The 72,089-nt window shown below is 39.8% G+C and overlaps 5 protein-coding genes and 1 long non-coding RNA gene across 8 annotated transcripts in view; 3 read left to right on the top strand and 3 right to left on the bottom strand.

The window, feature by feature from the left end:
* stk35 (serine/threonine kinase 35) overlaps positions 1 to 696 on the top strand; it is a 16,878-nt gene extending 16,182 nt beyond the window's left edge. The window contains exon 3 of the mRNA XM_084069889.1: positions 1 to 696. This exon is cut by the window's left edge and continues 3,289 nt beyond it. The gene's annotated coding sequence lies outside the window, so the exon portion shown is untranslated.
* A 27,715-nt stretch (positions 697 to 28,411) lies between these two features.
* On the top strand, positions 28,412 to 36,804 carry LOC311054490 (mitochondrial carrier homolog 1-like). Its single transcript, XM_084070502.1, has 12 exons — positions 28,412 to 28,618; positions 29,573 to 29,657; positions 30,091 to 30,197; positions 31,099 to 31,176; positions 31,413 to 31,470; positions 31,878 to 31,929; positions 33,016 to 33,075; positions 33,198 to 33,291; positions 33,699 to 33,746; positions 33,841 to 33,908; positions 34,366 to 34,441; positions 35,368 to 36,804. The coding sequence occupies exons 1-12, from the start codon at positions 28,448 to 28,450 to the stop codon at positions 35,440 to 35,442; spliced, it is 972 nt and encodes a 323-aa protein (XP_083926628.1). The 5' UTR covers positions 28,412 to 28,447; the 3' UTR covers positions 35,443 to 36,804.
* Positions 36,805 to 37,652: 848 nt separating this feature from the next.
* On the top strand, positions 37,653 to 38,870 carry LOC311053714. The gene is made up of 2 exons (XR_014601669.1): positions 37,653 to 37,806; positions 38,772 to 38,870. It is a non-coding gene; the product is annotated as an uncharacterized lncRNA (long non-coding RNA).
* A 3,168-nt stretch (positions 38,871 to 42,038) lies between these two features.
* On the bottom strand, positions 42,039 to 56,768 carry lrif1 (ligand dependent nuclear receptor interacting factor 1). 2 transcript variants are annotated; one of them, XM_084070497.1, is made up of 5 exons: positions 56,595 to 56,768; positions 48,044 to 48,158; positions 44,188 to 46,492; positions 43,556 to 43,762; positions 42,039 to 43,462 (listed from the first exon to the last, which is right to left on the bottom strand). In XM_084070497.1, exons 2-5 carry the CDS (start codon positions 48,085 to 48,087, stop codon positions 42,704 to 42,706), a joined length of 3,315 nt encoding a protein of 1,104 aa, XP_083926623.1. In that variant the 5' UTR covers positions 48,088 to 48,158; positions 56,595 to 56,768; the 3' UTR covers positions 42,039 to 42,703. The 2 variants fall into 2 exon arrangements, with proteins under 2 accessions (XP_083926623.1, XP_083926622.1); XM_084070496.1 differs by having other exon boundaries at positions 48,044 to 48,161; positions 56,595 to 56,767.
* A 2,998-nt stretch (positions 56,769 to 59,766) lies between these two features.
* LOC311053116 (uncharacterized protein) lies at positions 59,767 to 62,480 on the bottom strand. Its single transcript, XM_084068517.1, has 4 exons — positions 62,429 to 62,480; positions 61,453 to 61,607; positions 60,332 to 60,420; positions 59,767 to 60,065 (listed from the first exon to the last, which is right to left on the bottom strand). The coding sequence occupies exons 1-4, from the start codon at positions 62,471 to 62,473 to the stop codon at positions 59,995 to 59,997; spliced, it is 360 nt and encodes a 119-aa protein (XP_083924643.1). The 5' UTR covers positions 62,474 to 62,480; the 3' UTR covers positions 59,767 to 59,994.
* Positions 62,481 to 66,982: 4,502 nt separating this feature from the next.
* Positions 66,983 to 72,089, bottom strand: part of renbp (renin binding protein) — a 6,293-nt gene continuing 1,186 nt past the window's right edge. The window contains exons 3-11 of one of the 2 annotated variants that reach the window (XM_084068308.1): positions 70,960 to 71,035; positions 70,803 to 70,878; positions 70,129 to 70,313; positions 68,969 to 69,196; positions 68,475 to 68,556; positions 68,132 to 68,307; positions 67,897 to 68,028; positions 67,646 to 67,733; positions 66,986 to 67,383 (exon numbers count right to left, since the gene is read on the bottom strand). In XM_084068308.1, coding sequence (XP_083924434.1) covers positions 67,310 to 67,383; positions 67,646 to 67,733; positions 67,897 to 68,028; positions 68,132 to 68,307; positions 68,475 to 68,556; positions 68,969 to 69,196; positions 70,129 to 70,313; positions 70,803 to 70,878; positions 70,960 to 71,035 — 1,117 coding nt within the window. In that variant the 3' untranslated portion in view covers positions 66,986 to 67,309. Of the gene's footprint in view, positions 67,384 to 67,645; positions 67,734 to 67,896; positions 68,029 to 68,131; positions 68,308 to 68,474; positions 68,557 to 68,968; positions 69,197 to 70,128; positions 70,314 to 70,802; positions 71,036 to 72,089 lie in introns of both variants that reach the window. The other variant, XM_084068307.1, reaches the window with a different exon arrangement.

Genomic DNA, 72,089 nt, shown 5'->3' with positions numbered 1-72,089 from the left:
TTAAGCACCAAACCAAATGTGGCATAAACTGTATCTTAGTTGTACGTAATATAGCATAAGGGAACTGAGGAGTGTTCCAAAAAACCTCTGCTAACTGTACATAACTAATAAAACACCGTGTCATCCAGAGAGCCTTTGGTCACTTTCCTTAGTTAGCCTTTTATTGGAGTGCACCTCAAAAAGTCATAGTACTTTGTAGTGATCGATTCAACTTAAAAAAAAAAAAAAAACACACACACACACACACACACACTATTCTATGCAACACATTTCACTCTTGCTGTGGTACTGCACCGGTTTAACCACTTGGTTTAACCACCTGGCGTCCCTATTTTGGGCATGTCATTAAAGGCAAAAACTTTCAATAATGTTCAAAAAGTGGGAAAAATGCAGATCTACCAGCTCAACACTTGTTGTGAGCTGGTAGATAAGCTTCTATTTTTGCCACGCAACACCGTCATATGACTGAAGTGGTTAAGTTCTTCCATTTTATGACTTCTTTACTTTCAATGCATATTTCCAGTTTGTACAGATAAAGTTTCAGTAATGTTGCTTTCACAATGTCATGTGTATTGATTTGTTTCTTCATGAAGCTGACTGGAGCCATTAGATGTTTATTAAAGCATCATGTTTTTGCTGTAAATATGTTTGACAAATTGTTGTTGGTTTCTTTTTATTAAAGTAAAAGCTACAAGCTGAGAACATCTTTGATTTCATTATTTCATTTATATAAGTCCGTTCTATTATATACTGTAACTGACATCTTGTACTTTATGGTGGCAAAAAGTTTAATATATTCAAGTGCACATTTTCTTCATTTCAACACTGCTGTCAAATGAGGCCTGGTTTCGGAATTGTTTCATGTGACATGATACTGACAGGATATTGACCATGATACTGACATGACACTTACCATGATACTATGATATTGACCAAGATACTGACCATGATACTGACTGTTTGAGAGGGTAAGGACTGTATTAGGCGGGTAGGGTAGTATTCGCCACAGAGAATCGGTAAGAATTCACAGGGAGACAGGATGGAGTGTTGCACATACTGTAGGCAGGGTCCCCACGGTCATGAAATTCCTGGAAATATTTTGAAATAAATAATAAATAAATCCAGAAAAGGTACTGGAAAAGGTTTGAAATTGATCAAACATCATCAAAGGTCCTGGAATTTATCAAGGGTCCTGGAAAAATATTTGGCTATGCATTGTTTTTGGCTATTGATTTTGTTAAAACAAAACATTTTCATAAACATGAATAATATTACACGAAATATGTAACATAAGTAGTTTTTCGCCGAACGGGCTGTGTGACGGCAGCCTAATGTATGTCTCAAACCTTATTTTTGCTACACTGCCTATCTTTGGGCATTCTACATAGGAGTAAGAGACACATTATTGCGCCGAATGATTGTTATATAGGCCTGGAAATTGGGCTAAATATTCTGGAAAAGTTTTGGAAAAGTTTTGGAAATTCATTGCTAAAAATGTGTGGGGACCCTGTGTAGGCACAGTCTTTGTTGAAGGTAGCACAGTACAGTTTAACAGCACAGTATGGCAAGACACATACTATTATGCATTGATGTGGTTCTAAAGGAGGGAGGGAGACGAAAGAGATCACAATATAGTAGGCTTACAATAATAAACAATAGAATACTCCTCCCATAGCTGCACAACCATCGTACTGCACAAGCGCATAACACTCACTAAAATATACAGCATACATACTGACCGATACTGACCATGATACTGATCATGTCAGTATCATGTCACAGGGCTGTCAAGCCATGTCACATCAGGGTCCTCTCACAGCACTGGCAGGGATGGTACCATGGTAAGATGATAGGGCCTGTGATAGGGCAATGATAGCCCGATGATTAATCAAATATGAATCAAATATTTTACTCTGAAGGGACAGCCCTAAATAAGACGTTTCTCTTTAAAATGAGTACGTTGGAGAGAGAGACAAGAAGGGGAGTTCTTATGCCAGATTTGAAAACGGGACACTGCGAGTACATGGTAGAAGCATCAGAATACTTCCCAGCTGCCCTTTGCCTCCAGTGGAAGCAGGCAGGAATGTGGGCTGGTCTGTGTTGTGTCTGCCATAATCTAGAGCCAATATGAGTGTGCCGGTCTGAGCTGCTGGTGCCAGACGCCTGCTGAATATTTACAGGATCAATGCGTGCCACATCACTAAATACTCAATGCAGCACCAAATGAAAAGGTTGTTTCTCAGTAATCCTTTGGATGTGATTGGCTGTCTGCCTCACCAGATTACCCAACAGTGTCTGTCCTAAAAATTCAACCAGGTTCACGTCTGACAAAATCCTTTTTTATACCTCCTAATGTGTTGATGCAGTGTTTTAAATTACAGTTCAGACAGTTACTGTTGAAGAATCCAGTTATGGTCCATTGTGGAACCTTGGGCCGTCAACCTTTACTTTATAGAGTGTGGAGCACTGAGGTAGTGCTCTAGTCAGAAGGCAGGCCTTGACTGCCACAGCTTTGATATACTGAATGTAATAGATAAGAACTTCAGAATTCTCCAGGCGCTCAACTGAACACTTGTTTGCATGTAGACTTTGATGTGGAGCGAATTGCCTTCGTGATATATCAGGTCGTATTGTTTTAATATCATTAATTTGCTGTTCTTTTATTCACATATAGAGGGAATCTCCCTTGTTTGTCAATAAAGATGCCTTGCTCAGGTGAATGGTAATTTCTGTGTATGTCGTCTATAAACTGGACTTTAGGGTTTTTATTGAACCAAGAGTGACAGGACTGCCACGGCACATCACCAGACAGATCCAGTATTGTAAATTGTGTACTGTAATGTACCACTTTCAACCTAGCTTTTAACACATGTTTTTGTAGAGCAATCTACAAGCTTGTAGATCTGTGATTTTTGCTATTCATCGTACAACAAAGACCGACCATCACTTTGGTGTGCAGTCCTGTGCACAATTGGGCTTGGCCGTGATGACCAGGGCCAGGCGAGGTCAGTAACATATTCAGTCAACCGGAACAAACACACAATGACAGGTCTACTGTCTTCATTGTCACAGTCTGCAACTGTGGTCGCATTGGGATTTAATTCAGTTCAATTCATGTCCAAAGCTCAACAGTAGACAGCTGAAATGGTTAAAGTTTTATTATTCTGACACAACAAACCACCTAATCCACAACATACTGTTTGACAAGCATATACACTGAAGAGGTGCTTTGTCTTCTTGTATTGTGTCTGTTGTTTTGTCATTACGGCTCTGTTTGTTGCTCTCATGAGCAATCAGGGCTAGTCCAAATTCCCACCCCAAAAAAAGTATTTTACCATTTGCTGGGCAGACATAAATAAACTAAATGACACTTAAAATATGATAAATCAGATAATCATCATAACTATTTTTATTGTAACTAAACATACCTTTTATGTTGTTACAAGATTTGTATTCTGGCTAAATAAAGTTAATTCATACGAAGAAAAAAATATATATATGCCAGATAAACAGCCCATATCACTGTGTTAATCAGTGTTAATCTGGGGACAGCAATCCTTTAAGTAGGCCGATTTAGAGTGAAGACAGCGGAAGACCCCCCGTGGGTGAGCGAAAGGAATCCCCAGCATTAAAACCAGAAGGTCTATTGTCTTACATTAATTAACACCATAGGTGATTAATATGCCACTGCCATCATATTGAAGAACTGAGACCAAACCGGGGACACAATGTTTCCACTTATGCCAAATTGACTCAGTTTTTCCCGGAACGTCTGCTTACCATGACTGATTAGCCAGAATACTTTGATAAAAGACGGGTGGGAACAGAGGACTCCCTTGTTGACGGACGCGCGTGCCTGCACTGTAAAGTCCTGAGTTTAAATTCAACTCAAGAGAGTGTAGCAAACCAAACGGTTTGGTTACATTCATACACTCTTTGAGTTACAAATGGATAAATTAACAGTGAGGATTTTACAGTGTGTAATAGTCAGCCTCAGTCACTGTGATGTATGGCTGTCACACACACGCACTATACACAGACACACAGACACACACACACACTCACACCAAGCAGGCAACAATGTCAGTGTCCTCTGTTCTCATGTTGGGTACATCATGTTCTGATATGAGCAACCACTGAGGGGGGGGGGGGGAGCAGGGAGGCGTGGTCAGCCTGTGAAATGGAGCGTGGTGTTAGTGGTGGTGATAGAGGAGGGAGTATTGGAGAAGCGTGAGGCTTCTGGGTTGGGGGTCTTAATGTACAGAGACAGGAGCAGCTGTCTTATGGGAACTATACCCATGATCCTGACGGGGAGGAGGAGGAGGCCGGGGGACGCCCGATTTGATGTCCTCTTCATATTCCTCCTTTACAAGGAATAAAGTATTAGTGCCCCCCCCCCCCCGTCCCCCGTCCCCTCCCTCCCCATGTCGGCATCCATGCGAGGGACACTGAGGTTTGGTGTACCATGGTGTTAATTCATGGTAACCTCTTGTTCCTATGATTTCCCCGCAGAGAAGCGCGGGGGTGGGGGGCCGGGTCCTACATGGGTCAGATTAGGACTGTGGGTTAAAACAGGATTATGACGGGAGGGGGGGGGGGCTGTCGATTTTAAGGATCTTGTAGTGAAGGCTGCTGCTAAGTGCTAAATGATTTTTTCCCCTCTTTTTTTCTGTTTATGTAACCAGCGGCACCCTGTGTGTGTAATGTAAACACCAGAGTTTCAACACAGAGTGCTTTTGAGAAGCAATACAGATCCTTTGTATCAATTTTGATCCACATCTGGACTTTGGACATTGGATGTGGCAATTTATAATTTGAAGTATTCATTCCAAAAAATACATTTTGACTTACTTAGCTAGTACCTCCACTAAATAGTAATAGTTATTCACATAATTTTAATTAACAGGTGTAGAATAGGTTTAGCACCTAAATTCTAAACCTTCTCAATCTGCCATGATTACATTTCAGTGTGTGTATCATTATTGCCAGACCTGAAAGGTATGGCCTACACGAGCCTTTGTCACCAATTTGTCTGGTTGTGGTTAAGTTTCTTATGCATGAATAAATAGGCACAGACTAGTCGTGACATCACTATTATGTCACAAGTATAAATACGGTTGGTATATAACGTTAAGACACAAAGATTTCAGAATTAGACTTCACACGACTTCACACAACACCGGCTTAGGTCTGGCACAACCAGGTCTCCTGGTCTTGTTTTCACTGGCCTGGCAACCATACATACCACCAACGGGTCAACAGGTTTGCAGCTGTCATGCACTTGTCTTGCCCGTTCTTGCCCACGATAACCGTTAGTACACGTTTTAGCAAGTGCTTGTTCATTCAAAAAGGATCAATGCATGTATAGACATGTGTTTGTGTGACAGACACTGACAGAGAGCCAGTGACAGAGAGATGAGCGTCTGTGTGGAGCTGGAGGGGGAAACAAACAGGAAGCAACATACTGAGCACAGGAACATATGCCATAGTACAGCATGTTCTTTAGGATAGGAGGGGTCGTAGAGAGCCCTGGAGATATATGGATTGACTTGTAGGGGGATCGGAGGACAGGCTCCTTACACATAAAAGTCTGGAGTGTTGATGTCACTCTGAATGGACCTGCAAGGTCAGAGTGAGATAAACACTCCGGATTTTTCAGTGTGCAAATTCAAATGCAAAGAGGAGAGGGAGAGAGAGAGAGAGAGAGAGAGACTAATATAGATTGCAGAGAGGTTAGTGACACCTAGTTAGCAAACATTCCCTCCCTGACCCACACATCCCCTCCAGTGTACTGTATAATGTGCACATTACATGCCACATGCACATACCAGCTCACGAACAGAACGTTTACATTGAAATATTTTCAGAGTGCCGTCACACAAACATCAGTGCATCACACAAGACATGTCCAAAGTCTGTCCCGGGGGCCAGTCGTGGCATGAGGGCAGATTTGATATAGCCCATGGCTTTCTTCCTAAAATGTATTATTCATGACCCACCAGTATAGCCATGTGAAATTCATACATTGAAGTTTCTGAGATTGACCTGGGTAGATACGCTATTTCTCAGTAGAATTTGTATGGATTTCTAGCTGCTTGTTCCTTGTGTTGTTTCATTCTCAAGATGTGAAAGAAAGGCAATTTACCCTGCCAACAAAAGACTATTGATATTGCTCCGTAGTTAAATATTTTGTATTTGTATGTGTCAAAAGGTACAAAATAATATATGACAGGAGATGCAGTCGGGCCATATAAGGTATTTTCATCTTTTCAAATATGCCCCCCTTTGAAAAAGGTTTGGACTGCTTTACGTAAACAGGGCCATAGGTTCCCCCAATGGGCCAAATGTAAGCTTGCAAAGATTGGAACACAATGAAGCAGTCATGACTCCATATGAGTCCAGTGCTTTTCACACCCTACTGGTGGTGGTGCTATCAAATTTAAAATACACAGTAAAATCCTGGGTGATACTTTAACTCTGAGAGTGTACAATGTAACCGAATGATACATTAAGATGATACATTAAGATACATTTCAGAGTTACACGGAAACATTGCCTTTCCTGTAGGTTTCTACACAGTAAAAAGTGTTAAAACAATTTCATGTCAAGGACCACCAAATTATTATGCATTAAAAAGAAATCAAGAGTTTCGGAAAATAGAAGATCTACAAGCTCGATCACGTCAATCGGCTATTTCCAGATTCCCCAGCAAATTTAGCTGGGGAACCCCTGGGGGTCCTGGACCCCACTTTGACAACCATTGCAGTGTGCGCAAGAAATCTGGTGCTGATCGGTAAAGCCGTTTCCAAGATTTTTTAAGTTAAAGGAACACTCAGGTTTATACATGACGTAAATGGTGGTATTCAAGGTCTTGGGCAACAGTGTGCAGCACATAAATCAACAGTCTCTTATCCATGGGGGAAGTACTGATGTCATGTTGAGACTGAGGGACCGGAGTCACTACCATTGGCATTGTTCTGAACCACTGTCACATCCAACATGTGGAAACTGACTAAAGTAAACACAGCTGTGTGTGATTGAAAGGGTGAGGAATACGCTTTTTTTCTCACCTGGAGAAGGCAACCACTGTCAAACTGAGACAGCACGCACGCGCGCGCGTGTGCGTGCGTGCATGCATGCGTGCGTGTGTGTTGTAGGATGCACCTTGCATGGTGTTGCGTTTGCCATGCAGAGATACCTGACAGACAAGCAGAGCTGCAATCACATTACATCACATCTTATCATATCTTATTATTAAGTGACAATGTCCCAAGTGGTTCACACCAAGCCAAGCAATACCAAATCATCATACCCCAACAGGTTCTTCTGGATATAAAACATTTCAAGCATGTTTCCTTTCTTTGTATTGTTTCCTGGTTATCTGAAAAAACATAATATTATGAACTGTAAAAAACAACAACAAAAGATACTGTAATTGCGCCTGATAAAACTCTTGTTTTCCAGGCAGTGCTTCGTGCTTTCAACAGTTTGTATTCACAAACTTTTTACATAAAACTCAACCCCTCCTCCCTCCCCCTCTCTTGTCGTCTCTCAGTTCTCTGCCCTTGTCAAGTCCTCATGGATACCTGGATCATTTGAAATATTAGTACAATGCAGTCCTGGTTCCCCCCTTGGGGAAACAGACCTAACCCCTAAATGTTTAATCCTAATCTTAACCCCAACCTGAATCTTATCCTATTTGTAACCTTAAAATTGTAACCATAAGAATGACCTTTTTCCTGTGAATTTGGCAAATTCTACTATGCTTGTTGACACACACACACACACACACACACACACACACACACACACACACACACACACACACACACACACACACACACACACACACACACACACACACACACACACACACACACACACACACACACACACACACACACACACACACACACACACACACACCTTCAGAGCCATAGAAATTGACCCTTGCAGGTAAATATTTAAAGCTGAATTAACATTCAGGTAAATGGTTGTATTCAAGGTCTTGAGTAGCAGTGTACAGTACATAGTGCATGCATGCATCAGCAAGACAAGTCACTTCCTGAACTGGCTTTCAAAAAGCATGTCACGCAAGCTGCAAGCAGCTTACATAACATACCACTGACTCTGCCATTAAAGCACACAATGTTCTCTTACTTTTGAAAGACATGAAAGCATTAATTTGGTTCAGCAGTTACTTTTACAAAGACATACAGTATGGCCTAAAACAAAATAGGAATCCATTATAATTCATTACATTGACCACTTAAACACTATATACTTTGTTGTACGTCAACATCGAAAATACAAACTCACAATGTATTGTACTTGTGAGGCATTGTGAGCTTGTAGATTTATTTTGGTAGAATATTTGCTTCTTTTTTTTTTTACATACAAACATACAAATGTTTGTATGTTTGTCTATTTTTGCCCTCTACACATGTATGGTTGTGGTTGTGGTTATGTGGTTTTAAAGCTGCACTATGTCATTTTCCTCTTGAACCTGGATTTTAACCAATTTTCTGCGCAAATGCTGATTTATTTTTTTACCATTGAGCTAATAGTGCCTGCCTGCTTGCTCGGGGGATACATTGAATCTTGACCATCAGGTCAAACTTTGAGTCAGATCCTGTGTCTCGTGAGACATGACCTTTGACACGATCTAAACGTCTCAATAGAAGAGCAGGGAGACCAAATACAACCACCCTAATTGTATAAGTTATATTGTATTAACATACTCTACCATACAGATTGGACAAAATGACATTACAAAAGTTACATAGTGAGGCTTTAACTAACATTTGAACGAAATAGGTATATTACATTTTACGTGAAAAATATGACACGTAATTGAATATTCTTGATCTTCAAAAACCTTTTTGATATGCGACTGCTGCTTTCTCCAATTGCTATTCATGGCAGTGAGAGACTTTACAATACTGTCTGCATTGACTAAGGCGGCGGTCAGGGCTGTTTGGAAAATCATTCAGTATCATAATGGCATGTACCAGAGTTAATGGACACGGCGTGTATTTGAGGAATGAATGGCCCTTGCCACAAAAGTGTTTTTGGAAAGGGCCATTCAAAGAAGCAGTGCTTTTCTGAAGGTTTTTGTGTCCATTAGATGCATCACTCGCTTTATACTGTACCTTAATTACAGTGGCCTCTCTTCACAAAATTAACTCGAGTGAATGCTGTTCCAGGCTCATTCTGACACAATTGAAGGTTGTGCATACATTTATCTCATTAACTCTAAACTTTCTAAAATGTATTCCAGTGTCACAGATACCTGTAATAGATGTCATATGTCACCAGCAAACATTACACAAGTTCTGTTCTGGTCTTGTCCATGTCTACAAAGTCAATGGACAGCTATTACAAAATGCATGCGCTATTTAAAGTAACATGCATTGTGCCCTCAAAAGTGCTAGGCTACATCTTTTTAAGAAAAAACATTGTAACTATTTTCAACCTATAGTGTCCCTATCTTGGCCATGACATTATAGGTAAACAGTTTCACAACATTCAAAAATGTCCCCAAATTCATAAAAATGAAATAAAGATTACATTTTTTTAACTTTCAAAAATTGTACAAATAACAAATCCACAAGCTTACAATGCAATCGCAGTGAGACGTGTTGTGAGCTTGTAAATTGCTATTTTCACAGTGTGTCGTACAATCAAGTATCTAGGTTTTTCTTTATCTTGTCTTTATCCTTTTAAAAAGGCATAATTATCTGCTTTATTCGGTAGCATAACAAAAAGAGACCTGTAGGAGAGATCAGAGAAGGGTAATGATGTTTGACACCAGATTTGTACCCGGGTTATCAGAGCTACATGTACAGTATGTGATCACCTGGTTGGGTCAAAAAGCCTATATTGCCATTTTTTCGAGAACTCAATTATTTTTTCCAAATAACACAAAGATACACAATATATTAAAGCCCCCTTTTTATATGCAATTTGTGCATTTGGACTGTACTACAAAGTAAAATGTTCCTATAACAGTAACTCATCTAGATTAAAAGCACTAAAAAGCAGGTGCATAGGTAAAATGGTGTACAACATCAACAATAAAAAATGTATCCGCACACTGCCAGCTTGCACGGCACAAGTTATTTATTTACTGTAAGCAACGTTTTGGTCAAACTCGACCTTCCTCAGGCAGTTCTACACACGACAATAAAGAGTATTTGAAGTGGTCAAACTAGCAATAGAAACATATTCAGAAACATCTTCCATAAAACCCTAATGGTGTGGGATATTTCATAAAAGCAAAAGTTAAAGCCTCAATCTGCAATTTCTTCAACTGGTTGGCTGTATGTAGAACAGCGGTAATACCTAAACATCATCTTTCATTATGCTAATTGTTTAGGAAACAGCGTGCGTTAGTGAAGGGGATTTCTTTCTGTTAACATGACAAGACAGAGCACGCATGTACACGCACGCACGCACGCACGCACACACACACACACACACACACACACACACACACACACACACACACACACACACACACACACACACACACACACACACACACACACACACACACACACACACACACACACACACACACACACACACACACAAAAAGGATTTCAGACTGAGGGCACATTTTCCCAGACAGATTAAAAATACAACAGGAGAGGATGTTAGAAGTTAGAACAGGTTGTCCCCAGCTGACTCTCTTTTTGACTTCAGCAACATCCCCCCACTTCTGTCTGTCTGTCTGTCTGTCTGACAGTCTATGCTGAGTCTTGCTGACCCACTTCTTTATTCTGGGCTGTGTTCCCGGACAGCACGTGGCACCAGCAGGCAAACACACCAACAGGGCGAGACCAATTTATACAATACAAGCTCTGTCTTTCTGTCTCTCTGTCTCTCTGTCTCTCTGTCTCTCTGTCTCTCTGTCTCTCTCTATCTCTCTCTCTCTCGTCTTTCCTTAAGTGGGAGTGATGTTTTTAAACATAAAGAAACCAGTTCATAGGCCAGATACCTCAGCTCCAGTATGATGTAGACCCATTTTATATTATTATTATTATACTGTATACTTGCAAGACAAACAGAGGAGCACACACCAAAGTCGTGGAGGTGCCTCCACAATCAACACTAAGCTCAGGGACCTAGGACTGAACCTCAGCCTATTTAGCTAGATCCTGCACTTACAGGTCGATGCCTACCTCAATCCTACAGGATTGAGGTCGACAACCTGACACAGTGCTCCTAGGAGAACAACCTCTCTCAATGTCAACAAGACCAAGGAGCTGATCATGGACAACAGGAAGAGAGGAGACAAGATGGACCCCATCTACATCAGCAGGTCTGCTGTGAAGTGAGTCAGCAGTTTCTTCTCCTGGGAATAGCACAAGGGCCACATGGTGAAGAAGGCACAACAATGCCTCTTTCACCTCAGATGACTTAAGAAGGCACAGCAATGCCTCTTTCACCTCAGATGACTGAAGAAGGCACAGCAATGCCTCTTTCACCTCAGATGACTGAAGAAGTTTGGTGTGGGGCCAAAGATCCTACAGGCTTTCTATAGAAACATGAGAGCATCCAAACTGCTTGGGAACCGCACTGCCCTTATTCACAAACTACTGCAGAGGGTCTTCCCGAAAACACCAGAGCATCAGTGAATGTGTGTTTCCCCCTATTCAGGATATATACACTGCCCATTGTGTCAGTAAAACGGTGACCCCAGCCACACAGCCATGGATTGGTTCAGCTGCTACCATCTGACAAGTGGTTCCGCAGCCTCAAGACCAGGACCAGCTTCCACCAGGCAACTAGGTTTATGAACAATAGACACTACTAATGTTATGGAGGTTATGTCCAGACTGTCCACCGACTTAGTTCTTTTTTTCCCGGAGCGAAGTGTATGTTTTTAATTGTTTTGAAAGTGCCATGTATTTACGCTATTCTAGAAACGCCAGCAGCGAAACGAGGCACCGAGCGTCAATTCTGCACTGAGCCATGCAAGTCTGGTGTTTTTATGGCTCTGCAAGAGGCTAGCCGCCTATGACAGGGTCAGTGTTAAGTGTTCCCAATAAATAAGAATGATATCTGAGCCAGTATTTCATATTTCATTTTGGAGTGCCACTTTTTCCACTTATTTGAATCTCGGGTCAGTGTATCTGTCTGTCCGGAGCTAATCTCGAAAACCACTGGACCTATCAGCGCTAAACTTACTATGCACGCTGCCAGTAGGCCACAGAAGTACCTCCACTATTCCCTTTTCACATATGCTTTATAGTTTTTGAAATATTTTACTTAAATTCTATGGAATGAAGTCAGTGGGGCTGTGATTGCGCTGAAACCTTGGAGTCGTACTGTATGTCATAGTACAGTACACACATAACACCTTACTCACATCAACTAATTTATATACTATTTAACACCCTTTACGTATGTGTGTGGGTTTTACAAATATTGAACCAATGAAAAGTATTAAAAAGCGCTTCTGGCTAAACCTCCTAACTCCATTGGATCCTCAAAACTGTCGGTCAAACAACCTAACTCCAACTTTGGATTAGTTTTTTTCATCATTGATTAGAATGACGAAGTCAGACGGAAAACACATTAATGGTCAACAAAAACCTTCTCAGCCTCTGGAAATGAGATGTGCAGAAAATAGAGACGAAGGAAATTAAAAGATTCCTCATTTCCGTTATCAACAGATATTATGTAAATACAGTATGTTGTCTCTACCCCTTGTTAAATGCTTGCTTCCCATTCATAATACATTTAAACAAGCTTATGACATAGACCTCACATTCCTTGACCTATAAAAACAGTGTATGCAGCCTAGAAGCCTCCTTTTGCATTTACACACACACACACACACACACACACACACACACACACACACACACACACACACACACACACACACACACACACACACACACACACACGTGTGTGTATTTGTGCATGTGTGTGGATGCATACGCGTTTGTGCAAACATGTGTGACGAGGCAACATGACTAATGTGAACACGCTGTGCCTTGACCTGGTCTGGATTCATGCATGGACCAGGAGACTAATCTGCCCTGCTCTGGTGACACAGCAGGAAGGTCATGGAACTAATAAAAGCAACACAGAGATACTGCTGTGTGTGTGTGTGTGTGTGTGTGTGTGTGTGTGTGTGTGTGTGTGTGTGTGTGTGTGTGTGTGTGTGTGTGTGTGTGTGTGTGTGTGTGTGTGTGTGTGTGTGTGTGTGTGTGTGTGTGTGTGTGTGTGTGTGTGTGTGTGTGTGTGTGTGTAAAAGTGAGAATAATGGTCAAACCTGTTTGAGCTGTACTGTATGCATGTCATCAGTGTGCATATGTCATCAGAATCCATGTTTGCTATAGTAGCTCACTCTCTTTTTCGACTAAAGGTGTTCACTTGCATTGACACGGCCAATTTGTAACTCAGTAGTAGTATCAAATTATAATCCTGATCCATTTTAACCCCTCACTTTCTACCAATGTACAGTAGGCCTACTCTCATATTGTCACATGTGTTCACGCCATACGTCACTGTTGTGAGAAATAAAATGTAAAGGATATATAAGTGTGTGTGTGCATATATATATATATATATATATATATATATATATATATATATATATATATATATATATATATATATATATATATATCAGTGTAGGCACAAGGCTAGAGGATAGATTGGTGTCATTAGAGAACAACATGGCAATCAATAAGAAAGCCTGCATTTCTGAGCTGCCCTTCAGGAAATACGACGTATGTTTGGCAGCAGTAGCATTCTTCTGTGTGTTCACTATAGCAGTGCACTATATGTTCTCCCACACTGTGCATTCACCAACAGTACAGAGTGTTCACTCGCTAGAACACAATGTACCGCTGCAGTGAAAGTCCTCATTTGACTGAGGCTGGTGCTGTGACGTACAATAGCAATATAGAAGACATAGTACATCTATACCATTAGCACTCAACAGTAAGGAGGCAGTGCTTCCCTCTATAGGCTATTATAGGAACTTGCCCTATTGCTTCCCTAACTTTCCAAGGATTCTGCATTGATTCATGGTATAAAATGTTAATTGGATTTTTATGTGCCCTATGGCACCAACATTTAAATATGTTGTTCTACCATCATGACAAATATTGCAATAAAAACAACATAGTAACTTAACTTCTGTTTTTAGAACCTTGTTTATCTCTTGAAGGCATTTGATAATCATGACAGAACTCACAACCCCTTTGCAGCAATGACTGCTTGGACAGTTCTGCTGGGCATATGGACAAGCTGTAGGCTAATCATCACATCCTTGACCTCAAATTAGCTCTTGTTAGAGATACTAATCAAATTGTTTTCATTAACTCTAAATACGATGACCTGTCACTGGAATTACACAGAATGTCTTTTGACAGTGTCACTGTGATTGAGTTACTTTCGACAAATGTCCAGCTAAATTGTCCAACATTTAGTTCACATTTACAGCATACTGTAGCCAAGGATGACTGTAATTTTGCTTTCCCACTATAAAACTGCAACAAATATAATATATTAATATATTCATATTTCCAAACAGAGATAATGAATGAAGTTGCATCACCACATTTTTTGGAAAGTAAATGAGGAAAAGAAATCAAGAGATAGCTCATGCATTCAAAGAAGAACAGTGTATAGCCTACTGCTTTTGCTGCAAGCTGTTCTCCTAGAAAGACTATAAACTAATCAGTGCAGGACTAAATGACTGGAATAATTGCCACTAACATGCTACACACATGTCATCATGGAAATAATTAAGAGCTTCACCTAGAAAATGGGCAATCTATTGCTAAAATAGAAATGGTACTTAGGGATCGAGGCTGAAGTGATACATTGAGTTCACAATACATTGTTTTTTAAATTTGCTTTATGTGAATTATTACGTTATTTGAGTGTTACTTATGTTATATGTAAGTGTGGACTGTTTTTCATTTAGTGGGTTAGTGTGAATGTCTGGTGATGAGATAGCATTAGAGTGATGGTTGCAAGAATTAGGTGGTGAGTTATGCAGCGTTAATGGGAGGATGGCACACGTGCCAAGAGGCCTCAGTAGTGTGCCCACTGCCCACACAAGGGGGCGCATCTATGGATCTCGCATAGGGCTGCTAAAAGGCTAGGCTGGCACTGAGTGTACTTTATTTAAGTGGATTATGTTATGAATACCCCACAGGACCAAGCCATTTGTAATCCCTAGCCCAGTGACAGCTTATCTACTAAACAGCTACGGAGCTACTGTACAGTAAGGCCAGCGGAAGTAAGTAAGGCCCTGGTGTTGTGTTAAATCAGTGGTTCTCAACCCGTGGGCCGGGGACCACTGGTGGGCCGCGAGGGTACTGCAAGTGGGCCCCCAAATAATTGACAAAACACGAAGACATAAAAGAAAATAATGTAAAACAAAATGCTCTGAAAACGCACGTGGCCCACCCATCTGGCTGCCGTGTTAAGTGGTCAGATGGGTGGGCTGTGAATGTGTTTGAGATTTTCAAGTGGGCCCTGCTCCAAAAAAGGTTGAGAACCGCTGTGTCAAATACAGTTCAGATTGCTGTTTTCTACTTGAGGATTTAGCTGAAGGAGAGAGTTAGAAGACATGGAGAAGACATTAGCAGTCAGGTTTAATTTAATGCATGGTTTGGTACCCCATGTGAGCCCATCTGTAATTTAATCTTGTTTTGAATGTAAAACCTTTCGATGTCTACAGCTCTCATTTTTTATTATAGCAGCTTCAATGATTATCAATTTTCTAATATAAAAGTATGAGTGTTAGAAGTGGCTGGTTTGTCATTTGGATGATTTTTTGATTTAAAAACATTTATGTACCATTTCACATTCAGTGTGGACTGAAAACAAGATTAGCACTACAGTATGCCTCGCATATGCCTGATATCATCTTTATGGAGCGTTTTGGGGCCTTTTCTTTTTCCACAATACCACAATAACAGTTTGCTTTGAGGTCTAAATGACATGTCATTCATACACACATCATAAGGTCCCTACATAACTGAATTAGCTGGGCACAGACCAGTTTTGATGGCAACAACCCTGCACCAAGTAGCCCTTATTCTTACAAGTCCTTTGTGTGTGTCTGCGTGCCATTATAGAGTGGGCGTCCTCTACACAGTAGGCCTGTGATGTACTGTATATGCTAGTGCATCATCACAAGTTAATCTATGACCTTTCTCCCTCTGGCAGCAAAGACAAGGTCTGAGACGCTATCTATCGCCCACACCAGCGCAAACAAAGCCTCACCAATTGCAATGTCATTTGAGGCCTCATGTTGAATCTCTGATCTCCTAGTTCACACCTCTATTGGACTACACTTACAGGGTATCATAGTTCCACCCACCACCTCTTTCTCTCTTTGTCAGTGTACATTTTGGCAGATAATTCTGATTTAGTCTTACTCTTTTGGACAAAAATGCATATTAGTTTATCACATTTTAGTCATTTCCATCCTTTATCGTTTTAGTCGGCAAAAACTCAAATGTTTTTTGTCCCGTTTTACTCATTAGTTTTAGTCAAACAAAATAACAAAATAATGTCTTTAAAACAATTCAATACAGGTATTAGATTTAAGACATGACTGTGCTTATTATCATAAAATATATCAATTTGAAGATTAAAATTGTGAGATAACACAATACAAAAAAAAAGGGGTAAATGAACATCCCCACAGTTTCTTAAACACGGTGCTGGACCTAAAAAATAATCAAGTGGAGAAAAGGGGAATGTCCACACAGCACTCCACACAGGCTTCATCAAGTCATATTACACAATACCACTAGCCTATTATACAGTATACGTATACTGTTTCCTCTTCACTACCTTCAACAGCTGACACAACACAACATGCAAAATGTAGAATCACATCAGCATCCACTGAACATGTGGGTCCCAAAATTATAGCAACAGTACAACAGCTTGAATCACATTAGTATACACAAGATACACAAGCAGCAGCAGCAACAAAACAAAAGGGTTCCTACCTTGAGCCGTCTTCTACTTGACTTCATCAGTTGTGTAAGTGATAGCCAGGCTCAAACTTTAGAAACCATGGATAGAGTGTCTTTTGGTTGAATTGTAATTGTGTTTTCTGTTCCTGTGTTGGAGGAGAGGGCCAGCCTGCTGGGGTTTGTCTTGGGGACGAGACACACCTGGTCCCAATCATACCCTTGGGCATAAACTCAGGCTGGCCAAAGTCATTCTGTCCCTCTCTCAGACACCAAGCAGGCAACACTGCCTGTACTGCTTGTTTTTGCTTTGTTTGGTTTGGTTTCAGTCCAGTTGCTTTTTGGCACTCGTACATACAGTACATGTTCACACAGCCATACACACTTAACACTACTGATACCACTGACTGTTCACATCTCATCACTTCACACCACCCTCTCACACTCTGAGAGAGAGTCCTGGGAATGTGAGAATGCTGTTCACAGACAGCTCATAGTCAGGGGATATTAAAAAAGTCTTGGAATAAATTCCTTACCAAAAAAAATCTTCACCAATGTGTTTGCTAAAAACGGCCGTTTTTAGCCCAAGGAGTGGTTTTGGTGCAAAACAAATGATTGCAATGGATTCAGAATCATAAAAACACCCTAGTTTGACACCTCACATGCTACTTAAAACAGAATTAAATTTGGATTTTTTTGGGGGGATTTTTTTTAACCAAGGTTATGGTGGGTTCTCCAACTTTAAGGAGCTGTCAAAAATTCTCCTAGGGATACTGAATTTCAATAAAGTTGTGATGTGTTACTAGACACCTTTGCAAACACATTGGTGAAGATTTTTTTTGGTAAGGAATTTATTCCAAGATTGGAAAATATTCTGCTAATATCTCCTGACTATCAGTGTTCAATACCATAATCCCCCTCAAACAAGACACCAAGCTTAAGAGTCAGGGTCTAAACCCAAGCCTCTGTGGCTGGATCCTCGACTTCCTGACAGAACAACGTGGTGGTGCGGATGGGAACAAAGACTTCTGACCCTCAGCACAGGTGCGTTTTGAGCCCCCATCTCCGCCTGTGTGGCAATGTTCATCTCCAACCAAGTGGTCAAGTTTCAGACGACACCACAGTGATAGGCTTGATCAAGAACAACAATGAAACGGCCTACAGGAGAGAAGTGGAGAACCGGACACAATGGTGCCAGGAGAACAACCAAGCTCTCAACATTGACAAAACAAAAGAGCTAATCATCGACAACATGAAGCCTCTTAGAGATCACTCCTCCATCCAGATCGGGGGCGCTGCAGTGGATAGGGTCAGACTCAGAGAGTTCAAATTCCTGGGGGTGCACGTCACTCGTTATAATGGATCCTAGGCAAACCCCGCTGTGATTGGCCAGTAGTCGCTGTAATTGACTCGCTGACCCTTTGCACTGCAGCACCATCGATGAGGCACATGATCTCTCTGCGGCCTCCTGAAGTCCACGAGCAGCTCCTTGGTCTTGTCGACGTTGAGGGCGAGGTTGTTCTCCCGGCACCAAAGTGGCAGTGAGTTAATCTCATCTCTATAGTCAGACTCGTCATTGTTGACGATTCAGGCATGTCATTTTGGCCTTTTTGGGTATGTCATAGATTCGAACCCACAACCTCCGTGTGGTGGGCAGGCACTTTACCACTGCACCACCCAAGCGCCTGGAATGACATTCTTGTCTTAGTTCTACTGGATCTCTTCTCCACTAGTCCCTTCATAACATTTTAGTCTACTTTTTATTTGTTGACGAAATTGGCAATATATTACGTTTTAGTCACCATGTAGCTTAGATTTTATTTTGTTTTCATCAGTGAAAAAAGGTAGTTGACGAACATTTTTCGTTAGACAAAACAAAAGTACTGACAGTTAACACAGAGGACAAAACCATTGCTACTGTGGACGGGACGGTGCTTGAGGCTGTCGAGGACTTCAAATATCTGCCTGGACTGCTTCAACGGAACAGGACCTAAAGGTCCAGAGGGCACTTGCCTGGAATGCCTTGCATGGGATGAGGAGAGTGTGGAAATCAGACATGGGAGAAGACCTCAAGAGGCGGCTGTTCGTAGCTACAGTGGAGTCAGTACTGCTGTATGGGGCTGAGACATGGACCCTCACAGCACAACAGGAAAGGACCCTGGATCAGAGAAATTCCATAAATGACAACATTTAAGAAGTAGTCCGAATAGCAGATCTACAAGTTGGGGTATTCTGCTGGTCAACGTTATCATTTATTTACTTTATTGCCTAATATAGTATCTTTGAATCAAAAAGTAAGAACGTTTATTTGTCACTATACTCATATACAGTAGGTACAAGATGCGAAATGCAGCCGAGTGCACCACTTTCCGAAGGGCTTGCAGGTCCCGAGAGTGGCTATTTCCATACCAGACAGTGATTCCCCCTTTCCTAAGCTCTAGGTGGTAGCAAAATAAAAGGATTCAAGATTGTGTGCATACTCCAGGTCAGGTCCTCAGTTATGTGCACACCAAGATACTTGAAGCTGCTCATTCTCTGCACCTGTGCCCCATCGATCGAGAGTGGTGCATGAGACCTCTGCCTTTTCTTGCAGGGAGAGGCAGTTTTCCTGGCACCACTGCGACAGATTTTCCACCTCCTCCAGGTAGGCCCTCTCTTCGTTGTTTTATATTAGGCCCACTACCACTGTGTCATCGTCAAACTAAACAATGCTGTTGGAGCTGTTTTGGGCCACACAGTCGTGATGTGTAGAGAGAGTACAGCAGCGGACTCAGTACACATCCCTGTGGAGCTCCTGTGCTGAGGGTGAGGGAGTATGAGGTGTGACTGCCCACCCTGACTACCTGTGGTCTGGCAGGTAGGAAATCCAGGACCCAGGCACTCATAGCCGGATTCAGACCCAGGTCGTTTCATTTGCTGACCAGCCTAATAAATAGAATTGAATATTTTATTGGCAAACGTTAAAAGTACACAGTATCACCATTAAAAGCACCAAAATGGATAAAATCACAAAAAAGCTGAAGCTTATTTTCATTGTGGTCCATTTTAAAACATCAAACACCCAACAAATTGTACAAACAAATAGTGTGAAAACACAATTAATACTAATATAAACGTCATGTCAGTATCAAGTCTATATCTTGTAAGTATCATGGTCAGTATCATGTCAGTATCATGGTCAGTATCGTGGTCAGTATCATGACAGTATCATGTCAGTATCATGGTTTGTATCATGGTTTGTATCATGGTCAGAATCATGTCAGTATTATGTCAGTATCATGGTCAGTGTAATGGTCAGTATCAGTATCATGTCAGTATCATGGTCAGTATCTGTCAGTATTTTCACTATTTTTGCCAAAAGTGCCCTTTTAGAAATTTCAGCTCCTGCCCCTCTAACATTCTCTGCATGTCCCTGCCTTTGATTAGAGACCCAAGGTGGGGATGATGGCATTGAAGGCTGAGTTGTACTCGATGAATAACACCCTTTTTGTCAAGGTGTGCAGTACCAGGGAGACAGCATCATCCGTGGATCTGTTTAAGTGGCAGGCGAACTGCAGAGGGTACAGTGTGCTGCGGATGGAGGAGCACATGGTAGTCTTTTACTTGTCTATTACTTCATGACTATTGAGGTCAGCGCTACCAGGCAGCAGTCGTTCAGGCCAGCAGGGGAAGCATTCTTGGGTACGGGAACAATACAATGTTCCATTCTGTCCCCTCTTGAAGCAGGAGGGGACTGCATGGACTGAGCAAGTGAGAGGTTGAATATAGTTGTGAACACAGGCACCAGGAGGTCAACACAGGTCTTGATGACCCGGCCTGAGATCTGTCCGTACCTGCTGCTTTCCTAATGTTTACCCCTTTCAGCACCCTCCGCATGTCCTCCTGGGATCAGCATCCCAGGGGACAGGGGTGCAACTCTCTCCTGTATCTGTGTGTGCCCGTGCTTCACTAAAGAGCTTTTTGCCCTCTACACACACATACATACGTATACAGAAGATAACTCATCATGTCATTTTTTCACATTTTGATGTCATATTTCACATGTTCAAAATTTGTCACAGTTGTAACTGAGCCTAAATCCTTACCAGTACATTATCTTGCTTTCTGTTGATAGATTTTTCATGTTTTCATGCATTTAATTTGAGAGTTTTGTGACTGCATTGCTGTGGTTGTGCCAATTCTTATATACTTTCTGTGTGCTTGTGTGTGAGTGTATACAGCATAGATGTAAAAGTATTGATACAGTAGGTCATAAGTTCCTTATACAGTACATAGCCCTGTATTTTCTGGTGGGACCCGATGACATGGATACCAGTAGCCAATGCATCTTCATATGGAACAAACACATCACGTCCCCAAGGCCCCTATGGATTGATGACTAACTATTCCGTGTTTGACACAAGGAAGGAGACAATAATGTCATGCAGCCTTGGTTTGACACGGAAGCACTGCGTTGCTATAGAAATATCCTTTCAAACATATTTCTGTCGGTAAGAGGTCAGGAAAGGTACATTTTCCATTTGTACACTCTCAGAAATAAAGTACAATAAAGTGTTCAGTACAGTACAGTCTGCTGTGAGCTGCAAGGCTATTATTTTTATTTTAATGCAAACACAACACAACAGGTTCTATTTGATCAAATATGCTGTTAAATAAAAAATAAAAAATAAATGTCTTATATGAGAATGTGTGTGTTCAGCTCATTAAACCAGAAGCTGGTTTCCAGATCTTTAAGAATTATGACAAAATGATAAAACCTAGCTCATCATGCGGCCTTGATTCAGATGAATGCAGTTGGGGGGGTGTTGCATTTTGTCAGCATATATTTCACAAGACAGGGTCTAATAACGGCATAGCTTCCATGTGAAGATATAAATGTTATTTGTTGTTTATATCTTGGATTATGTTAAAAGCACAGCCATTGCATTATGTAGCCTATCATTAAAGGATTTCGCTGCTCAGCCTCAATGTATTACTTTTATTACTGGAAGACAGTCATTTGCATGACTCGGTTGTAGAAGAACCCCACTATACATTGAAGAAGCATTCAAAAATGTACCTCTGTGTGGAATTCAATGTATCAGGCTAATGTAAATAACACAATCATATCACACAACCCCCTGTTTAGTGAGTGAGGCTCCGTTTTTACTTTCAAAGAACCACTGAAGGTCCATATCAGACGATTTATTTTGTTCTACACTGAGCCTTACAAATACTTTTTAATTAATTAATTGAATTATTTATTCATTGTTATATGGTAGATTGGTCGTGTATGATATGGTGGAAAGGTATGAGCTGAATAAATGCACTTTCTCCTAAGGTTATGTTGGATCTAAATAATTATGGTGGTAGACTGCCCTCTGGTGGAATTTAACCACCACCATCTTGGAGGAAATTTGGGGCACAGTAAACAGTTAAAGCCTGTTTGCCAAGAGAGTAGAGATCACCCAGTGGATTGTTCATGAGTCGCAACCTCCCTGGGTTGAATTATTGTTGATTTGCATCCTCAGTGGATCCATTTGTACACTCTCAGAGTTAGGCGACAAACGAATAAATGAACACTGAGGAACACTGTGTAGTTTATTACAAAGTGAAATGAATGAAAAATTAAGTGAAATATAGCTCTTTTGATAATGCATTATGGTTCTCAAGAATGTTAGTTCACCTATTCACCTGTAGTCAGACAGTAAGACATAGAGCTGGAAAGAGAGATTTGATGACTTGAATGAAAATCAGTCTGGATGTCCTAGGAATCTAGGCAAAAGCTGAACATGACTTTCAGTTTCAGATTACAATACACACAATATTTCACACACTGCAAAACCCTGAGTGAGTTTGTTAAGGCATATACAGTATGATGACTTATCGTAAACACTAGAATGTCACTTTAATGAGGGCATTCAATTGACAATATCTTGATTTGGGAAGAGGTGCTTTTATAGCCTATATGTGTACATGGCTTTATGGACATTATTTATAGAGCGAAGATGAAGATGCAGAAATGAAAAGCTTATTTTTTATAGGCATGTGTAAATTTACCAGAGCTCTGTTTCCTTGCCTAATCCTGTGTGTATTGTCTTTGCTCTCTAGTGCAAATGAAAAAACATGGTTTAGGATTGCTTGGAGAAACCATGAGCCTGTTTGATTTACTATCTGGCCAATCACTGCAAAGCTCAAACACCTCCTGCTGCAAGATGCTGCTGTCTTCACTTTCACTTGGGCCCTGGGATTGCAGGAGCTAAATCTCGCATTTGTAACTTAAGACTGCTTTGGTTGGATGTAGAATGTTTTGCTGGTAGGCTATTGGAAGTAACTTGGTGCATGCAATTGATGTTAAATGTATTTTGGACATATCCATATCCATTTTGTGTGCAGTCTTTGGCCCATAAATGTAAAATAAAGCAAATGAACTCATTGAACTGATGGAGAGCCGTGGGACACCTTCTCTGAGTGGCAGCTTATGTGTCATCACTTTCATTCGCTCAGTCTCAGTGACTCATGTTATACTTATTTCAATGTGGACAGCAATATTGGGAAGCAGTCTTGCCTTACCTCATGGGATGTTATGATTTCAAGCCTTGATTCAGTTTAACTGCACCATATGCACTAGGCAGGCCTAGTTTCTTTGACACGCTCATATCCTGAAGTGCTGTGTTTTTACTGTAATACACAGAGGAGCCTTCAGCCTTGAAGAAATCAATGCAGCCAAATCACAAACTGTGGGACGTAGCATGATGGCTCCTATGCTTCAACTATTTGTTTGTGTCTTTTTAAAATGGCATTTTTAAAATACAGAGTGGCCTGTATTAGCTATGTCTATTAACTTTCAAACTGGCATCCCTATATTGGGCATGTCATTATAGGCCAGGGATTCCCAAAGTGGGGTGCGTGCACCCCTCGGGGTGCTTGAGCTGCCTCTAGGGGGTGCATGAGAAGAAACATGTAATGGTGGTTTAATGGATGTAATAATAATTACACCATTAAACCACCAAATGGGATTTTTAATTAAGTAAAAGCATGCAATTAAAACATTTCCTTTGTACACTTTGGTAAAAGTTTAATCCAAAATAAAAAAAATACATTTTAACAAATTAATGAATGTACCCAAAATGCACTTCAGCTGCAATTTCAGTTTTCATGTTTGTAATTTTTTTTGATGGGGCTTAATTATGACAGCATTTCCCCCCATCTATAAGTGACGTTTGTAAAGCACAATAAGCACATTGCATTGCCTTGTTGTTGAAATGTGCTATACAAAAACACTTTCCTTTCCTTGCCTTGTGTGTAACTTTGTTGCAACTAATTGAAACTTTGTTACAATGTAGTTTCGATTTAATTCAAATGTTCACATTTCTGTGCTCTCTGGAATATTTATTGTGTGTTACGTATTATATTTTATGTGTTGTGATTATTTGTGTGATGCCCTCTAGGCAAATAGGCAATTTTCTAAGGATAGGGGGTGCATGAAAAGTCTGGGAACCACTGTTATAGGCAACCATTTTTTTTTAAATCTCAAAAACAGAACACGTTGTGAACTTGTAAATCAGCTTCTACAGAAGCAGGATATTTTGACATGTTTGTGGCAAAGGGTGATTGATGTTCAACCTGTGTAAATCCCACATTTGTAACTTTGTGACAATCATAATCAAGTACGATGCCCTGTGTGTCCTTCAAAATACATTGGATTTCTTTATACGGCCACCAAGGAACTTTGAAACACAAGACTTTGATACTAATGAGTTCCTCTGGCCTTTGGCAATTAAGATATGCAAATGTGATGGATATGCAGTGTCTGAAACTCCTAATGTGGATTTCCATCCTCGTTGCCAGCAGGGGTCACATAACCTTATAAGCCACTCTACAGACATGAGAGAGACTACCAATCATGAGTATTGACCCAGACAAAGGAATGCTGATTGATAGCATAAAAGACTTGAGGGATGGGAGTTAGTTAGAGGCCTCTACCACAACTTGTGTGATTCAATGTACTTATGCTTCGGAGAAAGCCATCAACTTAGTCTCTCTTTAATTCACTGATTCACTTTGTTTCGTATTCAAGAAGCGGCCAACAGACTATATTAATGTGTAACCCCCCCCCCCCCCCCCCATGCATTAGATTAGATCATCAGCTGTGTTGACATAGATGTGTTTTCATCATACAGATGTGTTTGAAGGGAAGTCACTCTTTGAATATCATATCGATTCTTCAAATTGTCTCTCAAGATTCTTTATATCCATTCTTCCTGTAGACCTTTTCATTATGCATAACACAGTGCAAATGTCACTGAAGACTTGGATTTGCATCTCTCAGATCGGATTAAAGGGTGCATTTTCCATGCAAACTCTGTCAAGAGAGTTATGTTTGCAATTATTGGAAATCACAGCCGTGCATGATTTACTGACTCATAATTTCATCATTTGCATATTGTTTACTTGCTTCTGTATGTGACCTAAACCTGAACCTGGTGATGACCCCTCTGGCCTCAATATTAGGTGAACTTTGACCCTCATAGCACTGTTCTATCTAGGTAATTCAGTGACCTCTAGCTAATAAAGCATAAAGGCTTTAGCATATAAATCAGAGGGTGGAAAATGATGCCCCTCTTAATCAATAGCATATGGAAGGAAAGAACAAGCTAATTAAATTGAGCCATGGAAAATCTAACTTGCCTGGCTCAATTCTCTCTTCAAATAAAAGCAGGGACAAGAGACTACACATTTATTAGTATGTTAGAAAGTAGAATTAATCAGAAAAGTCGGACATGGTGGAAAATACAGCTTCAAGCTTTGGCACCGTTGTTCATTTCAAACCCTCTTCAATCAATAAACACATTTCAGTAATCACAGTCCAAAGGCAATTTACTCTACCAAATTAAAGACAACATTGTTTGCCATTGTGGAGCATTAATCCCAGTCCAAAACTCTTTACAGGGCTGTATCTGTATTCATAAATGCAAGTTAATTTGAGTGAAATTGTTCCTTTCAGATAAAAGTGTAACTGTTTATGTTGTTCAATAATCTTTTTTTTTAATGTAACCCACACCCACTCAAAAAGTGAGAGAAATTGTACTGCATATTGTATAGCAGAAGCTCACAACGCATCACACTGCCACACATTGTGAGCTTGTAGATCGGCGTATAACTCAGACTTAAAACTCAGGCTTATAACCTCTGCAGATGCAGATGTTGATGTAGAACTGCTAACAGAATTGACAGCTGTTTGTTCAGCAACATAAATCAGCATGAATGATATATATTATGTCAGTCAGTGAGCAGGGACAGGTTTTTATGGTCATCCAGTCGACTGGAAAAGGGATGTAGATAGAAGTCAGTGACAGCTATGATGATTGTAAATCATCTGGACCCTCAGGCACCCACCCACAAGCTGCAGTCTGGCTGTGTGTGTGTGTGTGTGTGTGTGTGTGTGTGTGTGTGTGTGTGTGTGTGTGTGTGTGTGTGTGTGTGTGTGTGTGTGTGTGTGTGTGTGTGTGTGTGTGCGTGTGCGTGCGCGTGCGCGTACGTGCCTGTGTGTGTCAGTGCATGTATGCGTGGGTGGAATATGTGTGTGGCCTTATATTTTTCTGAATACAGTTCAAGATCCCTTCTCTCTATCAATCACTTCGCTGTTTTGTCGTTGTGATATGATCAATGTGATATATCATATATTAAAGGTGGTATGTGATATTTTTTGTTAAAATAAGTGTTACATATCTCATTATTCTGATATAAATTCTGAAGTAAATATTGCTATACAGTGTTTATTCAGTAACATGACTGTAGGAGTCTCCCTGTCTCTCCAGCTTTTTAGAAAACAGAAAATACATTTTCAGGTGAGGAAATTGGAAGTGATGACACAAAGAAATGAGCAGATATCATTGGAACTGGAACATTATAAAATTGAAACTGAAAAATGGGTAGGTACTTTGACCACTGTGACCCACCTGAAAATGTATTTTCTGTTTATTAAAGAGATGGAGAGACAGGGAGACCCCTGTTACTGAACAAACACTCTATACTATAGCAATAATCACTATCAGAATATAGTGCTTTAACCTTTTAACAAAACACTTTTTGTTTTAACCACAAAATATCCCTTACCTACCTTTAATGGCTTTCTGTAATATTAATGAAATGCCAAGTGGCTATTGTAAATTATGCTGGCCTTACTATTCACTTGTAGAGAGAAGCTACTGTAGCACTCAACCAGGCTGTGAGCACATGAAGCCAAAACATATAAAAGCTTATAGGACACTGAAGGCAGCTCATATAAGCAATTAGCTATAAGCAATTTAATTTATTTAAAGGGGTATTCCACTTTAAAACACCTCTTGGGTCATTTTGTGTGTACCCCAGACAATGTTTAAGTTGCTTGATTCAATATATATTTGATATTAATTTGATCAGACACTCCCCCCCCCCTTCTATATAAGAAAATGCACCCTTAAATCCTAGTGTTGTTATTGTCATTGTTAGCTTAGGACTAATGTCTCATTACTTTGATGTTTTTGCTCTTGGACCCTTTTGGGTGTTATTATTTTTGACTCTGCTGCTAATTGACACATTTTGCCAGGACTGTACACTAACTGTAAGCCTGCTGTCCTGCACTGTAGGCCTGTAGCTGTATCTGCTTTTTTCTATAGGCCTATATTTCTCTCCTTTATTGTTGTAAATTGAATTTCCCTGTGGGATCAATACCGTCCATCCATCCACAAACCCACCTACCCATCCATCCACAAACCCAGCCACCCACCCATCCATCCATCCAATAGAATTTCAAACTCTATGTTAACCATAGACTAATTGAAACATATGTCTCTGGTTCTGGTGACTGATATTGTCCTAATGTTTGAGTGGACTGTCATTTAAAAAAAAATTGTAAATAAAAAATAAAAATAAAAATGATATCTAGATGAAACCAGGTGGAGAGTAATTACATATTGCAAGTCAACGTAATTCCCAGTGGTGGAAAAAGTTCTCAAATGTTTTACTCAAGTGAAAGTATCAATACTGCAATGTAAAATACCCTGTTACAAGTAAAAGTCCGGAATTTAAAATTTACTTGAGAAAAAAGTACAAAAAATATTGGTATTAAGATGTACTTAAAGTACCAATAGTAGAAAGTAGCCTACTCATTATGCAAATGTACCATTTTACAAGTTTTCAAATGTATGAAATGTATAAAAATCCATGCGACGCATTGTGAGCTTGCTATTTTCAAATGGCTGAAATGTAAAAGAGTTTTCAAATAATTGTAGTGAAGTAAAAGCACAATATTTGCCTCTTAAATACAGTACTTGATTAATGTACTGAGTTACTTTACACGCCACTGGTAATTCCCACATGACATGAACGCATCACGAGCCTCGGTGTGTGTTTTGGATTCGTTGATCACGTGACGCGTCTCGTTGTTTTGCGCATCCCTGCGCTGTGAGAGGAAGAGGAGGAAGGAGGCTTGTTATTCTCTCCTACCGTACAAAATAATGGCCACGCCGGACAATTTATCTGGTGAAACTGGGGGTCCCATGGACCCCCGGTTCGAACGGGATGTGGTGGCACCGTCACACGTGGACATGGACACCGCGATCGTGCTGCTGGGAGCAGGGGTGACAGCGATCACCCACCCGCTCCTCTATGTTAAACTGTTAATCCAGGTAGAAATCAGTGGTTTTCAACCCTTTTCATGTCAAGGTCCATTATTTATTCGGCATTTATTATGCCACGGACCACCATTTGATGAGATTTAAACCTCTCAGACCCAAAACGTTTTATATTTTGTTGATTTGGTCCACAATTCCATGCTGCGTTGATGTTGGTACCATAGGAGAGATAACAGGCAAACGTTGATCAAAATAACAATTATTTAATTAAGTAATGCAGACGTTTAACAATAATGTAACTCTTGAGAGAGTAAAATGAAACCAAATGTGGTTAAATGTTACACTCTCAAGTGTTAAAGATCTATAAGGGTCCATTTGGTTACAACCAACCTCCATCATTTAGCTGGGGACCACCTGGAACCCCCTCGAGGACCACTGGTGGTCCCCGGACCACCTATTAACCGTTAATAGACAAAAGTATTAGCAACCTGGCCATCTGATTATTATAGCTATAAATGTACCTGGGTTGCGCCATGCTAGACTTTATTCTTGTATTTATGTTTATTCTACTGTACATTTACCTGATACCATTTTTTGTTTTTTCTTTTCTTTTATTAATACAAATTCCTTATCACTTAAACTGAACAGCTATCCAGTGACCACTGAAATCTATCTTTTCTATCTATTTTTATCTATTTTATAACAATCTTTCACGTATATACTCAGATATTTATACCGCGTTAATTTGCTCTGTATTACAACATACCAATTAGGATTACATTATTGGACTATCATGACATTTTATTCTGATTAAAGAAACAAGACGTTTTCCTTATTGCTATAACAGCTCCCATTAGACAAGCTGCACATTCTGTATATGCAGCCAAACCAAGACCCCTGCAGCAAGCAGCTGGCATTCAGTCATTCATTCATTCATTCATTCATTCATTCATTCATTCATTCATTCATTCATTCATTCATTCATATCGTATGTGCTTTTGATTCCAGGTCGGCCACGAGCCTCTTCCTCCAACTGTGGGTGCCACCATGTTTGGCAGGAGAGTCCTGTACCTTCCTGGATTCTTCGCTTATGGTGAGTCAAGTCGGATCTTGACATGACATGTATTGTTTATGTATTATGTCAGTTAACCCATTTAGACCAGGAATGCATCTGTGTCATTTTAGATGTTAGCTATAACCATTATTTTTATACTTTGGCTATTCAAAAATAGCAGATCTATAAGCTCATAGCTTCTTCTTTTTTTTAGAAAAATGAAAATGTGTTAAAATCAAACATTTTTAACTAAAATTTTTGCTTCTGGGGGGGTCCCTGGAACAACATATTTTGAGATAGGGGATGGGGGATCTACAAGCTCATAGTGTGGCACTCGGTGCCCCGCTATGAGCTTGTATATCTGCTATTTTTGAATGGCCGAATTAATCTAAAAATGACACAGATGCGTTCCCGATTTGAATGGGTTAAGGGGAGATGACAGAAGGTGACTTGATTGTGTGTTCTCACTCAGCACAGTATATTGTGAGAGTGGATGGAAAGAGAGGACTCTTTCGTGGCCTCTCCCCACGTATCCTTTCCAGTGCCATCTCCACCATTGTCAGAAGCAAAGTTAAAAAGGTAAACAACGTTTGACTAAGATTATATCATTTTTATAGTCTCTCCAGTAATTGCATGGTAGTAGTTGCATGGTGCAAATGATGGATTTTCATTCTTTATTTTATTTTTATTTTTTTCCAAAAAAAAAAAAAAAAAATCATTGTATTTGCCCATTATATTTTGTAAAGCATTGTGCTAGAAATGTCAGCAATAGGCCAGATTGTTAACCTTAAAATATTTTTTTTCTGTAATAGTCCTAGAAAAGATTATGGAGCTCTCTTTATAACAAAGGTAGACAAAAGTCAGTGTCATGATTCGGTTCAGCACTGATTAGCACAGTATTACATTGCTCATATCTATTTATTGCCTGTTAGTTGCTAAATAGATTTTTAGATTTTACTGTTTACTTTCACAGCATTTCCTGATCTGGCTCAGAGTTGTATCCCGTCCTGATGACGGTCAGACCGTAGCCATCCAATAATCTGATCCACGTTTTTGAGAGGAGTAGATAAACAGGCATTTTCCATGGTGGGTTTTACTGCAGTAGAGTTGATGGTACTTGGCCGTCAAGGAAAACCTCAACCAGTCCTATCATAATTATTGCACAATTGACTAATCACAATTATTTGAAATAATCGCAGTTATTTTTGCATGATCGTCATAATCGTTTCCATGTTGAAACATTTTTAAAAAATGGCGGAAATAGCAGATCTACAAAGTCACAACATTTCGTGATGAAAAAAATATTATTATTGTTCTTTATTTATATTTTCCAATGCCAACAACCCAATTAAATCGTTAATTACAACTATTTGTATAACAATGATCATCAAGTTATATTTCATGATCATGACCCTAACCATCAACACATAAAACATGTGTATTTAAATGTAACTGAAAATTGTGTATGTTTTATCTGCAGGCCATGCCATCAGTGCAGGTGGAACAAGTGTCCAACAGAGATGACTTAAAGACGTCACTCAAGAAAGTGGTCAAAGAGGTGAGATGTCATCATTACTCTATTACATCTTCTGAAGCACTCTCTGCCCTTTAATGCGTCTAATTTGAATAGTAAAAAGCTTGCTAATACCTATCATTATATAATTCTGTCATGCTTCTTTCTACACGTGCCCTATTTTGAAAGAATGAAAAATCTTAAAGTGTGTCAGAAATCCCAGACATTTTGTTACATATTATGCTTTTGTTATTTCCACGTTTCCCTTTGTGTCTATTCAGACCTCACATGAGATGGTGATCCAGTGCCTGTCCAGAATAGCCACTCATCCATGTCATGGTACTGTATGTACTCAAGCTGTCTATGTTTCCTTTTCCTTGAGCTAATCTCCAGCTTTTTTTATTTCTGGCTCCATTGACCAGAAATCTAACAGCTATAGGTAAAAGGTTACGTTACAAATGACATAATAGACTAAATACATTGCTTTCATCATGCATCAGGGATCAAAGTTAACATCTGACCTTTGGGTAATTTTAGGGAGGACTCTGTCATCAATGCTACACTGTAAAATCCTGAGTGTCAATCTAACTCGGATATTGTACAAATGCAACCAAATGGACCGTTAGAGTTAAATTAACACTCTGGATTTTATAGTGTACCCATTCAGGTGGATATGACCAATAATAACAATCAACATAAGAACTGACTGGTAGACTTATGACCGACATTCTGCTTTTCTTTTTCAGTTATCTCTGTGCGTTGCATGGCTCAGTTCATAGGCAGAGAGGCCAAGTACGGGTAAGACCCAGTTTGATTATGACAGTGATTCTCAACTTGTGGGCCAGGGCCCACTGATGGGCCGTGAGGCAAGTGGGCCCGGCCCCCAACAAACCTTTTAATGATAATATAATATAACATCAAATAAAATAAAGTAAAAATACTTCATTAGTTCTATTGATCCTAGCCGGAACACAATCAATTGATCGATCATTAAAATAAACATACATTTAAAATGCACGGCTGCCGTGTTAAGGGGTCAGATGGGTGGGCTGCGAACGCTTTTGAGATGTTCAAGTTGGGTCCTGATTCAGAAGAGGTTGACCTCAGATTTAAACTGTGCTAACTGCTAAGTACACCGGTCTTAATAGAACTAGTGCAAAATAAACAGAACCTTTTGAATTTCTTTTAACGGAACAGGGGGGTCGCCAAATCTTTTTGTTTTACATTAACCACTTCAACCCTAGCATCCCTATTTTAAGGGGAACATTACCCAAAAATAGCAGATCTACAAGCTCACAACGCCTCGCGCTGCGAGGCGTTGTGAGCTTGTAGATCGGCTAATTTTGGCAGAGAGGTTTGGTGAAGAGGGGAAAAAAGAGAAAACCAAGTACAAGTCTTCTAAGTATTGATGGTGGTTAACCATACAAGTGGTTAACTGTCTGAAAATACACATTTACATGTACCCAACACAATGCTACACAATGATAATGCTGTCAAACAAGTCTATGATATATGCTATTTAATCTCCAACACAATTTTATACAATATGATCAGCTGAGGGGTCCTAGGCCTGAAAAACGGTGAAGACCCCTGCCATAGAGTGCACACTATTGTGTAATATGTGTTCATATCCAGTATGTGTCACTGCAGAGTGCAACAGGTCTGGTCTGTCCAGTCATATCCAACTCTCATCTCACAATGTCACCATAAAGTAGCTAGTCCTTGCTGGATGAATGTGCTATATAAATAAAGTTTGATTGATATGTATGTATACACATATCATTAGAATTTGTAAACATGCGAAATCTAAACATGCAGTATAAATGCAGGATACGATGATGTGTTTGATCATTCTTGTATATTTCTGGGCTCTATACACTGCAGTGGGTTGTTCAGCTGTATTTCCAAAATCTTTGAAGAGGAAGGTGTTGGAGGATTCTTTGTGTGAGTAATTTATTTTATAATTTCACAATTCCTGAGATAGGCGCTTCTAATACAACAATAGTGAAAAATGTGTGACTATATGCTGGACTTATATGCTGTGTTGTGGATGTGTGTGTTTGCAGGGGTGTTGTACCCCATGTCCTAGGAGAGGTCATCTTCTTGTGGGGTTGTAATCTCCTTGCTCACTTCATCAACTCCTACGCTGTAGACGACAATGTAAGTCTAGAACCACTGTTTCTTAAGCCCGATTTATAATTTATATGATGGTGTCCCATGGAGAAAATAACAAATCTACAAGCATGATCACAACATGTTTCATTGTGTATTTTGGCTGACTCATCTGGCTGAGACTGACCAAAACAGCACAAAATGTAGAGTGAGATCTACTTGTTTAGGAAAATAAGTTGTTATAAACTGTATGATCATATTTACAAATTAGTATGCTTTGCTCTTATTTCAAAATACTATTATTGGTAGATGATACAAGCCAATTCTACAGCAACCCAGTCCAGATTGCAGGACAATTCATTTAAAAATAAACTATCATCATTCATCATCATCCTAGTTCAAATCCTTGGTATGGTTAATGTGTCTTCACCAGTGCCGTTGCATTTATTTTTCAGTTCAGCCAAGCCCCAGCAGTGCGAAGCTACACTAAATTTGTAATGGGGGTAAGATTAATGTTGAAATTGTAGTCAGACAGGTTTTCCACATTGTGTTAGGTACACATCTGAGTAGATTATTTTCTTCTTTCTTCTTCTCTAGATTGGAGTGAGTGTATTGACATATCCTTTTATGCTAGTAGCAGACCTTATGGCGGTCAACAATTGTGGGTAAGTAATTGACAGCGTGCAAACGTTTTTTTGTATGACTAATTACAGTATATTCAATCCATCTGAAGGTAGACTATGTGTTCGGTAAGATAGTACTTAAAGGGAAATATGAATGCCTTTATGGTGCGGTCAACATATTATTTTTAATACATAGAAAGAAATGAGTACCGCTATGTTATTTCCTAGTAGGTTTCCATGTAGGTTAGTACTATAATATTATGTGGTACTCATTATCAATTTCTTGTGGGTATTTTTCTAGTAATTATGATTACAATCTACTTTCCTGGTAAATACCTGGAAAGTTGTGTCGGGGACTGTAAAATAACAGGCTGTCTGAGTTTTGCAGAAAGAATTGTGAATTACATACTGTATTGGGAGTGTAATTTTTTATGTCAATGATTTCCTTTTTTGTCTATGAAATTTCCCACTTTCCCCACTTCATTCCTTGTGTTCACAGTTTGGCCGCTGGTCTTCCCCCCAACTCTCCCATATTCAAGTCCTGGTTGCATTGCTGGAATCACCTCAGCCAAAAGGTTCTGTTACATCATCAGTAGAAAATACACTGTGTGTGTGTGTGTGTGTGTGTGTGTGTGTGTGTGTGTGTGTGTGTGTGTGTGTGTGTGTGTGTGTGTGTGTGTGTGTGTGTGTGTGTGTGTGTGTGTGTGTGTGTGTGTGTGTGTGTGTGTGTGTGTGTGTGTGTGTGTGCGCGCGCGCGCGCTCTTTCTTGTCATGTTAAGGGTGTTCAAGGGGATTATTCTATGATTTGTGAAACAGCATGAAAGAAACCCCCCACACTAACGCGTGTTGTTTCCTAAACAATTAGCATAATAATAATGTTTAGATATTACCGCTGTTATACATACAGCCAACCAGTTGAATAAATTACAGATTGATGCTTTAACTTTTGCTTTTAGGAAATATCCCACACCATTAGGGTTTTATGGAAGATGTGTCTGAACATGATCTATTGCTAGTTTGACCACTTCAAATACTCTTTAATCTTAAAATAACTAATAACCAAAAATAGCATATATCTACAAGCTCACAACGCGGCAGTGCGAAGAATCCAAATGACTGAAATCAGTCGTGGCGACTGAGAACTTTAATCCAAGCTGTTAACCCATTAAGACCGGGAACACATCTGTGTAACCACTTAAACCATTATTTTATACTTTGGCTATTCAAAAATAGCTCTGTGCCACGCTGTGAGCTTGTAGATCTGCTATTTTAGAAAAATCTTTTAAAACAATCTTTTATTTATATATATTTTTAAAGTGAACATTTGTAACTTAAATCTTTGCATCTGGGGGTCCCTGGAACAAAATATTTTGAGACTGGGGGGTCCGCGGCCAAATACATATAACTTTTTTTTATTTTTTTAGCACCTCTGATACAGCAACATGCGTTTTTCAGAAAACTGTGGGTTTAACACATTGACTTTCTGTATCCACCACTACAGGGCCATCTGTTCAGAGGATCAAGCTTCTTTTTCCGCCGTGTGCCTGTGACAGCCATGCAAGTGGCTGAGAACTGACATGGCCACCTGCTGCGAGAACATGCCACTGATCTCCCTCTTCTCATGTCCTTCTCAGAGACCAGCAGCTCCCTTTCCACTAACACTTTACTGCCCACAAGTGGACGTACTGTAGCATGAGCAGCTAAATGAGTCTCAAGGAGCATTTACTGAACCTTTTTATTTGCCTTTATTTAAAAATGTGACTTCTAGGTAAGGACATGTTAAAACGTAGGCCTTTCAGTTTGACAAATGATAATATTAAACTTTATTTTTATGGTGTTTATTGAAACAAAGATTTCCGAGATTTACTGTGAAAGAAAATACAGCAGTTCAAGGGGAAGATGCAAGAATGAGATAAAAAACAAACTAAATAAGAGACAAGGTGATAAGTGTTGAGAGAGGCGATATAAAGGACAAGGAATACATGAGCACCTTGAAAAGGCCTTCTATGTTTTTAGAAGTTATATAACGTCACAGAAGTTTGCTAGCCTGAGATGCCCAGGCATGGCGTTCCAAAGCTTAGGTGCCTGGTCAAGAGTATTCAAGCAGGTTCTAATTAAATCAATAACCATAAATGTTGTGACTGCTTGGTAGCACCGAAAGTAGCAGGTAAGACAACCTGTCTGTTGTGTAGCTTGTTTTTTTGTTTAATCAGCTGATCATCATTAGGCAGCTAAAAGGAAAACCAAATTACCTAACGAGTCACCCACCAGAGGCAGCATTATTCTACAATCTTACAAAATGCTCAGTCAGTCGTATCAGTGATATAATAAGGGCACTTGACACCAAGTCTAATGCAAGATGTTTAATAAGAGGCCTCTTCTTTCTAGTAAGATTTTTCAATTTGAAGCCTTCCTGATTCAAGTTTGACATTTCAGTATTTTCTTAATTATGATTCAGACCAGAGACCACAGAACCATAGCTCGAAGTGCCAGGGACGAACCTTCATGTGCTTCCCCAATGACTGAGTGTAAACGTGCAAGTGCGTATGTTCATGTTATCTTCTGTAGGTTGTATTGCATCGCCATAACTAAGGAAAAGCATGAATCTGTTACACTGTAAATCCGTTAATTTAACAGTGTACAAATGTAACCAAATGGACGCATTTGGTTACATTTGTACACTAACACTGAGGATTTTACTGTGTATACAATTTGCCTGTTTTATTTGAGCACTTTAATTCTGAAGTGTATAGTGTTCATTTGTTTTCCATTCATATTGCCATGCAACAACTTTCTCGTGTTTGCCGTCTTATTACTTTTCATACTGTTCTCCTAGGAAGGGAAAAGTGATCAAGACTAAAACTATTACAATTACTGTTGAGTCTTAATGTTATAATGTTCATAAATAATCTGACCTCTCTTACATTTGCCTGTTTCTGTGTTGTAACCTTGCCTTATGTTTTATATATAAAATAACAGGATTGTTGTTCAAGTAATTTGTTGGTCTTCACATCTTTGTCTAGTCGAGTTCACTCAATTATTTTACTTAAGTAAAAATATCTACCACAATGTAGAAATACTCTTACAGTAAATGCAGAATGTTCCATTTCACAATTTATCAAAATGTATAAAATCTTTTGAAAATGACAGATCTACAAGCTCACATGTTGCGACGCAATGTGAGCTTCTAGATTGGTTATTTTCAAATAGCTGAAGTGTATAGGGCTTAAGTGGTTTATGTATGTTTTGTAATAATGAAAATCTACAAATAACTTAAGTTTTCAAATAATTGTAGTGGAGTAAAAGTAAAAATATATAGCGGAAATCTATTTTAGGTCTTTTTCTGCGGCCTAGAACGGGGATTATATTCTATAAAAGACTAAATTAAACATATATGAAGCAATAACAAAAGAAGCATCAATTGCACAAAGGAAATACAAATAAATAAAGCTAAAAATTAAATATTAAAGGGACACTTCACCCAAAACCTTTTTTCATGAAGTCTAGGACCCCATAAACATGATCCTGGTGGTTTTTTTGTGTTGTATCTGTGTTTTTAGATTTTTGATCCGTTTGATCCGTGAGACACGGCTGAAAGCGTCAAATGACGCGGAAAATGACGTTTTCAGCCGTGTCTCACCTTATGTCCGAACTACATACTGCAGGTGACTACAGGTGTAGTTCAAACCCAAACCAACGCCCATGGTTCAAAGGACCGGCCCCTGAGGGTGTCTCCCAAACATTTCCCCACTCGGCAACTCCCTTTAGCTACCTCACACATGTACTGTCATGGCGTGTGTAAACATATCAGAGTTATACTTTAGTACCCGGACCCACACGCAGCTAAGGCGGGCAGTGAGGAGCAACAACCCGTCGGGGATGTTTCTTAGTGGAACTGACAATGTACACGGACCGTGGACGGTGGACGCTTGTCTCTCGAGTAAGTAAACATGCTGTAAAGTTGCCACTATCACTATAATCTCATGTTGTATATCCCTTGGGTAGACTAAACTAGCTTGTGGAGCCTGGCGTGAACGGAACGTTTGTCATTGTTGACTTTGATGTAGCCTCGGTGTTGGCACTTTTTCCATTCACAGCCCTTTCATCTACATAAACGTTCATATTTCAAATATAAAATTCTTACCCCGTGGCCACAGATGTTACAATTGGAATCGGATGGGTCTAAGTACATGTATCTTCCATATTGTTCAATAAAAAAACATTTAAATCCGAACGGTGGCCATTTTCTCATAGATGTTTAATGTATCAGAGTGCAATACACATCCCAACCGATAGGGTCGCGTAATTGAAAGCATAAGGAGAAAATGGCCACCGATTGGATTAAAATGCTTTTTATTAAACAATACGGAAGATACTGGTACTTAGACCCACCCGATTCAAATTGTAACATCCGTGGCATGAGGTCAGCACTTTATATTTGAAATTTGAACGTTTATGTAGATGTACGGTCTGTACATGTAGAAAGTGCAAACACCAGGTTGAAGCTCCGCCATGACTGACATGTTTCGTCCCGACTGACGGCCGTGTGCGTAGAGTAGCACAACGTCACTTTACTTACTGATTGCGTTCGACTCGTTTCACTAAAATTAAAACGGACTGCGGGTAATGGGAGAAGACAAGTGTCTCTTGTTCACAAAAAAAGTATGGTTACATGAAATTAATTAATCTCTGTGCAGGGAGGGAAAAAGAAAAGGGTGCGTCGTTTGTCCCCGCCTTATAGCAGATCTACAAGCTCACAACGCGTCGCGGACTCAACACTTTGTGAGCTTGTAGGTCTGCTATTTTCGGTGCGCATGCAACTAAGAACAAATTATGTATCACGTCGGATGATATCCATGTAAACTACAAGTCTAATCTAATCTAATGTGTTCTTTCCAATGACAGGACAGAAAGTCGTCATCAGCCTGCAAAAATGGAACTGCTGTTGAAGACCTGGGACTACAGCCATATATATTATTTTTCTAAATAAAACGGTTACATTTACACACTGCTTGCTCTACTCATTGGTATATTCTACATTGTGTAAGCATTTATAATGACAAAATGTATGAACACCCAAATCTATAAGGGTTCTTTTGAACTGTTTCATGATATAGGATAGGAGATGGTCTTTCATTTGGCAGAATATGGTACATAATTACATGACTTGTAAGCATTACAGATATAATAGTGAAAAACTCTTGTTCATTCTCTTAGTATTTACTTCGACATGCAATCATTATTTTTCTGGGGACCCCAGCACGTTGGATTCAACTTTACTGGTCTTAGATACAATAGGCTATAGTAAAACCTAACATTATCCATATACACCAATTGAAAGCATGAAACTGTCTCAGTTGAAAATAAAAAGAAAACGATTCGGCTGTGTATGACAAGAGTATTTGAACATTAGCATGTCATCTATTCTAAAGTAATGGCCAAGTTTAGTCCAAAGAATATAACTGTAAATGACAGTGAAACATTATGTTCTCAGAAATAAGGAAAAATGCATGACATGAGTATGAAACGTTTTGTTTTATTATATTGTTGACTATGCCTCAACGCCATGGATGTCCCGACTAGATGGACATCACCAGCACCGGACTGTCTTCATGGTGGGAACTGGGAAGGAATGTTGAACACACACACACACACACACACACACACACACACACACACACACACACACACACACACACACACACACACACACACACACACACACACACACACACACACACACACACACACACACACACACACACACACACACACACACACTTTGTGCTACTCTGCTAATTTACACATGATATTTAGTTTGCTAAAAGATGCAATCGATACAGAATACAATACAACAGCAGCGAAGATTGAGTGTTGCCAGATCTTGTGAGAGAAATAAGCAACCAGATCTATGAAAACAAGCCCAAAAGAAAATACCTATAGGCCAAGAGCACTTGAAACCTAGACATAGGCTATTTGAAAATTGCCGATCTACAAGCTCACAACGCGTAGCGATGTGACGCATTGTGAGGTTGTAGATCTGCTATTTTCTAAGAAATCTTGAGTAAAAAAAGCACTAAATGTATGGAATATTTTTGAAACATTTTAACAACACAAATCTGGTACAGGGGTCCTTGGCAGAAATTATAATTTCAGATGAGGGTCCGTGGACAAGTACACAATTATTTTATCTATGTATTTAAAAACAAGCCCAAAAAAAGTAACCCTCAACTACCAATATTTACAAAGTCACAGAGTCGCTTATAATAAGCAGACATGGCAACACTGGTTGATGACAACATCAACATGTGTTGATGTTGTAGTGAGAACTGGGAGGGGAAAGTTACAATGTAGACCACACCCCCACGCATTCTCCCCTCCCATCAAGGAAGGGCAGTGCCCCAAAGCATTATGGTCATTGTAGTAATACTGCAGTCCAGTCAAACCCCAGTCAAAAACACATACTTCTATATTGTTCTGGCCATAGGGTGCAAATGTCAAAATTTGCTACTGTTATCTACTACAAATATTATACTACAAAAGTTCTTCCAGGGGTGAAGTGCTCCTTTAAGATGGAGGCAATATGTAGATCTAGGAGAAAACACTTTCAATGATTGTGTTCTAACCAAAAACATTAATCTCTTCATGGAACCCTAATAATACCTTACATAAATTCAATGAAAATCCATCCACCTGTTCTTGATTTTTAGCTTGATTATGACCCAACTTCTAAACCTTTTTAACCCACAAAGTTGAAAATCTGTCTGTCTGTCTGACAAAAACAGATTGGGCTGAAAACATAACCACATCCAACTCTGTTGGCGGATGTAAATATCATTTTTAAGTTATTGGTTCACAGACTCATGGGAATCAATGTGTACATACATGAACAGGTTACTCTTGAGTGGATTAATATCATTACTTCTATGTGCATATGATCAAGCTTAATGTTTCTTCAGTGGACTGATTTAAAGCCACGAAACACTTGGATTTGGGATGATTAAGTAGCCTAACCTGAAAAAGACCTCCATTTTACCTTGTAAAGACCTCCATCTTACCTTGTATCATTTGTGAAGTGAAGTGAAGTGGACTCTAATAATGAATCCACTTCACTTGAAGAGTTAATTAGATTCCTAAAACAAAATACAGAAGTTCAAAAGTCCCATGTATTTATGTTTTCACAAACATGAAGCACGTTAAAAGCTGCAATCCATAAACATTTGTGATTAAAATGCTATTTAAACAAATATGTATGGTAGATTAATCCAATAACTAACACTACTGTGGTGGTTGGAGGTAGTCTATTAATTAAGACATATTTAGCTCCTGTGGTCAGGTAGGACCACTACTGACTGAAAGTCAAATAGAAAAAAATGCACCTTCCCAGTGTCATAACAATTTCAAAACTTCGATGGGGGGTGGGTGTTCAAATCCTGGGTGCGACATGAAAGTTATGGATTTCAGCTTTAATCTAATTTCTGCTGTTCATATACAGTAATATCACTGATGGCTGTTATAGACTGTAGTAATGTATTCCAAAGAGCATGGGGTATTTGCTAATACATATACATTACATGCACATACACAATGTTTACAAAACTTGAGTCATTACCTTTAACAGTTTGCTGTCAATTTATTGGTACAAATATACAAATAAAATGTAAATATTACATACATCAGTGACTCATTTGTAACTTGTTTTTAAACACAATCGAATGCAGTCTTTGCTGAACTGAAATTCTTGTAAAAGTATAAACTGTTTAGAGATGAGGCCAAGTTCAATCTCTGAGATACAATTCAGGCTGGAGAAATCAACTAAAGTAGAAGTATTACACATAGTAAACAATATTAAACTATTAATACATTCTTCCAAATAAATGTAACCTTTTTTTAAAACAAATTACACTATGAACACAATGGCATTAGAGTTGATCTAAATACCTAGGGGGAAAAAATAGTATTGGAAAATGTCACACAAAAACGGTTTATTGCAATTGTAGTGTAAAACCCGATATTCTATACCAAGAAAATAAGTAAATGAACAGAATTGGAAACCTTATATGTTAAGGGTCAACAGAGTTCTGAGAATGAATACATGTTGGTTGCATATGCATCCCACGTTTATTATAATTTTGCATTTTTCCTTGATTTAAATTTTTTAATTTAAAAAAAAAAAGGCTTTGTTTTTAGAGATTTGTTTAGTGTTAGTTTTTTTTACTGTAACATGGATTAGACAAAGGGCAAGATTCAACAAGGTCAGAACATTTTCAAAAATAGCCAACCTATAAAAGTTTAAGATTTTTGACAAAGACTAAAACAAAGGGCATTTTCTCTATGATTTGAATTAGTTTTAGTTAGTGTAAACACACAACTGTTTCAGTTAGAGCAGGTTTTTGTTGTTGTAAAGCCTTGTTTACATTTTTTATTTCCGTTAACTAAAACATTTTTCCAATTCTAGTTTTAGTTATTTTGTTTACTTAACTATAATAATCCTGGTTAATCCTGGTTGATGTTAATCTCACTCCTAAAATAATAAAATGTTGAGGATTGTGATTACAATGAGGATCAAAAGAGGCACACATCCCTTTTGCCATTTAAAAGGCAGGCGCTGAACTTCAAACTACAAAACTTACAGACAAAATAAAGGTTTTCACACTGTAGCTCCCTTTTTTAAATGCATTTTTGGTACCACCTGGGTGTGCTGAGCTAAGTTACGAGTGCTCGAAACATCAATCAGCCCACTCAGGTGGTACCAAAAATAAATATGCAAAAGGAAGCTACAGTATGCAAACTTGTATTTTGTCTCGGAGGATTGTGATTACTTCAGAATAATAGTCTTAGCCCAGGTTCTTTCTCAACATCTCAAGAGCAGCCTCCTTCTCTCTCAAGAGATCTTGCAGTTTATCTATTCGTTCTTGCATTTTCATTTCATTTATTCCAGACTCCACCGACGTAGCAGGCATGTTGCTACTGGCAACCTTCCTTGGAGCCTTTGCTGAGATTTCTTCTCTTTCTGTACTTGACTTCTTTGGTCGGCCCCTTTTCCTTCGTATTTTACCCAACTCCAGCATTACACTGCCTTCTTGCTCAGTTAGATCTTGTTTCTTTTGCTTGGTATGTGTCTTCTTTGCAAGTACAGCTAAAGGCATCCCACATGGACAAGCCGTACACATCTTTGGCTTACCCTTCCTCTTGGGCTTTGCACTTAGCTCAGCACAACAGGGCCCTTGTAAGCAACCCATGACTGAAGTGTAGTGTTTATGATGGGTAACATTGTCTTGTGCGGTGGGGATGTCATTTTCATCTGCACTGGTGATGAAATCTTCATCTACTGGCTCCATGGGGCCAAACATCTGTTCAAACTCAACATTGCACTGGATTTCTTTTGGTGGACTTTGATTAGTGTGAACCTTAACCTCCAGTCCAGGACAGACAGCAGAGAGATGCGCTGTCCTCAATTCTGTAATGTAACATGTAGGGGATCCAACAACCATTTTAGGGTTTGGAGTGGTGAGGCTATCTGCCCTGGTGGTGTCTGACTCAGTCTCCACAGGAGCACTATCATCACCATTTCTCGGCTTTGGGTCACCGAGGTCCTGTGAGAAATTATATAATAAATAATTTAACATCAGATAAAATTATTTTATGCCATTTGCTTGCACAGTTTACCACTGAAAACAGATGTTTACCTGCGACTCCCAGTGTTCTCTCTCTTTCAACTTGCTTGTTGAATCCTGAATCGATTCGAGGACACGCACTGTCATACCATTGGCAATGACTGTAATCCCTTTTGACACAGACCCAGTTTTGGAGGCGTCAATCTTCTCCAGGTATATACGAATATCCGATGTTATCCCAAACATTTGTCTCAGCATGTGATCACAACATTTGGATTTCTGGCAAAATAAAAGGAATGATGCACTTAACTCCAACTCCAACATTGAAAATATGAAGATACAAACAATAATCCACACTAACAAACGTGGTCTTTTAGATGACTTATTAAAGTGAACAATTAGTTGTCCTAGATGTTGGCAATGCAGCCTAATTCAACTATTGTATTAAATAATATCATGTAAAAGTCTGAGTTTGTGAGTGCGGACCATTGTTTATCAGGACAAGACACTGAAAATGGGATCTGTAGTGCAGCCGGGAAAAAAAGACAGGACATTTAAAAATACAGAATTAGAAATAATAAGTTAATGAGCAAAGATAGGGACAGGCTATATTGAATTAGGTAATTACCTTTGATTAACATACATGCAGTGTGTCAGAAACAAGCAGATAAACTATGTGATGATGCCAAAAGCAGTGCCCTTACCTCAATATTGTGAGTTTCGCTCTCCAGTTTGATATTGGTGCCGTCTGAAATGCTGTCCTCATGTTGAATATTCTCCATCAATTCCATCCATTCCACATTAATGGGATGCACTTTCACACTCTCCATCGGTTGGGATGTGGCACTGTGCTGACTGTTGTTTTTCTTTCCTCCCTCACTGTTAAGAATGTTTTCCATATCTGGGCCAGAAGTATCCACACAGGGTTTGTTGTTGCCATTTAGCTTGCCATGGTTAGATTCCCTTCCGTGACCAGTGAGTATCTGTCGTTTCCCATGAGCCTCTTCACCAGCCTGACAATTATCAGCAACATTTGTGTTTTGATTGCTTTCATTCAACAATGCAGTTGCACCATTTCTACCTATAACCATACTCTGGCTAGCGCTGTCTGAAATGTTGTCCTCATGTGGAACATTCTCCATTTCCAAAACAATGGGATGCACTTCCACACACTCCATTGGTTGGGACCCGTCACTGTGCCGACTGTTGATTTTCTGGTCTCCGTCACGGTTTTCCGTATCTGGGCCAGAAATATTCTCACTAGGTCTGTCGGTGCCATTAGGTTCCCTTACATGACCAGTGAGTATCTGTTGTACCTCTTCACCAACTTGACAATTATCAGCAGCTTGAGTGTTTCGACAGCTTTCATTCATCAAGCTGGTTGCAATTTGTCTACCAACAACCACACTCTGGTTATTACTCTTATCCAGGTTCCTTGTGCCATGTTGTTCAGTTCCTTTTGCAAGGTCTTGCCTAGGTGCCAATTTACTCGCTGGGACGTTATTGGTCCTATTTTTCTCTGATCCAAACATGGAGTTGGGTGGATTATAGGATACAAATATGACATTGCGATGATCAGCAGCTTGAGCGTTTCGACAGCCTTCATTAATTGAGATAGTTGCACTATCTCTACCAATAACCATATTCTGGACAGGACCTTTATCCAGCTTTGTCATGCCATCTTGTTCAGGTCCTTTCGCGTGTTGCACAGTTGCCTCTTTTCTCGTGGGTACTTTATTGTTCATATTTTTCTCTGATCCTAACATGGAGTTGGGTGGTATGTAGGATACAAATATGACATTGTCTTCATCCATCTGGGGCATACTTGATAGTACCAGTGGCGTGATGTCATCCTGAGGATCATCATCACAGAGGTCAATTATTTCATTCGATCTATCTGGAATTCTAATTTGTATGGAGTTCTGAGTTGTATGTGATGTTTGAGGTGTATCAGTAACATTTTCTAGTTGCAAGGGTTGTGGGCTTGCTTTGTTAACTCCTCCACAAGACTTTGCTGCTGGAGGTGAACTAGGGAGAATATTACCCCTTTTAGCCAAAAGATAGACCTTCCCATTGCACATCATTAAGGCATCGTCCTTTTTGGGTCCACTTTTTGGAGGGCTTGATGAAGAAACTGGTGCCTTCTTTGGTGGGGCAGTTTCATGTGTGTTCTTGGTAGTTTCCCTCTCAGCCACAGCTCTAAGAATGTTAGATTCCACGACAGGTGAATTTACAGGAACCAGACATGGAGCCAAGGAGCCATCTCCCTCTTCAATCACCCATTTTATCGGGCTCTTAGGCCTCTGTGAATCAATGGCACCAGACCTTGAAACTGGATTTGATCCTGTTGATGACGGTCTACAAGATGTTTGGTCTACTGACTTGGAAGGTGACTTGAGGCTGGTAGCTGAAGTTATGCTTAGTGCAGGAGTGCTTAGATTCATGGTTTGTACAGGTGACACAAAGAGCACTGTTGGTGAACTTGAGCTGGTAGCTGACGTAGTGGGTGTAACAATCTGTTTCTTGATGGCTAGCGGGAGTTCAGATACAGGGACAGTTTTGACTCGTGCATTGGAGGGAATCTGAAGGTACTGTCCATTTGGGAGAACTGGCGATTTCACAGTCACTGGAAGGTTATTTTTAACCGTTACTGACTGCGTTTGGGGTAGTCTGGTTAAGGTACCCTGAGTTTGTGCAACAAAATTAGTGAGATTTTGTGGGGCAGATTTAGCTTTCATACAATTGCCATTAAAATGTCCAACTTCTTTAGGTGACGAAAATTGCCTCTTCATAAACTGTCCATTAGCTGAAGAATTCAAAGTTACTGTGTTTCCAATCAGAATAGGTTGTGAAGAGTTAGTTATGGTTCTAGGTCTTTGTGGTTGAACGGTTGAGACTATTTGAGACTGTACAAACTGTCCATTGACCTTTTGGACAGGAATCAATTTCATAATGTTTCTTCCATCTGCACCGACAGCTGGCATTGCTTGGTAGAAGACACCCGTCCCACTGAAAAAAAAAGAAGAGAATTACCAATTTTGTGGAGTGTAGCGGAAAATTAATGAGTAGTGCAACTAGTTACCATTGGCAGGGAGTATAAGTTAAAAAAATGATATTTTGTAACAAGCCCAACACAGTCGATCAGTAATGAAACGGACATTGCTGTCTGGGCAAACATCATTTAAATGTGCATCCCTTGACATGGAAACCTCACAAATTGATTTAGTTTTGTCTTTCCCACTAAATCCCTGACCTGAATATTGCAGTTACAACTTTTCAGACAGGAAAAGTATATAAATATATATATATATTTATGTACTTTTCCTTGTATACTTGTCCAAAGGATCTGAAAATAAAGCCGAACTGAACTGAATCCACAGAGTGACACCGTTGCTATGTTGTGGGCTACATTATCTGTTAGTTTGGAGCTGCAACATGGCGAAAGATGCATGTATGGTGGGCGGGTTGTGCCAGCTCCATGTTATCCAAACAAAGTTTGGCAACACACGGACTCTGAACTGATTTACCAATGCACTGTTGATTAGTCGTCGTCTCAAACACGCTGTGATATATGAATATATATAGAGAGAAAGAAAACGCACAATCAGGTGCACTGCTCAGCGGAGACACATGTAGTTAAAGGAATCAGGGGTGCTCCTGGAACATGAAAAACAGAGCCAGGCACTCAATAATAAAAGGAGGAACTAGAAAAAGTGCTCCTCGGAGCACAGGTCTCAGCCAGATCAGGTAGGTTATTGTGGGCTAGTAATGTTCGGAATTCGCCAATCAGGATGGAATATGAAGGGAAAAAAACGTTTTACATAAGTCGGCCTCCTGGTGTCGCTATAAAAGGCAGATGTGAAAAATGCAGGACAAAGGTTTTTCCTTGGCCTCTAGGGAGTGTACATACAAAGTTTTAGACAGATTGGTGCAGTTATAGGTAAAAGCATGAATCGGGCTGATATAGCGCCACCATGAGGCTGATTTGAACATTTTCTAATGGCATTTCTTCCTCAGCCTAGTGGGAACGTCCGTGCAAACTTTCACAGAAATTGCATATTGTGTTCATGATTTGAGGCATTTTATTTAAAACGGAGCACGCCTGCAAACTTTGGAAGCCATTTTTAGCCAATCAGGGTGGAATATGAAAGATCTGAAAGACCTCTTTTGTTAAATTACTATAGAGATACTGTGTACTGATTTTTGTGATGTTTGGACAAAATCTGTAGGAGTATTGTCAAAAAATGAGTTTTGCAAAAAGTGGTCTCCTGGTGGCGCTAATACTATAACAGACCCATGTGAAAAAATTGGGGCAGAGGTTCTGAATTGGCATCCAGGGAGTGTGTGTGCACAGACCAATCCTTATAATAGTACCCAATCCACAAGTCTAAAACAACTCAACTTCTACAACCCCTATCTTGCTTCGTATACTGTATATTTAGTGGGTAGGGACAGCCAAAGGTGAGTGAGTTCAGTATATATTTCCATCATTCTGATGTGCATTACATACATGACATTCTTTTTATATAGATAAGTATAAGCACCTAAATTCAATCTTACCTGTAAAGAGCATTAGATTCCATTTCTTTATTTGCCTTAAACATGCTGGGGGCACCTTAGAAGATGTTACAATGTAAGGAAAAGGTTGAGGTGCATCACTGCTAGCTTGGCATATCTGCTGCAAAAAGGGAGAAAGAAAACAATAAATGTAAAATAAAGTAGCTTCTGAGGACAGTAGTAAATTTAGAAACCAGAGACAACAATCTAAACATAGACAATCTAAACAAAAGAAAATGTCTACATACTTCATATATATTAGATTAAAAAAGTAAGAATGATAATGATTAATAGATAATAAGCCCAAAGAACTTTGACTGATTAACCCTTAAAAAGCCCATCAACTCTTGGATGCAGTGGACCCCTCTACTAGACTGAGCTTCAATTTACCTTATTGAACAGTATGGAAAAATGGAAAAAGACTCTGGTAACCTGGAATATGCGATCATGTCAAACCTGTGGTGTACTTATGTCGGTCTATTTTTTGTATTCTTTTATTTTTCTTGTCTAATGTAATGTCTGTGTATTGTGGTGCCTGCTATCGTCTTTGTGTTTAAACAAGAAATGACTAAAGTCATAATATAGCCGCTAGCGGCAGGCTTTTTTTGCCCCAATCTGCAGCACAAAATGTAAAAGTGGTCTTTAAAATGAAATCTCAGCCATTCCAATGCAACCATAATAACTCCACAGAGAGGTTCATCGGTTGGCTACCAATATAAAGGATGTGTGTGTGTGTGTGTGTGTGTGTGTGTGTGTGTGTGTGTGTGTGGTAATGTACTTGTGTGAAAGTACAATAGTATTGGTATCAAAATGTACGTAAAGTTCCAAAAGTGAAAGTACTGAAATGTTTGAAAATAGCAGATCTACAAGTAGGTATTATACTTGTAGGTGTGAAATAGGGCTAAAGTGGTAAATGTATGTTTTATAATGTAATGTACAATATTTGCCTCTGAGATGTAGTTGAGTAGAAGTAAATTAAATTTGTATCAACAACAAAAATAGTTAGCCTGGCCTACTTATGCTTAGGCTATGGAAGTTAAGTGCAACCCTAATCCTAAGTGAAACCGCCTTTCAGGGTGAAAATGGCGCAGCCTCGCTTCTCCATCTAAACGTGCAATACAGCGGAATCCGCAAAAGTGTGATGTTATGTTTCACGTAGGCTGACTAGGCTCTCTTGCATGAGTGAAATAAGCAGTCAGTTCTATGAAAACAAGGCCAAAAGAAGCGACTAGGCTACATGAGCAGTAGCACACTAGTACATTGGCTATTTGAAAATAGCAGATCTACATGCTCGCAAAGTGTTGCATTCACGACGCTTTTTGAGCTTGTAGATCGGCTATTTTGAAAAAGATCTTGAAAAGAAAAAGTTAAAGAATATTTGGAATATATATATATATATATATATATATTAGGGCTGGGACTCGATTAAAAAAATTAATCTAATTAATTAGAGGCTTTGTAATTAATTAATCTAAATTAATCGCATTTTAATCGCACATCAATATTTGACCTGAGATCAGTGAGAAAAATTGTTTTCAAATGGATTTTGGTAAACGTCTTTAAGTACATGTACTCAAGAACTGTACTTAAGTACAATTTTGAGGACTCTCGAATACGCCTATTTCCAATTTTTTAATACTTTTACTTCTACTCCAGTAACTCCAATATATCTCAGAGGCAAATATTTAACTTTTAAACTTATTAAAACTTTAGTTACAAGTTACTTTGTAGATTTCGATTAATATTATAAAACATACAGTAACCATGTGAAAATAGCAGATCTACAAGCACAAGGCATTGTGAGCTTGTAGATCTGCTATTTTCCACCACTGGAGGCTGGTAGAGTGTGTTGTTGTTAGTTGTTTTATAGTCGTTTAATTAATTATAAAAAAATCGCGCGCATGTGACCCGCACCGCATCGTGCACCCCCCCCCCCCCCCCAAACGGGACAAACGCGCGCGTGGGGGGCGGCATCCATTACAGATTCTGATTTGCCCAGCCAACATTATCAAGCAGGCTATGCGGCACGTCTTCATTCAGTGGCTGCTCTGTTGTTGTGAGAACGACGTCGTTCTCACTTCTCAGACAGCTTCTCAGGCGGACCGATAATACCAGCGCAACAACCTGGTGCGCTGGATAATAGGTCCGTCTGAAACTCGTCCAGTGAGAAACGTTCCGCGGTGAAAAAATAGGCGCGATTAAAATGCGTTAATTTTTTTAACGCGATAATTCTTTTGTAATTAATTGATCGAAATTAACGCGATAAAGTCCCGGCCCTAATATATATATATATATATATATATATATATATATATATATATATATATATATATATATATATATATATATATATATACATATATATACATACATACATACATACATACATACATACATACATACATACATACATACGAGCAGTAGCACAGACTAGTACATTGGCTATTTGAAAATAGCAGATCTACATGCTCGCAAAGTGTTGCATTCACGACGCTTTTTGAGCTTGTAGATCGGCTATTTTCAAAAAGATCTTGAAAAGAAAACGTTAAATAATATTTGGAATATATATATATATATATATATATATATATATATATATATATATATATATATATATATATATATATATTCTGTCAGTCATTGTACGTATATTAGAACGAATTGATTACTGCAACAAAGTAATGATACAGCACTATTGTTACAACTTGTGCAACTTTTATTTCAACTTAACCACAACAACAATATCATTATGTGCATGCACTGAAGGGCAGAGCAGATCACTCACTCCAGACTGGAGTTGTCCCGATCAGGTTTTTTTGCCCTCGAGTCCGAGTCCTTTCATTTTGAGTATCTGCCGATACCGAGTCCCGATCCGATACTTTCATTATTCAAATATTTTGAGATTATTATTTATGCATGTATAATTTATTTTGTAGCAATAAAAGACAATATGTCTCAAAACACTGGCTGACAGTATTGCCAACAAAAGAAATATTAATGAAAGAAATGAAGACAAATACAGAATCTCGGAACATTGGCTAGCAGTTATTGCACATAGCCAAAATACAATAATAATATTAGACCATTGTCATTCAGGATGGAAAATAAAGTTGTCATTTTGGGGAGAAGTGGAACTTAGAAGTCATTTAAGTTTAGTGTGAGGGAGAGGGTCTACTCTGATTACTACAGCAGGTGTCCTCAAGGTGTTTTAGGTCAAGGACCCCTTAGCTAAGAGAGAGATGAAGCAGGGACCCCCACTACATATTGTATACAATTTGTGTTGCAGATTAAACCTTTTCATAGATTTCATAGATAGCTCCATAGACGTATGTAACAGCAGTGTCATCAGTGTATTTATCAGACATGTCAAACTCTCAGCACTTAGTAAAGTTGACCCTAGGCTCTGTACTTGGTCTGCTCTTTTCCCCTCTACACTATACCTCTTCTAAAGCTCTCCTCATAATATAGGGATATTAGGGTTCATGTGGTTAATGTAAATAAAAGAAACAGGTCCTATCACAAAGATTTGGAGAACCCCCTGTAGTAACTCTGAGGACCCCCTGTTGAAGACCCCTGCTCTACAGGGAATTACTTGATATCTACACTACAGAAAACATTCAGTTTGATATCACTCACACACACACACACACACACACACACACACACACACACACACACACACACACACACACACACACACACACACACACACACACACACACACAAACACACACACACACACACCTGCCATTAATTAGTGATGTTGATTGCCATGTGGTCAACTGCGCATACAGGCTTAACGAGCCATCGTTAACCTGCTAGTGACGGGCAATAATATGCGCATTTGTGTTGAAACGCATCGCTCTGATGATCCAAGGAAGTTGGAGCAACTCTCTAAAATGGTGGATTTTAGTTTGGCTGGTCAATTTGAGATGACAACAGCTTTATTATATAATATACATATAACACACCGAGTATGGAGAAGAAGTCTCTCTCTGTATCGCGCTGTATCTATCAGTAACACTAATGAACAAAATAAAACACAAGTGGCCGTGATGCCTCATGCCTGCCCTGCGCACGCTGATTTCACCGTTTCCTCTGCTGTCAATACGGTAGACACCAGTTGACTAGTTGAGATTCAACATCAAGTGAAACGCTGCATAAACAGTAGTTAGGTTTGCCTATATTCCAGCTTAAAATGCGCGCAAGCCATGCAATGCTTTTGATAGAGAGGACAGACTGGAGAGCTGGAGAGAGAGAGAGAGAGCAAGAGAGAGCACGTGCGAGAGAGAGAGAGAGAGAAAGTATTAGACGATGTGGTCCGATTGTTTTATCATCATTAATGTAGCCTACCCTACCTACAACAGCAACAAAAGGTTAGTAGTGTAGTAGACCTATATTTGAGATGTATGATGATCAGTTATTATTCTAGTGGTCGATCCAAGATGTTTTACTACATTGACGACCAGTGCCTGCGTGCATCTCCCTCTCTCAACGGTGTCACCGTGACCGTGTGTGTGTGTGTGTGTGTGTGTGTGAGAGTGAGTGAGTGGGGACTGGGGAGGAGGGCAGTTAAGGGTCGCAGCCTGATAGATACAGCGCGATACAGAGAGAGACTTCTTCTCCATACTCTGTGTTTTATATATTGTATTATATTATATAAAGCCGATCCCTGATCGGGTCATAACGTCCGAGTCCGGATCGAGTCTGCAGTCCCCCCCATCTATTTTGAGCTAGGGAACCCCGTTCCCTGCGTGGACGGGCGATGTGAAGTCGGCGAAAAATAAATGTTCTAAGTAACTAAGTACATTTACTCAAGTACTTTATAAGCGTGCATCCGTTGTTTGGCCTTTGCAGTCAGAGGTAAGGGGGCGCCTCCCCTGCGCCGCTGCGAGGGGAGGCGGGTGCTGCAGGACGGCCGTGATGTGTGTGTGTGTGTGTGTGTGTGTGTGTGTGTGTGTGTGTGTGTGTGTGTGTGTGTGTGAGTGAGTGAGTGAGTGAGAGAGGAGGCGGGTGCTGCGAGTGACGTAACGGCCGTCCATTGGCTTTAAAGTAGTGTCTCCCCAAGTCCCCATTGGCTGTAAAGTAGTGAAGGACAGCCAGGACAGCCAATAGACAAATAGGTGTCGCGAAAACATGTCGAAAACATGTCGAAAACATGTCGCGAGTGACGATGTCTGAGGCTGTCTGTAGAGCCGCCGCGCTGCTAGCGGCTAAAAAAAAGTGGTTCTACACAAATGATATGCTATAACAAATGTCAAAACTTTCAGAACTTCAATAAAGAAACACATATATATTTAAAGAAAAGCCCATCAACAAAACCTACTATAGGCACCTCTCCAATTGAAAGAGCATTGACGATGGATTTTACAAAGGGTTTTATTAGTATTCTCTATGGCCTGTTAAGATCCAATGCGACTGTTAACACCCTGGATACTAAGAGGAAATGGGAGAGAGATCTCGGGGTTGAAATTGCGTTACGAAGTTTGGTATGAAATATTTGAAAATGCAAAGAAACTCTCTATATGCAATAGAGCCTGGTCGATTCAGCAAAGAACCATACACCGATTACAGATCACTCCTAGCCTTCGCCATAAAATGAACCCTAATCTATCACATCTCTGTCTTAAATGTAAGATTGAAGATGGAGACTATATTCACTGTATGTTAGTGATGCGCGGGTTGACCCGTAACCCGCGGGTCAACCCGCGGCGCGGGTGGGTCGAGTCAGAATTTCAGAGGCAATTATGAGGGTGAGCGGGTCAGCGCCTCTCACACGCAAAAAATAAATTAAAAATCACATGTTCTTGTTTTGTCTTTATTCCTAATAAGAATAATAACAATAAAACAGTTTGAATACACTTGGGGATTATTTTCTAACCATGATTTTACAGAATTAAAAAAAATCGCGGGTCACGGGGTGGGTTGAGCCATAGATTTATATATGGGCTCGCGGGGCGGGTTGAGTTCCGTGGCGGGGCGGGTCATGAAAAAACCCAACCCGCGCATCACTACTGTATATGGTCGTGTCATAAGATCGAACGTTATTGGCTGGGTGTTGTGCAGCAGTTGAATGTGATTTTCGAAATGGAGTTTGAACCTGACCCTATGTGTTTGATTCTGGGACTTCCTGATAAAAAGATTGACAAATTTCATAGACGCTTGTTTAATCTTTTAACCTATGCTGCGAGGAAAAATATTCTGTTGTCTTGGATTAATGAGAAACCACCAACAAAGAAAGACTGGCACAAAATAATCATGCAGTGCATGCCATTGGAATTTTTAACCTGCCTCCTACGTTCCACAACCGATGCCTTTTATAAAATATGGGACCCATATCTACATTTTATTGGTCCTCAATTGGCTGACACTTTAACGATAGGGTTCCTTACCAGCAGTGATTCCGCTGACCTTGATGTATAATGTCTAAATCCTTGCTTGTTTATTATTATTATTTTTTTATCTTTTGTTTTCATCTTTTCTGTTGTGGATGTTTGTACTGTGATCTATATTTCTTGTATTGTTTTTTGTTTTGTTCTTGGGGTAGTTACTCACCCATCTGTGTAATGTCAAGCACCAAATCATGTATATATATATATATTGTGTTATCTTTTGGTCCATTGTAAGTATGTGTAATCTATATTTGTATCCGTGTCCTTGTCCTTTTATAACGTGTCTGAGCTGAGCTGTTTTTCTTGTTTTGTTTTGTCTTTGTGTAAAAAAAGAAAAATCAATAAAAATACTATAAAAAAAAAAAAAACTAAACATCTAGCCATGTCCTAAAAACAAACAGGCTTCACACACATATCTCAGAAAGTCATACTGTGTAACCTTTTCCAATTAAACAAACGTTATTTTTGATATAATCTTTCACGGTACATTTTTCACAATAACTATTCCACATAAATGTGTTTTTTGACAACTTCCATAAAGACCATTTTAGTCACACGTGCCAAAATGACAGGCAATCTACCGTTTCTGAGTGGCTACTGCTGTGGTTTTGTTTTTAACAGAATTCTGGAAATCACAGTTGTAACAGACCAGAGGATTGATTTCCATTATAAAATATAAAAGTTGAATAGTGTTTTAGTTTTTTAAGTACATAACATGGGGAAAAAGGATAGATGTCCTTGTGTGGCCTACATAATCAGATTCACTGTCACATCATAGGTTTACAGAGGTCTTAAGAAGTGGGTGAAATTCTTTCAGGAGAGAGAGAATAGAGTAGGGTGAAAAATAAAAATATAACAAATATACATATCTCACACTCACACTCACACACACACACACACACACACACACACACACACACACACACACACACACACACAAATAGTGTACCAGGGTATGTACATTAGATATCACTATGTACATTAGATATCACTATGTAAAAATAAAACAGCAGTAGTAAATAAACAGCAACATGGTGCACATAGGGTGCAACAGAATACACACACACACACACACACACACACACAAATAGTGTACCAGGGTATGTACATTAGATATCACTATGTAAAAATAAAACAGCAGTAGTAAATAAACAGCAACATGGTGCACATAGGGTGCAACAGAACATAGCCTTAGCCTATATATATTTCACTATTATTTCAGGAACATTTTAATTGTTACATGTTTCTATCTTTGTTCTCCTTGCTCTTCTATCTCTTTTTCTTCCCTTTCCTGGAAAACTACAAATGGAGCTTTAAACCTGTGAGGTGACAATAAACTGATTCTGCAGACACACAGACACACCAGCTGCAGTCCAGCAGAGCCATGCCGTAAAAACATTAGACTTGTATAAAACTGAAATCAATTAGAAACATTGTTTTCCACTCTCAACCAAGCCAAGCATGTGACAGCAGTTGCTTTCACCCCTCCAGCTTAGATTGTACAGTAACAGACTACAGTAACGTTACACCGGAAACAATGGATGACTGCATAATGGCACAGGCCTACATTTTATATGCTCCCCTGTTAAAACTCAGCGAAAATGATGTGAGATCAACATGTAAACGTATATTCCATGGCGTTATTCGCTTACCATTAGCCTTGGATCAAGACTGTCATAGATGTATTTTATCGAGTCTGACTTTGACCTTCTTATCTATGAAGTAAAAGTCAGATTTGATCAAATACATCTATGATAGTCTTGATCTTGATCCAAGGCTAGTTTACCATCTAGTCGTGTTGGCGGGTCGTTTAGCACCCATGCTAAACCCAAGTCGCTTGCCAAACACAACATACCGGTACGCGTTTGAAACCTTTATTTTAGGTGAATCCATTCACTCGTTTTAACAGTGTATTATTAGACCAGTTATTTCGACAAGCAACCCATTAGTTCAACACAACTATAACGTCCTGAACGCCATCTTATCCACATTAAACTCGCACCGCCCATCAATCATCACATCGGACTATGTGTTAGACGAGGCAGCTGCGCCATCTAGTTACAACTATGTTACGGCCGCCAATGGCCGCCTGGACGAGTTACGTTACACACACTGAAGAGCTAGTACACATACAGCTCCTCTCATAAGACGACAATATTTACCTGATGGACGTTTAAAATCTACGTTCGTCTCCCGTGTACAGCACTATTGTATTTGCCGTCGCATGGCCAGATGTATGCTTTCTTTCTACATTCCTTGTTGTTTTCCTGCCCTCCTCGCTCAACGTTGATTTCCGGTTCCTCCTTGTTACATTTCCACTTCCGTTCCGTTACAGGAGCTGCGTTCAAGATACCGTGTAACGATCCCGGTCTAACTAGTGTCGGCGCAATGGGAGCAATTTAAAGTACATCCACCGATGTTTTTGTGCAACGCGTGTTAAGAATTTTAATAACCACAGCTATGTTAAGTAAAAACAACGTGCACAATGACATTTGTGCACATTTCGCCAGAAGATAAAGATCATTGTTGTTGTTACCATGTAAACATCCACATTACTTCCGGTTTAAGACCGTTCCCTGGAAGTGGTGGTGACGCGACATCTTGTGGTCATTATGGAGAAGGTTTTTTAAACTCAAAATGGCCCCTCGCATTTCAACCTCTTTATTGGGATAGTGAGGTGATTGAAAAGGAGGATAAAGAGAATACAGAATGAAAGAATGTTTAGAAAGTAAAAGGAGTAAAATCAGTATGTTTACTCAACCTCAAATGGTGCCTGCACCTCACAAATTATAATCCAGGATGAAAAAATTACCCACAGCAGGTCCCACATCCTCCAATAGGGACAGTTTATACACATTGCTGATCTGGCACACCCTAGTCTAAATATGACATGTTTGTAATGTTTAAAAGTGAGAGAGGAGAGGCTACCACTGTTTATAATAGTTCTCAACAGATCCACAGACAGCAAATCTTTTCCCATTTCAGGAATGACAATAATCCAGCAGGAGAAGAATTTGACTTTTAGGTGGCAAATGATATTTATCTACAAAGGATTGACTAGTGTTCATTCTGGCTCCCTCTTCTGGGACACCGAAAAAAACTTAACATTTTAGTCACAAAATGTTAAAATGTTAACCAGGGTTTGGAAGTGTTTCACTATAAATGCATCACAACGTTTTGCATGCCGATGACCTACGGCATGCAGCTGAGCCCTTTATATAATTTCTTGCCACAATCCAAGTCTGCAACAGTTTGGTTTGGTCAATTCCTGAGAGATTCAAGCAGTGACTGGCAGAGATGATTAACATTTGGGTCATGCCTGGCAGGAGGAAGACCAGACAAGCGGATCCATTCTGGAAGACGGGCAGAACGGCTCAGGAGACTGGCGACATTGGCAGGGCTGCTCTGGAGGGGGATCTGGGGTCGGCAACATAGGCAGGCAGCTCTGGAGGAGGATCCAGGATGTAATGTAGCCTTCTTTCCTCTTGAAAAGGTGTTGGCTCTGCTGGGTTCATGTTATGGCCAGTTTGTACCGTCACTGTGTGAGTGGTAAATGGAACATAAATGCAGGCAACGCTACAGTAGTTCAACAAGAAATTTATTGGAAAACAAACGACACAGAGGGCAAAACTGGAACATGGACCACACAGACAACGATTCCTGAGGAGCACGCGATAAACCAATATTCCAAAAACAGGCAGAAGGCCAAAACACCCAGAAGTAGGTAGAGCAGAATCTGAGTACAGCATATTTTGTACTCATAAAACATTAACACTAGAATGGTAGGGAGACAATACATTGATGCGTTATTATGGATTCCACCAATGTTAAGGCCTTTGCAGACAGGGTGCGATTTTTCGCACGGAAAAAACGGACAATATAATTTTTTTAATGAACACATGGTTCTCAATGACCTCATGCACACAGGCTCCGAATTTACCGTGCAGCGATGCGATGCGTTTTTTTTCCAATCGAACCCAGTTCGATTTGTGCGTCTTTTCGCATGCGGTAAAAACTGATCGACTAATCACACCCTGTCTGCAAAGGCCTTTATAGGATAGACCCGCCAGGCATACTTTTACTGAGTTGAGGTTTAGGCATAGTTTTTTACTGAGGTTAGGGTTAAGTTAAGGCATAGTTTTACTGAGGTTAGGGTTTAGGTTAGGTTTAGGCATAGTTTTACTGAGGTTAGGGTTTAGGTTAAGTTTAGGCATAGTTTTACTGAGGTTAGGGTTTAGGTTAAGTTTAGGCATAGTTTTACTGAGGTTAGGGTTTAGGTTAAGTTTAGGCATAGTTTTACTGAGGTTAGGGTTTAGGTTAGGTTTAGGCATAGTTGAAAATACTAGGAAGGAAGAATGTCATTTACAGCAACCACTGGCCAATCACAGCGGGTCTCCCTAGAAAGGCGGTGGGATCCATAAGCACCCTTGATACTATGAACTTAACATAGAACTTAACAACAAAGCCGAGATTTTATCATGGACATGACTTTTTTATAGAGGCAAGCTGACGAGGGATATTACAACATCTGAGTAGATACTGTAGGCAGGGAGCTGCAGGGCTAATGAGGGAGTGGAGAAAGGTGTGTAGGTAGCACTGAAGTGAGTAGAATGGACTCTGTTCCAAGTAAGTCTCCATCTTGCCCTGTCCAAGCTTCTCCATCTTCACTTGAATGTTTGACGGTCGTGCCAAGTCTCTTATTCCTGCTCCAAGAACGTAAGCAAGGACTGAGGATTAGGAGGCATCCAAGGAGCTATGAGCATCCTTCAAGGCAGACTTTCCAAGCTAAACACCATGATGTTAATGACTCCGCCCATACAGCTGACAATGTTACGGGTGTGTGCGTGCATGTGTGCACGCGTGTCAGTGTCGTGGGGGATGCTGATTGTAGGCAGCGGGGCAAATTAAACTGTGGCATAACTAAAGACTTCTTTCACTGCCGAGCAGATGAGCATATTTTTTTTATGTGGTGTTGGGGTCAGCTGTTGTGTTATCAGAAATGAACGTCGCCAACATGGCGCTTCTGAGGATTTTACGTCCAACTTTACTAAACGTGTCCCACTTCCTCTCTCCTCGTCATGCTTCCTCCATGCATCCTCGGTGCGAGGGACAAGACGCAAGTAAAGGTCCATGTGAGGGAAACAAGGATTTAATTTAGAGTCCTGGACTCAGACAGCGAGTGGTCGGAAGGGTTAGACAAACCATGACATATCTTGTAATTTAGGTCTTATATGTGAAATAGGGAGAAAACAAAAACAACTGACAAACTGATCGCTAATATGCAACCTAAATGTTGTTTTGTAAATATATAGTAAAAAAGAAAAGGTTTGACAAATCTCTCCCGACTACCAAATTTTTCCTGAATCATGTGGTTGAAAGAGGAAAATCTACAAAGACGTGATCCATCATCAAAAATAAGTGTCAATTTTAAAGGAAATAATTGCTGTATTATATAATACTTTGACAATAGATAATTAAGACTTAACAGGCTGAGTGTTCCAAGGAGGGTTTTTACAGTTACAACTTTACTAAAAAACAGCCTCCCCACGTCAGACACGCTTCCTACTTTTGAGGACAGAATGAGACGAGGTATTCCTCCCAGGCAGACTCTTGTTTTTTCATTTTAAAGGCACCTAAAAAAACACAAGAAGATATAGAATGAGACATGATTTGTGTGCGTGGGGAACTCATTTGAAACAAGCTCAGTGCTTTTATGAGTCTTCCAGTTTAGTAGACCTCGTATTGTGAATTTGTACTTCCATGTACTGTTGTTGTTCTCATGTCTTACTAAATAAAGTACATCAATCAAACACCAAGTATGTTGGTCATACAAAGGTTATACTGCCATCTAGAGGTGAAAATGTGAAACATCCCCTAAAAAAACTTTAAGGCTACTTACCATGTTTCTTCATTCCATCAAACTTTTTCAGTTTGTCATGTTTTGCGTGTCCATTCTGGGCCAGCCTCACAGACAGTGACGCACCTCTCCTGAAAAGACCAACCCCAAAACCATTGTATACTGTACAGTAAAGTATGCAAATAACTGCCTGTATTGTATGTAAGAGATCTGGGCGCAAGTCAGTTATCAACTTGTGCCCCATATATTTCTTCGAATGATGAATTGCGAAAATAGCAATGTGATGTGAGCTTACAGATGTGACTTTCACTAATGAAAAAAAAAAGTGAATTCACATTTTTCATTTGTTAAATGTTTTAACGATGTTGCCTAAAAAGCACAATTATAACTCCATATTTGAAAAATGATACAGTAGAAAATAATTCATTCAGTGTAAGTACTGTCACCCAGGTGACATGAATTACAAACCAGACTAAGTTCATTGTACAATATGGGGTTTATCATTTAGCTGTGACCAACTTCTACTTGTCTGTAAGCAATGCAGAATGTGCCATACTGTATTTGCTCTTGTGTTTGTGTGTGTTGAGCGTAGGTGGTCGGTTGTTTTTTTGGTTATTTATTAGGGCTGGAAGATTTTTTTGTTCAATCTATTGTTAATTGAATTTTGACCTTCAGGCAGTACCACCAGCTCCATTTGGAACGAAGGTAGGTACAGTATCAATCTAGCCATGATCAGGTTGATTTTAGAGGGGAAAACAAATCAGTACTTCTTCCTTTGAGCTTTTTTCTCCCTCTGCCTAACTAATTGTGTGGTTATACACCTCACTTGCTTTTGCATGTTAAGAAAACAATCAGCACAACTATTGTGATGGTTATTCACTGTGCATGCAGAGCATGCATGCAAGACCAGTAACCAAGAAGTCATTAAATTAATTGACTGACTAAATTGTCTTAATCATCAGATGGATTAGACTGAATATTGCACATGCAAACATTGCAATGTTGATGCTGAAACAATAACCCTCACAAATGTTATATTTGCAGTGACAGCAGGCACAATAAAATGCAATGTATCTCGTTGCCAAATCTGCAGGTGATATCAAGATCCATCACACATTAATCACCAATTAATCAAAATTGAATATGTTTCAGACTAAAAGTACCTCATGGTTCCTAACTTTCCCTTCTCCAAGAACAACTCAGCCATCACACTGGTCCCCTGTGGGTAAAGCCTGGCATAGAGGATCCTGTTGTCCACCATGGCTCTAAACCAGTCCACCGCCTCTTCTGACCAGTCCATCCCATCCACCGGAGTCACCTGGGGGGAATACAGATGCAAACTACTCCACTGCTAATTTGTTTCCTTTATCACCCAGCTAATCGTATAAAAGGCCTGGCTAAATACCCTGGCTAAACTTTCAGAGTAGGGGACAACATACTAACCACTTTCAACCTGGCTTGTCATTATTATAGGACATATTTCAAACAATTCGAAACATATTTTCAAAAGTAGGAGATCTGCAAGCTCAACTTGTCACATTTTGAGCTTGTACTGTAGATTGGCTATTTTTGCTATTTGGCATATATAGGGCCAATAGCAGCGGAAGCAGATTTTTATTGGGGGAGCTTGACTATTGGGGGTGCAGACCTGTGGATATAACCTACCAATATACGCACGCACCAATAACCAAATGCAATTGCGCGTGAGCACAGCCAGAGAAATATATAATTTGATAAGCTACAGTAGGAACGTCAATTGCGCAGATTAATTAATGTTCAGTGACAGTTCATCAATATGCGCTGGTAACAAACTATATTGCAGGGCAGCTATAGTTACATCATAGTAGCATAGACCTACAGTACATGTGTTATGTAGGCTGTATGCAAGGAATACATTTTGTGACACCTGCATGCTGCAATGTCTGTACTGCAGTAGGTCTGTCACTTTTTCTAAGAGTAGCGAAGTAGCTTATCAGACTATGGCCTTCATAGGAGGTGCTAAAGCATCCACAAGCACCCCCCCCCCCCCCCCCAAGTGCTGCCTTTACAGAGCTTAAGTGGTTCCATGCTTTGCATATACAGTGCTTTAGATAGTCCAATTCTTTCTAATTTCCTAAGAGATATTATGCAACCACTCACATTGGCCAGTGAGACCTGTACAGCCTGAAGTGGGAAGACAAGCATTTCAGGAGACAGCTCTGTGATGTTCCTCAGAGAAAGACAGCAAGTGTCTCCGTAATCCAGCCGCTTCACCTCTACCTCAATGTCTGTCCTGGTGTCGATGACGTCGTTGTTGTACGTGGTTCTCTCTTAAGTATGAGTGAGAGAACACGATTAGTCAAGCAGATCAAGTTGAAATTAAAACCTGGCTGTATTGATGCAGGCACCTAGATCAACTTTACTACTATACTATTCTTGTGTAGCAAGGCGATCAAAAATCTGCACCTACTGATAGTCTAGTCTAAAGTCTAAATTCAATATAGGGGAAAAAAATGTGTGGAAAGAATTTGGAGATTTAAAAAATAACTGCATTGCAGAACCAAACAAAGACTTTAAGGCAGTCATTCATATTGGCACGGTGATATGATTAGTTTTCAAAGCAGTAGGTGAAGGTTTGCTAGCAGCCGTTTTCTCCACTGTTCTAGCCCATATATTGAATTTAGATTTCCCCAAACGTATCAGTAAGGGAGATATGTGATCGTCTACCATCTAGGAGCGAGCATTTACAAAATGAGAATTGGACCCACCTCCACTCATTCCACATATCTTGGTGACATATGCCCTGCACCATCGTGTCTGCTTAGGGAACCAACCCATGACAAGAGTTCCAATCTCTGGAATGTAATTTTGCTCCGCAAATGAACTACTGGCTTTCCAGGAACTGCAAAAAATGTTTACATGCACAGTCAATTGGAACAAACCTTATTTTGGGTAGAGAGTAAAGGTATAATTATTAATGCTTTAGAAATGAATGAATGAATGCGTTTCCAATGACTCACTCTGAGATGTGGGGCTGCAGCTGCATGATGGTATCTCTATCTGCATGCTGGACATAGAAGGTTCCTGGGCTGACAATATGAGAAACCACAACCTCCAGCTCTTCAAACTTTTTGATCGGGAGCTCTGGAATGCGAACATGGTCGACGCTTGTGATGACAGGGCTCTTCTGAGTTTGGGCTGGCTTGAGGCTTACAGCGGACGTTTCGCTTTGGTTGGTTTCTCCAGTATCCCTTTCCGACATGCTGGCTTCGGATGAGTCCCTTGGCTCCTCTGTGAAGATGTCTCCAACATCCCACAACTCCGTCTTTGTCGCATTCACGTAGGTGTAGATCACTGAGCCACTGGACTTTATCTGCTTCAATTGGAAAACAGGGGCCATTTCTGCAAGCATCTTCCTCTTTAGGGCCAGCACGTCAACACAGTTGAGCTTTTCTGCCACATCATGTCTGGTCTGTTGATCATTGTTGCTCTTCCACTCTATAAAAGTGAGCTTCATCGCACCCTTGTTTCTGGAACTTGTTTTCAAGAAGTGCAACAGCTGAGATGAGGTTTGTTTTTCGTGTTGCACGTGGCCAACCCTTCCCAGCAATATTTGCCTGGGGTTTGGGTTCATGATCTTTGGATGTGAAGGTGCAACTGGTGCTACAGACACTATGTTATCCTTTTGGCTTTTAATTGTGGTTGGTGGCTTAACCGCTGCTTTGGGTTTCTGTTCAATATTACCTTCTTTTTCTTTGCGACAGGATGAGATAACCGCCTCTTCATTGACAGCGTCACCCTGGCCAGATGAAATGCTGGAGATCACAGGTGGGGAGTTGTGCGACTGTTTTGGTGGTGGTGGTGGTTGTTGTGGTGGTGGTGACTGCACCTGCACAGCTTTGGTCATGGGGATAGCAGCCGTAAGGGCATTCTGCAACACAGGCTCAAACCTCAGCACATCTGATGTAATCAGCTCTGCACCATTTTCAGCAGAGGGGTTAGCAGTATGCAGTTCTTCTGTAAATTAGGGTATAGAGGTGGAGAGAGAGAGAGTGCATTGATGAATATACTCAACACTTGTGTTACAGTAGATTTATGGCACTAGTTCTGAAAGTGGGGTCCGGGGGTCCCCAGCAAAATTAGTTAATGTAGCAAAATCAGTTTAACCGCTATTTATTGGATATTTGAAAATAGCCAATCAAGCAGCTCACAATGCAATACATTGTGAGATGGCATCATTTTAAAATATTTTTTAAAGGCTCAAAATATTTTCAGATGGGAGTCCATGGCTAAAAACATTAATTTGGGATTTTGGGGGTCCTTCGCATGAAAAGGTTAGAGAACTACTGACTTAATGTACATTTGTGCTATGTTCTGAGGTATGAGTGTATTGCAACACACACCAGCTGATTTTAATAACTTACATACCACTGCTTTGTTCAGTGGCAAAGAACAGCTGATTGCAACCACATAGCAGCTGATAATCATTACACCAAAGCCGTTGTCAGGTCAGCATTCTACTGTAGCGTTGTACTTACCATGCGTTATGTCTTCAAATAACACCAAGAGCTTGTCAAGTGCTTGGCATTTTGCATCCAATGACTTGACATGGACACAGTGGTTGAGACTTTTGTCTGGAGAATGTGATTGTAGGAAACCTTGGACATCTTCATTGGCCTGAAATGTTTTTTAACAATTTAGGTAATGCACAGGGCCATTCATGTTAAAAATGTCAGATACAATTATACATTTAATGCTTCAACTTCCACATCATGGACCCCCACGTTTAATAGACAAAACCTGCCTGCTATAGCTAGTGGTTATAGATTAGTAAAACATTTAAATTACAACGGTATTCGTTTCTATTTACTTTAGGTCATGAACAAAGAACAGCTAGGCCTGTCCTTACTCCATAGCCAACACCTAGACCTGCAACTAGCATAAACTTCAATCTGGTCATACTTGGACAGTACTATGTATGTACTCAAGTAGTTGACATGATAACGTGTGAAACAGGACATTCTGCAAAATGGGTACTTTTACTTTTGGTACTTTAAGAACATTTTCATACCAATACCTTTTATTTTGAATTCCTGACTTTTACTTGTTACAGTATTTCTACATTGCAGCATTGATACTTTTACTTTTGTACAATTTGGTACTTTTTCAGACACTGCAACGGCAACCTGCTCATACTTCGGAATAGTTACCCGACAACATCGCTTTATTAGCAAAGAAATGCCTATCTCAAGCTCACAACGTGACACCGATACATTCATTGTGTGCTTCTATCTGCTATTTCGCATTTATTGAAGGAAAAAAAAGATGCCAAATATGGAAGTCAATTAAGTTTGAAAGTTGTTCATTTGGATGACGTCTTTGCTGTTTTCAACCTACCTTGTTGGTGTAGTTGCGCAGCTGTTGGTCGAGTGCGTTCCGGGCATTTTCCAACGAGACAAGTTTGAAGATAACCAGACATTTCTGTGCCATGTTGGACAGAATGTGCGGACGGTTTGGGACAAACTGTGGTGCTGCTGGTTGACTCGACATGGTGCCAGAGAGAGGACTTCTCTTCGCGGACCCTGATGTGAAGAGGAAAAGAAAACTACCACGCAGGTTCTTCAACGTCTTCTCCCTTGGTTTTGGTTTTAGTGGGTGTGCGCGCGGAAAAGGGGTTCCTGTCTCTTCATTTTAAATCCTACACCACTTCCGCGAAGACCCGCTGTGATTGGCAGTTGTTCCTTTGTGGCCTATGCTCCCCCCACTTTATTATTGTTTATTATTATATAAATCATTATGCATTATGCTAAAACAGGCGTCCAAAAAAAACATTTTGTTTGTGTCACATTATGCTGGTTAATCATTTTGGCAAAAATACTGAAGAGACTGAAGTTTTCTTTCTTGATTGAAACATAATATGAAACATAATATTCAAGGTTTAAGATCCTAATTCCATTAGGACCCCAATGGAAACAAGCCATCAGCTTTCCTGGGTTTAAAATCCTCTTAGCAGACCTTGTATTGAACTACTTTCCTGTACTTTTTTTGTCGCAAACTGCTAAGTATTCAATCAATCAATCAAGAATCAATCAATGGTCAAGTACATTGCCATGGGTTTTTAGTAGCTAGGTCATTCTATACTTAATGACTTGGTAAAAATAAAAGTGTGCTTAATGTCCTTCACACATATAGCAAAATAGGAGGTCAAACTAATTTCTGGACTTTAAAACATTGCACATTCTTGGCTAACAGGCCATTACATCAGTTGTTGTTGTTGTATATTAAAATACATTGTATAAATCTGTGCCACCAACGGTTAATAAAGTATCAAATCAATCAATTCATACATACACACACACAGTATATTATAAACAATTATTTATATGTTTGAATGTTTACTTTGCAACAAAATTTTCGACATGGACATTACCGAAAATGACAGAACAACACTCAGTACAAAGAATGTTACATTTACTGCAAGCTTAATTTCTAAACGTCACTGATAGTAAACATTGCCATTTTGAAAAACTAGAGCTAAATACAACCTTTAACTGGAGTGAATAGTTTTCACTAAAGTTATTTACTCTTTGACCTAGGACCAGAGATGCGGGCATGGCTACACGACACCGAGTTGGACCTCTGACATTACACGAAAGAAGAAGAAGACTAAAGTTATGAAAATATTCTTGGCACATTTCATCACTGTAAAAGTAAAGTAAACAAAAAAAAAAAACACAAACAAAGAGTGTCTTAGTTCAAGTAACCGCTTAACATGGCTTAAATTGATTCCCTTATTAGTGAATAACATAAAAACAACTTGTTTTCCATCAACAAGAAAGCACATTTTTGAAAGTCAATTTGAAAAACAGTGCAACTTTGCTTTATAACGTTCACTGGCACTTGCTGTATATTGTTAAGTTCACAATATACAAATCCAACAGAGGCACAGTTGGATTTGTTGATCAACTGTATGCTTTATAATATAAAGCAATTAAGCAGTTAATCAACAAATCCAACTGTGCCTCATAATAAAAAGGAATGTTAGTCTTCATTTCCCAGCAGTTTGTCCAGAATCCACTCACACATATACAGGCAACGAGGGACATGGAAGAACCCTAAAGAGTTAACAAGAGAATAACAGTTAATAATAATTCTATAGTTACGTGAAAACAAAGTGCTTATGGGTGTTTCAAAGAAACACCCATAAGCATGATTTATTGCTTGATTTATATTTCTACCATTTATAATTCAACATTCCACTCATTCAAAAGGTATGGTCTTGACCTGCTCTATATGTAAAGTATCATGAGATAACTTTTGTTGTGATTTATCTATCACTATATAAATAAATTGAATTGAATGTCTACCACATCTTACCTTTGAAAGGGCCTCCTTTAAAATCAAGCGCCACTTTCCCTTCTTGCGTCAGATAGCCAAACCACTCACCATTGACCGTGTCAGGAAACTGTGCATGATCAGATAAATACAGTATTAGACATATTGTGGCTACATATTTCAACATAGGGTAAAACCACATTAGAAGAAACAACTGGCCTTATTAATTCTAATCACTAATGCAAACTCAGTGCTGTCCATAATGTCCTCAGGCGGTGCTGCAAGTGACTTACATGGCTAAAAGTGTAGTTGTAAACTTGAGAGAATGTCTCCAGCAGAGCTGAGTTCTGGGTTTTGCTGTAAGCCATCAGAAAGGCAACAAGAGCTTCACAGTGGGGCCACCATAGCTTCATATTCCACTCCAACTAATAACAAACAACAATACGGACAAAATGTTCACTGAAAAGGTTTTTTTTTTGCCTAAAATAGACACAAAGATCACCTGTGTAGATAATTCGATGATAGTACCTGTGTGGGGCAGTAACCATCTGCATCCAGGAAGTAGAAGAGGCCACCATGCTCCTGATCCCAACCAGCCTGATAAGGCAGCTCTATGAATTTGCTGATTGCCGTCTGCTGGAGTTCCTTGTCATCGTGATCTGCAGAGAACTGAAGCAAGAACCAGCCTGCTTCCAGGGCGTGACCTGAACCATCACAGCACAAAGGACAGGTTACTGGAGAGCTCTATTGTGACCTAATTCTACCAGTGTGTCTGTCTTCATAATTTCTATGTTCACAAGAAAGGTGGCTACACTTTCCCGGACAAAAAGGCATGTTTGAAGTTATGTTGGTGGGATTGTGATTTGGCCACCTGGATTCTGCAGTCGCCCCTGGCAACCAGGCAGCTCTTCTCCCTCCAATGAGACGCTTTCCAAAATAGAGGTCCCTCCTCTCTGATCAGGGTTAAAGAAAGAACAGGCTAAACTATTCCATCCATAGACATATTCATGTTTTCCTTTTATACCATTCCGAAATAGCTCAGGATTATCTTTGAAACTGTATTTAAGTATGGATATGTCAGTCGGGCATTCGACTGCATTTAAATCTGGATGTCGGGCATTAGTCTGCAATCAAGAAAATCAAAAAGTTCTGAACCAGTAATCATATGCAAGTATTTCAAACTTATTAACCACTCGCCATATTTTATACTTTGTCATACTGTGAAAATAGCAGATCTACAAGTTCACAATGCGTCGCATTGCAAAGCGTTGTGAGCTTGTATCTCAGTCCTATAAGGAAATGCCCACAATAGGGATGCCAGGGTCAGTGTTTTTAATGCAACACCAGCGGTCATGTTTCTGTTACCTGCACATGCTGCAGGATCTGCTTGACGCACCAGGTGCCCGTCTCCCTGTACTTTTGAGCCACCTCCTGGCCCCGACCATCAGTCAGCTGTTGCACCAGGCACAGCAGCATCATGGGCACAGCCATGGAATTGGTGGGCGTGTCTCCAGGAAGTTGGGGTCGGCCCAGGCCTGACGGGTCAATTCGAACCCAATGGATCAACTGGTCCATCATCTGCTCAGCCTCCATCTAGCAAGAATGCATACCAGACCATTATAAAATAATTGCCTTTTTGTTTTCCTCCGGCGTGAAACCGGCAGACATGCACAATGCATGGGTAGTGCTATTTGATTTGTAAACAAGGCATACGTGAAACCGCCTCATCACTTCTAACTGATAAATCTCCACTTCTTTATTTGTTATGTTTGGTTGATGTCGCTTTGTTTATTTTAAAACCAACAATATGCCACCACCCCTTCTTTCAGTAACTTTACAGAACTCTCTACTTGTCACTACCTGGGCTATTGTTCCTTTTGGAAATCAATGTCCATATTATAAAAGGTAAACACCATGAGCAAGTATAGTGCCACTGCTGTGCTGCTGCAGGTAGAACAGTTCATGATTAACTAAAGGAGCTTAACAAACAGAATGTACTTTCACATGTTTCCATGCATGTCTGGTTTGGTCAATTGGTTCCTCCAGCCTGGACAAACAAACACTTATGCACCGATCTAAGTGTCAAGATCAAGTGCACCTGATCTAAAAGCATACGTGTCACATTGTGACGTGTTGTGAGCCTGTTGATTAGCTATGTTTGGTGTACAACTAAGTATAACTCACTGTCCTAATGGGTACCCCTTCCTCTCTGTGTCTCCAGGCCAATCCTCAGTCAGGCTTCTTGATGCAATTTGCTGAGTTGTTGAGTGCATTATCAAGGCAAAGGAAAATCTAATTGACTTAAAACCTTAGAACTGCCAGTGCCAGATGTGCTTCTACTAAATGGAGCCAGTGGGCTTGAATGTAATGTACCTCCAGCGCAATGCTAATAGGCCTCTCACATTAAGTAGGTTCCCCATGTAAAGTGCCCAGGACTTTTGTGTGTTATCTTTTTAGTGTACTGTGGCAATGTAATACTCCAGATGTACTGAAGAGTCACATTCACTCATTCACATGATTTTTACCTGCATATCCTTATCTCCAGTGACCCTGCTCAATTCATCCAAGGCCATGATGTAGAAACACTCACTGAAGATTGTCCGCTGGATTTTAACAGCCTTACCGTCCCTTGTTAAACAGAAAGCACACTTCCATGATGCTTCCGTACCACTGCTAGACACACGAGCAAATCTCTGCAGGAAAGCTCCACCTAAAATGCAACAAACAAAACAAACCATTTAGTTATGAATACAGACATGGCCTTTACAGTATATAATCCATTGCATCATCACTACAAACTATAACATACTGATAACTACCAGAATGATGTACACCTGTCAGTATATGAGAGGTTTCAAATACTGAAAGCTCTTCTAGTGTGATGTGTATTTTCCCCCTTAAGAGGTGATGTAAATGCAAACAAAACCAAACCATTCTGAATGACCACAGTAGTCACACTCATGCTAAATTGAAGCTTTTCCCTTTTCTAAGATGCACACATATTTTTATATTCTTTTCATGCAATCCAGAGTAACTGCGATGCACTTCATCACACCTCTCTCCCTCAATTCCTGACATTCTTCACTGTCCTACCCCAATAAATTCAAAAGAGACAAGTTAACAATATTCTAGTTGTGGGTGGGTGTGATTCCAGATGTGTCTTTCATAATCATACTGTACCTTGAGGCATAAAACTTACCTGCCTTAGCAGCCTCAAGAATCTCAGGCTTGCGAAAACGCTCAAAGGTTCTGTACAAGCGACAGTACATCCAAACCTGTAAAAGGGTAAATAATAACAGCCACATTTTATTATTATTACAGATCATGTTGTCACTGACTGCATTGAAGGGACTTACCTGTCTACCCTGTAGCCAGACATACTTCAGTTCATCATAAACCTTTCCATCTCTTCCAATGCAAGTGAAAAACCCTCTGAAATGAGGAGAGAATCAACGTCAGTGCTGGTGAACTGATTAACGCAAACAGGGCACACTACTCATTTGAAGCCATTTTGGCTTCAGCTCCTCTTTTGTAAGGCTATATAAAGGAATACAAGGTATATAGAAAAGAAGGTACGGTCATCTACGTCATTCTCGCTCATGCAATTCCAGCCGGTAGATTTGTCACACCGTGGGAGCCAGACTGCAGCCTTGAGTTTGGTGGAATGCATTGGAGTTAATGAGAGCCCGATGGACCAGCTCATGAACAAAATATATTTCTGAATGACTGAGACCTTTGTAAAGTAATTGCTTCTGGAAAATAAAAGAAGACATATCACACATTGTTTTCTGCTGTGTTGCTTTTCGATGTGTACTTACTCTGTATACGTTTATTGAGCTATCTAAAGAGCACAAAGTACGTAATACTGCAGAGCCAGAAACCAGTGTTGCCATGTCTGCTTATTATAAGCGACTTTGGGATTATCTTTCTGTGAAGTTGCTTGTAAATATTGGTAGTTGCGGGTTGCAGCTTTTTTCTACAGTGTTGTTGATTATTTGGGCTTGCTTCACAATTTTAAAATAATTTTAACCAGTGGTTCTCAATTATAAATTGACACTTTAGTAATGTGCAAAAACCCTGTATACATTTACACTGTATATTGGTTTGTTTACTGTTGACTGAAAAAACAATATTAACCAAATGATCTGGGGACCCTCCAAAAATCTTTTGGGGACCCCACTGGTCCCGACCCACTGGTTGAGAACCACTAAAGGAATATTTGCTGCCTGACACTTAGGAACAGCACATACGGTATGACATAGAAAAACATTTTATTGCAGTAATAAAATCTATCTACATTACAACTTGTATATATGATGTTTTTTGCATAGTATTGTATCTTTGTCTGTCACTAAATGTTTCTATGAATTGAATACCCCAATGGAAACAAGCCATATGGTTTAGTTTCTTGGGTTCAATCCTTTTAGCATTGTATTTGTATTAAACTGTACTTTGTGCTTTTTTTGCAAACTGTTAATAAAATATT

This window comes from Gymnoscopelus microlampas, assembly GCF_963454915.1.
Source record: "Gymnoscopelus microlampas genome assembly, chromosome: 10".
NCBI lineage: Eukaryota > Metazoa > Chordata > Actinopteri > Myctophiformes > Myctophidae > Gymnoscopelus > Gymnoscopelus microlampas.
This window is presented reverse-complemented; position numbering and strand designations above follow the sequence as displayed.

Bases quoted from the DNA above. Each gene is read 5' to 3' on its own strand.
- lrif1 (XM_084070497.1), bottom strand. From the start codon at position 48,087: ATGTTTAAGGCAAATAAAGAAATGGAATCTAATGCTCTTTACAG. The intron at 43,763-44,187 runs GTAAGGGCACTG...TTATTTTGCCAG, and splicing joins GCGAAACTCACAATATTGAG to AAATCCAAATGTTGTGATCA. The intron at 43,463-43,555 runs GTAAACATCTGT...AATTTCTCACAG, and splicing joins GAGAACACTGGGAGTCGCAG to GACCTCGGTGACCCAAAGCC.
- LOC311053116 (XM_084068517.1), bottom strand. From the start codon at position 62,473: ATGCTTGTCTTCCCACTTCAGGCTGTACAGGTCTCACTGGCCAAT. The intron at 61,608-62,428 runs GTGAGTGGTTGC...TATTCCCCCCAG, and splicing joins TACAGGTCTCACTGGCCAAT to GTGACTCCGGTGGATGGGAT. The intron at 60,066-60,331 runs GTAAGTAGCCTT...GTGTTTTTTTAG, and splicing joins TGATGGAATGAAGAAACATG to GTGCCTTTAAAATGAAAAAA.
- LOC311054490 (XM_084070502.1), top strand. From the start codon at position 28,448: ATGGCCACGCCGGACAATTTATCTGGTGAAACTGGGGGTCCCATGGAC. The intron at 29,658-30,090 runs GTGAGTCAAGTC...GTTCTCACTCAG, and splicing joins TCCTGGATTCTTCGCTTATG to CACAGTATATTGTGAGAGTG. The intron at 34,442-35,367 runs GTTCTGTTACAT...CCACCACTACAG, and splicing joins GGAATCACCTCAGCCAAAAG to GGCCATCTGTTCAGAGGATC.